The 72,089-nt window shown below is 31.8% G+C and overlaps 4 protein-coding genes and 1 pseudogene across 8 annotated transcripts; 4 read left to right on the top strand and 1 right to left on the bottom strand.

Annotated features, from left to right (window-relative positions):
- Positions 1-6,006: 6,006 nt before the first annotated feature.
- On the top strand, positions 6,007-12,234 carry LOC105788000 (beta-galactosidase 1). Of its 3 annotated transcripts, XM_052625761.1 has the most exons (19): positions 6,007-6,542; positions 6,729-6,824; positions 6,931-7,043; positions 7,133-7,199; positions 7,393-7,485; positions 7,616-7,759; positions 8,219-8,307; positions 8,445-8,550; positions 8,643-8,730; positions 8,840-8,958; positions 9,049-9,213; positions 9,448-9,626; positions 9,782-9,891; positions 10,178-10,287; positions 10,381-10,491; positions 10,573-10,683; positions 10,867-11,072; positions 11,163-11,499; positions 11,662-12,234. In XM_052625761.1, exons 1-19 carry the CDS (start codon positions 6,366-6,368, stop codon positions 11,770-11,772), a joined length of 2,532 nt encoding a protein of 843 aa, XP_052481721.1. In that variant the 5' UTR covers positions 6,007-6,365; the 3' UTR covers positions 11,773-12,234. The 3 variants fall into 3 exon arrangements, with proteins under 3 accessions (XP_052481721.1, XP_052481723.1, XP_052481725.1); XM_052625763.1 differs by lacking the exon at positions 11,662-12,234 and having other exon boundaries at positions 11,262-11,403; XM_052625765.1 differs by lacking the exons at positions 11,163-11,499; positions 11,662-12,234 and having other exon boundaries at positions 10,573-10,676; positions 10,867-11,016.
- A 10,103-nt stretch (positions 12,235-22,337) lies between these two features.
- LOC105787998 (probable sodium/metabolite cotransporter BASS6, chloroplastic) lies at positions 22,338-25,536 on the top strand (annotated as a pseudogene).
- A 3,234-nt stretch (positions 25,537-28,770) lies between these two features.
- Positions 28,771-33,038, top strand: LOC105787999 (uncharacterized). 2 transcript variants are annotated; one of them, XR_008192063.1, is made up of 7 exons: positions 28,771-29,607; positions 31,455-31,507; positions 31,620-31,707; positions 31,786-31,884; positions 32,361-32,488; positions 32,580-32,667; positions 32,760-33,038. XR_008192063.1 is itself a non-coding variant. In XM_052625758.1 (6 exons), exons 1-6 carry the CDS (start codon positions 29,029-29,031, stop codon positions 32,614-32,616), a joined length of 984 nt encoding a protein of 327 aa, XP_052481718.1. In that variant the 5' UTR covers positions 28,771-29,028; the 3' UTR covers positions 32,617-33,038. The 2 variants fall into 2 exon arrangements, 1 of the variants encoding a protein (XP_052481718.1); XM_052625758.1 differs by having other exon boundaries at positions 32,580-33,038.
- A 451-nt stretch (positions 33,039-33,489) lies between these two features.
- LOC105787996 (nucleosome assembly protein 1;4) lies at positions 33,490-37,429 on the top strand. 2 transcript variants are annotated; one of them, XM_012614653.2, is made up of 11 exons: positions 33,490-33,692; positions 33,854-33,897; positions 34,171-34,266; positions 35,212-35,304; positions 35,487-35,574; positions 35,663-35,724; positions 35,809-35,996; positions 36,078-36,252; positions 36,344-36,387; positions 36,751-36,928; positions 37,122-37,429. In XM_012614653.2, the coding sequence occupies exons 1-11, from the start codon at positions 33,638-33,640 to the stop codon at positions 37,191-37,193; spliced, it is 1,095 nt and encodes a 364-aa protein (XP_012470107.1). In that variant the 5' UTR covers positions 33,490-33,637; the 3' UTR covers positions 37,194-37,429. The 2 variants fall into 2 exon arrangements, with proteins under 2 accessions (XP_012470107.1, XP_012470109.1); XM_012614655.2 differs by having other exon boundaries at positions 33,495-33,692; positions 37,128-37,429.
- A 31,085-nt stretch (positions 37,430-68,514) lies between these two features.
- LOC105787995 (beta-fructofuranosidase, insoluble isoenzyme CWINV1) lies at positions 68,515-71,202 on the bottom strand. Its single transcript, XM_052625751.1, has 6 exons — positions 70,841-71,202; positions 69,892-70,754; positions 69,657-69,815; positions 69,332-69,570; positions 69,150-69,237; positions 68,515-68,861 (listed from the first exon to the last, which is right to left on the bottom strand). Exons 2-6 carry the CDS (start codon positions 70,747-70,749, stop codon positions 68,682-68,684), a joined length of 1,524 nt encoding a protein of 507 aa, XP_052481711.1. The 5' UTR covers positions 70,750-70,754; positions 70,841-71,202; the 3' UTR covers positions 68,515-68,681.
- Positions 71,203-72,089: the final 887 nt, after the last annotated feature.

Below are 72,089 nucleotides of genomic sequence, written 5' to 3'. Positions count from 1 at the left end.
TTTTTAGCATTTAAAATTTCAATTTATCAAACACGCCCTTAAGCTTTGTTTCAGCATTAAAATTGAAGTTTAGGAGGTTGGTGAACTTTGAAACCTAAGGGAAAAGAGAAAGTAACATAAGTTTAGGCAATTCAGTTAATGCAATCTAAACATTCAATATACTCCATATACTTTCTAAAGGTAAATTTGTTAATTCAAATGGTTAATTATGCTAAATGTTGGTTTGAAATGAAAATTTTAATACTTGTATTGGAATTATGTGCTTGTGTATAATGTTCATTGTATATTACACGTTTATTGTTATCCACAGGGATTGGTTATTGTTATCCAAATTCATTTTTTCTTGTGAACAGGATTTAAGTCGTAGTAATAGTTGTGCCCGCGACTCGAAACGAACTTGCTGAAAAGTAAACAAACAAAATAAATTAGGGGAGGTGAAAATGTTTAGAAAAAGTGAGACAGTAGAAATAAACAATTATATTAATCGAAAATAAGATAAAATAAAAGAGTGATTTGAATTTTGTAAGCAAAAATATAAAGCATTTGCCTTAGACTTGGTGAATTTTGGTTTCCAAATCGATCCTTGAAAATAAAATTTTTCTTTCAAACCATAAGTTAGTTATAACGATCAAGAACGTCCTAACCGTCAATTCTTCATTTCGTACCTGATTCTGGTACGACTTGCAAATCAACCATTACCGATTGTCTAATCGTGATACACGCGTTTTCAATTCAAGACCCCGGAAGCCTTGCATTCTGAAGAACCCAACTCGGATTAACGACCTCAACCGAATGGGACATTTAAATCTGATCACTATCTCCCTTGACGAAAATCCCACTAGTATGACCCAGCCAGGACACGCCAATTTGTTTGCGGGAATTCGAATACAGCACGGTCGACTCGTCTTCCCAACTATACACCAAAACGATTCCAACCCAACATGCACTTTGTGTTGAAATCGAGCTAACTATAAGGGACAGATTTGTACTTTCCCATATTCCGGAGAGATGGTGAATACCGTTATGAAAGATTTTTAGTGTGAATTCATTTCTCATGATTTTTGACAGAAAAGAATACCATCCTAAAGCTAAGTTAAAAATTTAGTGAAGCATGAAATTAATCATACTTTGTTGGTTATGAAAGTGGATTTAATGGTAACGGAGAAAGATGGAAAGGGAAAGGGAAAGGGAAAGGGATTTGGGAAGCAATTAAGCCAAATTTGCAAAGAAAAAGGAAATGAAATGAACTATTGACGCATGAAATAAGAAGAATAAAAACAATTTCAATTCAATTTCCAGCCTATTCAAGTGAGTCAAGTGTATCCTTTCAAGACCATCATACACCCTATTTATACACAATCCATATACTAAAATTAGCTAACCCACCTACCCACTAATTACATAAAATAAAATATCAGATTTTCTTTTCTAAATATGGCTTTTACAAAGTCAAAAAAATCTGATCAACCCTTAAATGTCTCCAAATTTTTTATTTGGCCCCTATTTTATTTCTCATACTCTAATTTAATCCTTTTTTGCTTGCCTTTGAATTAAAACATCCAAATTTCGTTCCTGACAAAATTTAAACACAAAATCACTAATTTAGCAAGAATTATTTCAAGATTTAATTGGTTTGTACAAGTAAAATATGCAAAATAAACATGTTATCATACAATAATACATCAAATAATCAAATATCAATTTTCATCCAATTCATATTCAAATATAAAGTCAATCATATGTGATACGAGATCAAAGGCCCGACAAATGCGTTCCAAACTAAATGGGACCATTCAGGAGTTTGTTAGCAAGGCCTTAGATGCGTACATGAAAGAACGGAAAATCAAGATTTCAAATATTGGGAATCTTGGTCCAAGAAACCAAATCTTGCACCAAAGCGCATTAGATCTCCGTTATGAGCATCAACGATTCAATTTCAATGAGGAGATGGATCACAAGCCCAAATTCTTGAAGGCAAGGCCCAATAAGAAGATTCCAAGCCCAATCAAGAAATCCACCCATACTTAGTTGAAAATCGTGCCAAATTGTCAAAGTGGCCCAAGTTGTAAAGTTTTATTTTTATTTATTTATTTTACTTAGTTTAATTTTTATGTAAATATTCGGTCTCGAGTCCCAAATAAAGACCCTTGGTGAATTTCCATATTAAAATAATTAGGAGTTTTTTTATTTTAGTTTTCTAATTAGATTAGGACTAGTTATAAGGCCTATTTAAAGGCATGGCTAGCCACCTTGTAAAGAACTTCTCAATATATCAAAATATCGATTTGTTTAAGTGCGAATTCTCTTTGAGTTTTCTCCAAGAATTCTCTCTTGAGTTTTCTTTAGAAGTTGTTTTAACAATCTTTTGATTGTGAGAGCCATCTTCACCTTCTTCTTGCCATTGATATTCTTTGGAGGAGATTAGAGCCGTTTGAAGGAGTTGTGAGATCTTTCGGATTTCAAGGCTTCTTAGGACTTATCTTTTAATTTCTTCTGTCAATTCTTTCTTTATTTCGCTTGTCTTTGAATCTTTATCTAATTTATTTTCTGTTCTTATTGTGTTTTCACCTTTTTCTATCTTAAGGAATCAACCCAAAATCCCCAATTTATAGGGTTCTTCCATACTCTTTTGGGTGAAATTAGATTGTTGAAATTTGGGAAAACTATCTTGGTGTTCAATTGGGCGTAATCGAATCTCCTTTAGGGTTTCAAGAACCCTTATTAACACTTATTTCTATTCTCAATTTGATTCTTTCTTTGTTTTGGGATTTTATTTCAGATCTGGAAATTCAAAATTCTAATCTTTTAATTTTCTGTTTCGTTTCAGATCTGATTGTTTAGGGTTTTCGTAGGAGTTTCCCGTGACTTGGCAACTCGATCTTGGTCCGTGCGTAACCCCGTATCAATATGTTTCATTTTATTTAATTTAGTCCCTAAACTCGAGATTTGCATATCTTTCGATATTTAGCATTGAGTCAAAATTTGGTTTCACATTCACTCATTAGGGACCCTATACTTTCTATTCCTATAATAATTTCATGACTAGTTTTCACTTTATTCAATTTGGTCCCTAACGTTACAAAGTTAACAACCAAGCTTATTAAGCTTTACAATTTAGTTATTACCATTATCTAATCTTAATTTCTATCAATTTCAAGCCTAATTTATCAATTTTTCAACAATGACAACTTATTAAAATCTCAACAATTAAACAAATTGATACATGGGCTAGCTAAATCAAGCTAACATAATCATAAATCTCTAAAAATCAAAGAAAAATGGCTTAGGGACTTACTTGAATTAATTGTCGAATGTAACAAGGGTTTTTAAAGCTTTCTTCTCTACTTTAGCTATGGTGGATGGTGTAAATGAAGAAGATGATATTTTTGATCTTTTTCCACTATCTATTTGCTTATATAGTCGATTAATGATTAATTAGTTTGATTCATTAGTTGAATTAATCATATTTTATGTTTAATTAATCTCAGTTTAATCATAATTTACTCTTTAATGGAAATCATCATCAAAATCCACTATCTTATCTTATACTTTTGTTTATTTACTATTTTGGTCTTTTGGATAATTGCTATATAGTCCCCAAGTCTTTTCCTGATTAAAGTTCTATAGCGATTGAATTTTTACAATTTAGTCCCTGAGCCTCAATTAACTACTTTTTCGGTTAAATTACTTAATCGAATTTCAATATAATTTATATTAATTTTGTAAGTATTCTTATTTTATATTTATGGATTCGGTTTACGAGAATGAGGTTTCGAAACCGCATTTTTCAACACAATTGAAATTCAAGTCATTACATTCATTGAGTTACTTGTTGATTGTTGGTTATTGATATGTTATGCTATTGTTTTGTTATGCTAATGTCATGTTTCTCAAGCAAATAATATGGAATCTATGTTATTAAGTCCTATTAAATAATTTAGAATGAAACTTTGAGTATAGTTGGCATGTCATATGATATTTGCATTTGTGATGTGATGTATTTGGGTTGACTTGCTTATGCATTCCAGAAGGTTATATTATGGCACTAATATGCAGTATTTTGGTGTGATTAGATGGCTTATTATTTTGCTTTGCACATAGTTGGTGTGTTTGGAAGGATGCTTAATGTGTTTGGAAGATTATATGTGTATTCGGATCTCTTCTTTCATATTTGTTTAATGGGGGCAAACGTTGAATAATGTTTATATGTGACATGATTTACTGAGATTTGAAGTTAATTTACAATATGAGAACTTGTGTTGTATAGTACTTATTTGAGGAATGTGTTTGAATAAATGTACATATAGTTGTGTATGGTTGAAGTGATTATAAACTTTTAAGTTAAATGTCATTTAATTATGCTAAAATGATTGATATGTTAATTGTTAGTATGCTTTTAATTTGGTTGGTATATATAATATTATTGCATTGTTGGTATGCACCACCGAGCTTTGAGGAAAGCTTAGCGTGCAAATTTTTGTTTTGTGCCCAACTTATAGGTGATTCAAGAGTGAATCAAGTGTTGGATAGTATCATCTAGTGGGATCTTAGCTGCGTAATTATTGTTCGTAAAGTCTTTTATGTTTTTTAGTAGTGTATGGCGTGTACTACGATTTTGAGTTATGGTATTTGATTACCCTATTGTGGACTTGATGTTGATTTTTGTTATTTTGAGGTTCTGAAACGTGCTAGTGCTACATGGTAACTTTAGACATTCATATATTAGCTTTATGTTGAAGAAATTAATAGCATGCAATATGTTTTAGCTTTTCATTTTACTTGCATGGTTATATTTTTTATTTGGTGTGTTCTAGATTATGAAATTTCATGTTTTAAATTTGTTTTGATATACCAAGTTTGTTTGCATAACTTTCGGAATTATGTTTGATATGTTTAGTAATGACTAGACACATGATTGCATGACTTGAATGCCATTTTCTGCACTTTTTGGGTTCTTGCCATGAGACAGGAAGATGTCTCGAGACAAGATGAGTAAAATTGTATGTGCATGTCTTGAGGCATGGGTGCAATGTCTGAAGACATAAAATATTAAAGCTAAAATCCAGGAACAATGGTGACATGTCTCGAGACATGGCATTGTATTTTGATATTTTAGCCTAGTAATTGTAACGTGGCCGCATATTGATACACAAACTGCCAACGCATCGACTAACGTGTTTTAAATTCGTAATTGTATTTATATATTGTTTGTACGTTCATTTTGAGTCACTGATGCAATGTATATGACACCCTATATCCAATTGTCTTTCAGAATGAATGAAGGGTATCACAAATGACTTGTTTTTCTTGTTATTTTATAACAGGTAAATCTCTCGTTTCTTTGATGTTATTTGTGAGATAAAAAGAAAGTGAGATTTAGTTATTGTGAGATAACAAGAAAAATTAAGAAACCACCATTTCTCTATCTCTCTTTAAACAATTACAGATTTTATAATATTAAAACAATATTTAGAATAAGCTCGAATAAATAGATCTTTAGATTCAAATAAACTTGGATATTAATTTGTCAAAGTTCATTCTAGATCTGTAACTTTTAATAATTTGAACCTGGATGCACATCAACAGAAATTGAAGGAGCAAGTTTTAAATTTGTATGAATTGAATTTTATTGAGAATCATTCTTTTGATTTTTATACTATTTAGTAAAAGTAAATAAAAAGCGAAAATCTTAATTGTGAACATCAACTGAATTAAACAGCCTTTGTGTTGGAACATAATAATTAGGATAAAAAAGTGTAGAAAGAAAGAACGCCAGATTTTATGCACTGCGAAGCAAAACAGAGCTTTATATTTCTTACATTTTTAATCAAATCACTATAATGAGCCTTGGCAGTATTAAAGCACCGCCCAAGTGTGAAAAGTGAGGGCCGAAGCGTGGGGTCAAAAGGCCTTCAAAAAAGGGTCCCACATTTGCCCCCCCATGCCCATGTCTTCTATATTTATAATATGCAGCTGCCCAACACTTTCGTCATTTGCAAAAATCGAGGCTCTGTCATCGCATCTTCAAATCTAAAGAAACTAAAAGAAAGGAAACCCACTATAATGTGTGTGCCTTTAGCCTTATTTTTCTCTTCACTCATTGCAATGTGTTAAGTCTCTCATGTAAGAGAAAAAAAGAAGAAGAAAGATCCTTAATTGGACAAAATCCAACACTTTAAACCAGCTAGGAGCTAGCTGTTTTGTTTAATATTGTCCCCCTTTTTCTCTTCTTTTTCTTTTCTTTCCGTCTCTTTCATCTTCAATCATTCTAGATAGGAGGGAATAAAATAAAGTGTAATTAAGGCCAAAAAAGAAGGGCATTGCTTTGTGTAAGCAAAAGGGTCAGTTGTTCATTTTTTTTGGCCATGGATTCAAACTCCAAGTTTCCTGTAATGTGGAATTATTGGTTGGTTGTTCTGTTAGCTTCCTGGGTTTGTTCAGTTTCTTCTACTGTTTCCTATGACAGTAAAGCTATCACCATTAATGGCCAAAGAAGGATCCTCATTTCTGGATCCATTCACTACCCCAGAAGCTCACCTGAGGTGAACCTTTTACTCTCTCTTTTTTTTCTTTTGCTACAAAATCTACTTCTTTGGTCTCTTTTTATTTCCTCAAAACTCCCAAGTTTTAGCATTTTGATGCATTTCTTCATCTGGGTGTATCCAAGGCTCTGAAAGTTTCTTCTCTCTGTATGCATTGTTGCATACACGTATTTTTTTTCTATACAGATGTGGCCAGATCTCATACAGAAAGCTAAAGAAGGAGGGCTGGATGTGATTCAGACATATGTTTTTTGGAATGGCCATGAGCCTGCTCCTGGCAAAGTAACGAAAAAGCAACATTAGAAAAAGAAGAAGAAGCTTTTCCCTTGGTTTATAGAGCTAATGGCATAAAATTTTCTGAAATTTACTTATTTTTTTGTTACTTCAGTATTATTTCGAAGGCAACTACGATTTGGTCAAATTTATTAAGCTGGTGAAGCAAGCTGGCCTCTATGTTCACCTGAGGATTGGTCCTTATGTCTGTGCTGAGTGGAACTTTGGGTAATGTTAAAATGGTTTTATTTTCCAAAAATCTGAAGGAATTCGAAATGAAGTGTAGCTCAAGCAATGGTTTTTATTTAATTTTTCAGGGGTTTTCCTGTGTGGCTCAAGTACATTCCCGGTATCAATTTCAGAACAAACAATGGGCCTTTCAAGGTTAGCCAATTTCCACTACTCCAGTCTAATATTTTTCGTTTTATTCTTTTAATTTTATTTTCTAGTTTAATCTTTTGAGATATATATATATATATATATATATATATATATATATATATCATAAATTTGATAAGTTTTCCCCCTTTCTGTTCTGGATTTTTTATTTTATACTTACAAAATTGATATGATGAAGGCTCAAATGCGAAGATTTACAAAAATGATTGTGAATATGATGAAAGCAGAAAGGTTATTCGAGTCTCAAGGAGGTCCTATTATTCTATCTCAGGTAGGCCAATGGGTACATTATGTAGTTATAGTTAATTTCTGGATCTGGCACTTTTTTCTAAGTTTTCTTGGTTTAAGATATGGATATTAGCCATCTGTTTGTGTTTAGTTATAATTTCTACTTTTGACAGATTGAAAATGAATACGGGCCGGTGGAATATGAAATCGGAGAACCTGGTAAAGCTTACACCGACTGGGCAGCCAAAATGGCTGTGAGACTAGGCACTGGTGTCCCATGGGTCATGTGCAAGCAAGATGATGCACCCGATCCTATTGTGAGTATATTACGCCTATTTATCTTTTAACCTTTATCTTGTCATGTTCCATATCCAATCTTAATGGCCAGTCATATTATGTTTGATCTTCCTTAGTGTGGTTTCTAGTGAGCTGAGCAGTGTGTTGTCTAATGATATATTATTCATCATTGCACATGGCTCAGCTTTGCTCTTTCCTAGTATTATATGTTAAGAGTGTATATTTTATTCTTGTTGGACTGGATGACCATGTTCCTTTCATCATTTAGTGTTGTGCCTATTTGGACTTACATGGTTAGTGGTGTCGGTGACATGCGTTTTTAATGCTTGGAAATGTCAAAGCAGTGGTGTTTCTAAGTTTTTGTTGAACTTTTTGGTTACTGGAATAATCTAATCTTATCACGTGTTTCTGTGCACAATGAGGTGTTCTTTTGAATTCATTTTGAGCTTTCAATTTATTATTATTTTTTCTTCCAACAGATTAACACCTGCAATGGTTTCTACTGCGACTACTTTTCGCCTAACAAGGCCTACAAACCAAAGATGTGGACTGAAGCCTGGACAGGCTGGTAAGCCTATTTTTGTCTACACCAGATTTTTTTCTTTTTGCTGTTCTCCTTTGCTTGGAAGGACTACAGGTTAACTAGATGATAAGGGTGTCTCCTTGCTGACGGTTCTTTTTAACTTTTATTTTTTTACTGTTTAGGTTTACTGAGTTTGGGGGGGCAGTTCCTTATAGACCCGCTGAAGACATGGCATTTTCAGTTGCAAGGTTTATACAGAAAGGAGGATCGTTCATTAATTATTATATGGTAATTAAAGTCTCTTTTTAATGTTTTGTTCAATTTAGCAACTTAAATCACTGGATGAGTGAGTCTCATACACTTGTCTTTTGTGCTGTAAGTATCATGGAGGAACAAATTTTGGCCGAACTGCTGGGGGTCCTTTCATTGCTACCAGCTATGATTATGATGCTCCTCTTGATGAATACGGTATGCACAAAGTATCAATGGTCCTTTTAGCATTCATATTTAGTGAAAGTATTTTTAGGGATTAGGTCCTTGTGGTTGTTTTGAAGGAGAATTGGTTCTTGTCATGCAGGACTATTGAGGCAACCCAAGTGGGGCCATTTGAAAGATTTGCATCGAGCGATAAAGCTCTGTGAATCAGCATTAGTATCTGGAGATCCCACAGTGATGCAACTTGGAGTCCATCAGGAGGTTACTATGACTTATATTTATGAACCTCGATCCTACTTTGGATTGTTTTGTTTGCAAAACTTACACTTAAATTCCATTCTAAACATACAGGCTCATGTATTCAACTATAAATCCGGAGGTTGTGCTGCTTTCCTTGCAAATTATGACCCTAAATCATTTGCAAAAGTTGCCTTTAGGGACATGCACTACAACCTGCCACCTTGGTCTATCAGCATTCTTCCTGACTGCAAGAATACTGTGTATAACACTGCAAGGGTAAGAAGCAAGATTTGATTTACTTGAAACTAGTTTTATTCCTGTTTTCAGCAGTACTATGTGGCTAGGCTGATTTCTGGCTAGCATCTTGCAGCATGCTATTATTTAGATGGTTTCCACATTGCAGCTTTTACATAGAATTAATTCCAGAGCAACCAACCTAAGATTTTTCTTTTTCTGTTGACTGTACGAAATAAGTGTAACTTCAACATTATAAGAAACATTTTATAACAGGTTGGTGCCCAAATTGCACGGAAGAAAATGGTCCCTGTTCCGCTGCATGGGGGATTCTCTTGGCAGGCATATAATGAAGAGACAGCTTCTGATGCTGACAGTTCGTTCACAATGGTTGGGCTGTTGGAGCAGATAAATACAACCCGAGATTCGACTGATTATTTGTGGTACACAACAGAGTAAGTAGTGAATAGTAATATCTCTTTGCAATTCTCAATCCCATTCTTTATTCAACACATTTATTGCAAACCAGTAGTTCTTCTATTCATTGGACTTGTTTCCATTACTTGCATTTGAATTTCTAATGCTCTATATGTACTGTTTCCATCCCCAGCATTGAGATTGACCCCAATGAAGAATTCTTCAGGAATGGAAAATCTCCCATTCTTACCATCTTATCAGCTGGCCATGCTTTGCATGTTTTTGTCAATGGGCAACTATCAGGTGAGCTTATCGTTGGTTCTAATTTGTTTTGAACCAGTCCAGATGATAGCAATATTTAGTAATTGCTGGAAATATAGTGCCATACTTTTAGCTTTCAACTTAGGTTGAGTTCTAGCATGTTGCCTATTAAGGGAAAGAATTGGAAAGTATGTAAATCACAATGCTTGGTTATTCAAGTTAAATACACAAAAAAAATTTGGAAGATTTGCGCCATCTAATTGTTTAAAAGATAATTAGTATTTCTTTCCCTCATATTTTTCCTTTTCCCTCCAATTGATTCTGTCAGGAAGTTCTTATGGAAGTCTAGAATTCCCGAAACTAACATTCAGCCAAGGTGTTAATATGAGAGCCGGTATCAATAAAATTGCACTTCTAAGCATTGCTGTTGGTCTTCCGGTATGCTCTCTCCCTCCCTCCCTCTCTCTCTCCCTCTCTGCTCTTGTGATTTTGGAGTTTCTTTGACTGACTGAATATTTGGTTTGAATGCAGAACGTTGGTCCACATTTTGAGACATGGAATGCCGGTGTTCTTGGCCCGGTTACACTGAATGGCCTCAATGAGGGAAGGAGAGATCTCTCGTGGCAGAAATGGTCTTACAAGGTCTTCCTCTTTCATGCTAGTATTTCTTCTCAAGTTTTCCTCATGTGCTAGTGAGTTATTTGGTTATTTATTCCCTTGCAGATTGGCCTTAAGGGGGAAGCATTGAATCTTCATTCTCTAAGTGGTAGTTCATCTGTTGAGTGGGCAGAAGGGTCGTTAGTGGCACAAAGGCAGCCACTGACATGGTACAAAGTAAATATCTCAAAATACATCTAAACTAATAAAACCAGTTTCTATTAATTCCTATAGCTATAAAGAAAGCTATTGTTGACAGTTCTGATTGCATGGTGTTTTCACCGAAAACAAAAAAAGAAATGAAACTGCACGTGAATGCCACCTTCAGTCTGCATTAGTTGACATTCTTTAATTTTGCAGACAACTTTCAATGCTCCAGCTGGAAATGCTCCATTGGCTTTAGATATGCGGAGTATGGGAAAAGGTCAGATTTGGATAAATGGACAGAGCATTGGACGCCACTGGCCAGCATATAAAGCATCTGGAAATTGCAGTGTCTGTAATTATGCTGGAACTTATGATGAGAACAAATGTAGAACTAATTGTGAGGAAGCATCTCAAAGATGGTAAGTAAACAAACCAATCTGCTTGAAGTTTCTCTTGAAAGCAAGGAATTGTTGATAAATTGGCTAGTGATATAATACTATAATGTTTAGGTATCATGTTCCTCGTTCATGGCTCAACCCAACAGGGAATTTGTTGGTTGTGATTGAGGAATGGGGTGGTGACCCCAATGCTATTTCTTTGGTTCGCAGAGAAACCGACAGTGTTTGTGCCGATATCTATGAGTGGCAACCAACCCTAATGAATTACCAGATGCACGCCTCTGGTAAAGCTGACAAACCCCTAAGGCCAAAAGTCCATTTAGAGTGTGACATGGGGCAGAAAATCTCGGCGGTAAAGTTTGTGAGCTTTGGAACACCAGAAGGGGTCTGTGGAAGCTACCGCGAAGGAAGCTGTCATGCTTATCACTCTTATGACGCTTTTAATAGGGTATGTTACATTTGCCTTATTGCATATATGCAAGTAACTAGACATCTACATTTGCTGGCCAAGTTAACTTTACTTCATCTGCACTTTAGTTGTTGCTGCCTTTCTTAGAGCTCTTTGTTTCATTGCTCATATACATTTACTTGTATCACCTCATCCTTGCAGCTGTGTGTTGGGCAAAACTTCTGCTCAGTGACGGTAGCACCCGAAATGTTCGGAGGAGACCCGTGTCCTAATGTAATGAAGAAACTCTCTGTAGAGGTCATTTGCAGCTGATGGAACACATCAGAAGTACATGAAACAAACATGGTCTATCAATTCTCTCAAATCCAGCATGTCATTCAGCTCTTCTCTTTTTTGGGTTCACAAGCATTTCTTTCAGCTTTTCCAGGGTGAAGTTGTACAAATACACAGCACGCCACTTGGAAAAAGCTCGGTTTAGATCGCAAAAATTGATTGCAGATAAGCTCTATGTATATATATACAATGTTTATTCCTGCATGATATACAGAATTCGGAGAAAGCATGTCGCGCATAGAGCAGACAGTGTTCACGGAGTCTGTATCCAACTGTTAAGTTGTTTAGGACATGAAAAGAAAAGCCACTAGTTTCTATCTAGTAAATTTGTATTGCCTTTTGTAATCCATTTTAATTTCTTGGGAAGCGAATCTCAAGTTGGCTCATTCCTAAATTCTTGTAAGAATAGATTGAGAAGATTATAAAATCAGAGTTATTTCATATTGTCTCAACTTCCATTTACTTATTTTGGTCAGTGATGTGGTTTCTATATTTTAATCCGACTTTTTCGTTGTTGAGTGTGCTAATATCTTATGACAACATAGCCTATGTAATTCAGTCGATTTTATCACGGAGTTTATGTATAGATTTATATAAAGAGATTGTTTTATCTATACTACTAATTAATTAGTTATTAAATTGACGAAAAAAATTAGATATTATCAACACAAGTGTAGGGTGTATTGGTAAGATACATTAAATTATCAAAAGATAAGAGAATTGAATTTTGGAGATGATATTGTTAAAAAGAACAATCACGAGCCTCGAACATAAACAATAAAACAAACATAAAAATAAAATAAAAAAAAACTTAAAAACTTTATAAATCAGATACTTATATACCTGAAAGTAGTTATGTCATATTTTATTTATTATTAAAAATCCATTCCTTATAATAAAACTTTCCACTCTTTCTAAAACTATCACTCTCTTACAAATTTAAAATTATTACTTTCCAAAAATCAATTATATATATACCTTTCTTTTTAAAAATAATTATAAAATTACTTTAAAAATTTGTAAATACTTAAATTTTAACTATTTATACGTTATCTTTCTCTAAGATAAATAAAATTATGTTTCAAGAAATTACGCTTACAAGATTAATAGCAAAGTTAATTCGAAACGATTAGCAGCGTTGTTTCAATTAATTTCTCTTTCGAAAGATCAATTCTTGTTTAGAATAGTTGTTGTATAGAACAACTATTATTTGTGAATAGCTATGTTTGGGACAACTATGTTCAAAGCAATGTTCTAGTTTAGAACCGTTATTGATGTACCTGTCATTTGAGAACAACTCCAATTGAGAACTGTTCGTAACTACTCTTATTTAAAATAATTGTGTTTCAAGAACAACCATATTCAGAACAGTTGTTATTTAGAGCAACTTATGTTTAGAACAATTGGTTATTTTTTTTAGAAGAGCCATCATTCGGGACAGACTCTTTCAAAAAAAGCATTACCGTAAAACAACTTATGTTCAGAACAACTCATGTTTAGAATAGGTCAGAACAACCCTTATTCAGGAACAGCTCTTCTTTAAAAATAATTTGCTATCTAAGAGATGTTTCGTAAAAGATGTGTCATAGGGTATTACTCCGCCAAAGTAGAAGTGGAAAAACATCCAAAATATGACAAAGTTCTTAGGTTGTCTTCACTCTTTGGATGTTCCGAGAGCTTAACTTGATGAATCATATATAAAAGTAGTTAAGAAGTTTTCTCTTAACATTTTCTTGTAACACTAAATGTTTCTTTCTTTTTAAAAAAATATAATTATCTCTTATTCACTATTTATAATCACAAACAATAACAAAATCATTCACTTATTCACTTACAATATCATTTATTACTCTCATTAATTATTTAGTTTTGTAATCATTTTCTTAACTTTATAAATAAGAATTATTCACAACTAGTTTACAAAATCATTAACTTTTTACATTTTGACTTCCAAAGGTCTCTTTTAAACTCTCTCAACTTGTTTCTTCGCTTACTTTTGGTGTTAGTCACATTTGTCTTTTTCCACCTTACCACCAACCATTGCATTCAATTTTATGGGATCTACTCCAATCTTTCTTTTTGCCTTCTTTCGATACACCTCATTTACTTGTTTACAACGTTTCCTCTCTACCAAAAAACTCTCTACAAAATTTTCACCTAACATGTCATAAGAATAGTAATGTAATAATAAGTCACATTAAGTCATAAAACATTGGTGTGGGAGAATACCTGTTATATTTACCTAAGTTTATTTTGAGTTTTCTTCTCCCAATTAAACTCTGATTAACCTAGAGTTGTTGCAGTAATATATACTACGAATTTCAGAGTCTTAGTTACTCTAGATTTTACACAACAAAAATATTTAGATTGAGAAAATTTTATTCTTTGTTTCGAAGGGTTGTTTTTCTTGTGGGGCTTCGGGTTTTTCTTTTAATTCCCTTCATCTTTTGTACACCCCTTTATTATAGTGAAATCTCTTTTTGCCTGTGATTTTTTATCCTCTTTTGAGGAGTTTTTCCACGTAAAATTTGTGTGTTTGACCTTTTTGATTCTTATTTTCTTCAATTTTTTTGTTGTATAATCGGATATATCCCCTACAAACTGGTATTAGAGCTAGTTCGACTTCCGCAAGTAACCCATTCAGAGATGGCATGTAACGACCCGATTTCCAGTTGTGTCAAAAAAATCGATTCTGAAATGTCATTTTCATAAAATGTGTTCGTAGACATTAATATTTAATATTTATGAGATTAGTATAAAATCATATTAAGTTAGTCTAGTATTTTTTTTCTTAATTAATAGTAAATTAAGGTACAAGTGTAATGATACCAAAGTTAGTGGGAGTTGAAAATTATGATTCCGAGATCTCATTTCCATAAACCAAGTCAATAAATATTATTAAATAATATTCATGAGTTAATTATAATTTTATATTAAATTTTGATCTGATAAATTTGCTAATTGGACAATTAGTAAAAGTACTGGTGCATTGGTTCTAAAGTCAGTGGTTTTGGGAATTGAGGTATGGGGACCTCATTTTCATGAACCGGACCCATAATATTTTTATTAAATATTTACAGAATTATATCATAAGTGAATTGAATTTCGACTAGATAATTTCATTGAATTAGTGCTTAATTTAAGTACATGAGCTAAATTATATAAGTGGTAAAAGTGCAATTTATAAAAGAATTATGGTTAGAATTAAATAAAGGGACTAAAGTGACAATTAACCACTAAATCCCATTGAATGGGGAATTAACATGTGCATAAATATATATGCATGGTACAAAAACAAAAGAAAAGAAACCGTATAAAGTAAAATAGTTATATATGACGCGTTTTATCATTTGGTATTAAAAAATTATAAATAGTTATTTTATTAATAACATGTGCTTCTTCACGTTTCAACTTTCATAACTATTGAGGTAAGGGGTTGTCCAAAATATTACAGCATGTTTGGTTGGGTGTATTGGCTGCCAATACACCCCTAATCGGTGGGCCCCACCTAATCCCTCTTTATTCCGTCGTTTGGTTCAATGTGTTGCTAATACGCGTGTAATACATTACTCCTCTAATCGGTGAAAACCACCGATTTGTAATACAGCCCTTTTGCTCAGTTTAGGTGCTGCATCGTTTACCCTCCCTGTTTTACCCTCCCGATTGGCTTCCCCATTGCGTCTCCTCTTCCTTCCTTCTACCTTCTGTCGATTTTGCTCAAGTTTCGACCAATTTTTATCCTCTGTCTCTCAACCTTTTCTTTTTCTTTACAACCAGTCTTTCTTTTCTTTTTCACTCTATCACTCTTTCGATTTGCCTTCTCAACCAGTCGACCTTTTTCTTTTCTTTTTCTCTGTGTCACGCTTTCGATTGCTCTCAATTGGTGGGTCTCCAAGTTACTGCTACTGAAAGGTAAAGGTTTCTAACTCTCTTTTGCTCTCAAACTGCTTTAATTGTTCTAACTCTCTTTTTCTCTCTGTACTGAGTTTCAATGGCTGTCTTGTTAGTGTCTTTAGCTCTTTTTCTCTCTGTACTGAGTTTTAATTGTTCTAACTTCTTCATCAATTATTGAACTGTTAACCTAATCGGTTTCCCCTTTTCTGATTACAGTTTCTTCTTCATTGCACTCAGCCCCGATTTGCTCATTAGAGGTAAGTTTCCCCGATTGCATGTTTATCTTCAACTGTTGTGCATGTATATGATTGATATATAGATTTGTTATCTCTGTCTCTGTTATCATTGAATCCCTTTATTATTTTCTTGATCATTTAGCACAGGAAGATACAGTGCTGGGATTATTTTTTAATTTCATCGATTTTTTGCTTATTCCTGATTAAATCTTGTAAATATGATAAATAGCGATAGATAAAGAAAGAGGCGATTATACTATAATGGCATTTTAGCATATATGGTTTTTGGTGTAGGGAGGGGTAGATATACATGCATTGCATGGATGTTTCTGCGAAGTAGTGGACAAAATGGATCTAATCTTTGATCCCTTAGCTTAGATGTCAAAATTTGTTGCCTTGAGTTCAAAGTTTTATTTTTATATTTTATATGTAAAATCCCCACTATTTCTCCACTCCTTTTTCAAACCATATCTATTTAAAGGTAAAAGAAAATTTGGTATAGAAAAGATTGCAGTGATGTAAGGGACTGTCATTCCTTTAGAGGCAGTGGTGATAATGGTAGGCTTTGCTGAAATATGCCCAAAATTGACTCAACCTCATAACATGGTAGGCTTTGCTGCAACAAAAGAGTCATAGTTTAGAACAATATTTTCCAATGGAACATGCTAATTCTGCAGAATTATGCATAGATACTGTTGGTAATCATCCTTTATCCGAATCGGTTTAATCCAAAGAAATTTTGATAGGTAGAGGATTACTGATCACATCGGCAATTACAGTTAGAATTACATTATATTCAACTAAGCAAAGACACCACTTGTTTTGTAAGATTACTAGCATCTCCTTAGAAGAATCATCGAGCACCTGCAGCCCCTCTTTCTTGTTCAAGACCATTTTAGTTATATGGTCAACAGTTGGTTATCCTCCCTTGAAATGTTATTGATTTGTATTGATTTGTTAGTGAGTAGAAGATGAAACTGGAAATTGTTGCAATTTGTTTTGATATTGTTCTTGATTTGTTCTGGATATTGTTTTGATTGTCTGCTGGAAATTGTTCTTGATTTGTTAGTCAGTACAATATGAAACTGAAACTTGATTTGTTCTTGATTTGTTAGTCATTGATGGCAAAAAATGAATAAATAAGGATAAATTTCAATGACAAAAATAAGAGCATAAGCATAGAGAAGCTATCATGAACTCAAAACAAGATTACTCTTCAACTTTACAACATTCAGGTAGAAAAACATTGTCAACTTGACACAAATAAAATCAATTCAATGAATGCACTATTGCACATAAAAACCCTACCTTCTTCTATCTATACTTATTTTCCAACATGTTTGAGAACCTAACCAAGACATAACCCTCCGGTTTCCCATAAAAGGCTAAGCAAGTCCGGCAGTTAGTTCAATTATAAACACTTCAAAATTGAAAGTAGAAGATTTAAATCAATCCCAAAGCAAAAAGTCAAGAGTTATTGATAATTAAAAGTCCACGAGTTCACATACAAAATAAAAATCAAGAACCCTAGAACTAAAGGAGTGATAAAGTCAACAAACATACCCGAACTTAAATTAAAAATTCAAAGAAATTCAAAGAAATTGTAAAAAATATATTTATAATTTTATACAAATTTATGAGAAAATAAATGAAATTTTGATTCAAATGTTAATAATAATATATTGAAAATTATGTGTCTTATATATCTTATTAAATGTTGTTTAATGTGCTTTAATTGTAGTTGTCAATGATAAATTACTTTATGAATTAGTCATTGTTATCTATGGTTATTATTGATTACAATTTTACTAAAAAAATGTATTTATAATTGTTGGAATTCATTTAATAATGAAAACACATTTTAAATAGTAATATAAATTATAAATAAATATATTATTAACTTCTTTTTTATCGAAAATACATAATCAAAAGATGGCAATAAAAATAAACAAGTTTTGATATGTCTTATTAAACTTTGTTAATATAAGGGAGGCAAGCAGGATCTAGCTTCCTTGAATAAAAATAGATTTAATTGTAGTATTAAACCTTCTAATTATTTAGTAATAATTATAAACCTTAATTAAACTAATCAATAAAAATAAGGACTTTAATATTATTGAATTAAATCAAATCAAATCCTTATTCTTTATTTTATTTGTTTTAAAATTAGAAAACCTTAATTAAACTAATCATAAATAAATAAACTAATCAATTTTCAAATTTTGAACATGCTTTAATGAAGTAATCAATATATTTATACGTAATGAAATTTAAATTTAAAATGTAATTAAAGTTGCAACGATATCATTTAATAGATACTTTTTTGCTTCGTGTGTTCTAAATTTGCAACGATATCAATTCTTTGATAGTGTCTTCTAATTTTAATATGTTGCAGTAATGGCTCGTCTGCCTTTAATTGCACAACGTGAGAGGCGTAAAAGAATTGGTATTGCATTGACACTATGGTTGGAAATCTGTAGAATTGCGATTTGGTTCTTATTTAGAATGGGTGCCAGCCTTAGCCTACAGACTTATAGACCAAGGATTAGGTCTTATACCTTAGATTTTTATGCAAAACGGGATTATGTGAAAAGCCTTGTATATGCTAGTGATGAGACTTGTATTGAACAAGTTAGGATAAATAGAATTGCCTTTTTTAAACTATGTGAGATGTTAAAATCGATAGGGGGATTGAAGTCGTCAAGAAACATGCTTGTTGATGAGCAAGTAGCAATGTTTTTACATATCATCTCCCATCACCTGAAAAATCGAGTTATCAAGCATCACTTTAGAAGGTCCGGGGAAACTGTTAGCAGAGCATTTCATAGTGTTTTAAATGCTGTCATACGCTTACAAGATGTGTTATTTAAAAAGCCGGAGCCAATTACAGCCGATTCTTCTGACACAAGGTGGAAATGGTTTAAAGTATTAGACTGAGTTTTATATATAGCTTGTACAACATTTAGTTGAAGTAGATTTAAATTAGTTCTAACTCAAGGTTTTATATCATGTGATATAGAATTGCTTAGGTGCTCTTGATGGAACCCACATCAAGATTAGGGTGCCAACATTTGATAAATCTAGATATCGAACTCGAAAAGGTGACATAGCAACAAATATGCTAGGTGTTTGTACACCTGAGATGCAATTTGTTTATGTTCTTCCTGGTTGGGAAGGTTCAGTTGCCGATGGACGGGTTCTTCGGGATGCCATTAGTAGAAGACATGGACTAATTGTTCCTCATGGTAAAGTGGATAGTTAGAGGACTTTGATATTGTTTTGTGGATTAAACTTTTTGAGCTGAATTAATCATTTTAAGTCCATCTAATTATTTTATAGGCTGTTATTATCTAGTTGATGCTGGCTACACAAATTGTGAGGGATTTCTTGCACCTTTTAGAGGACAACGATATCATTTGAACGAGTGGCGTCAAGGTTATCAGCCAAGTTCTCCGCAAGATTTTTTTAATATGAAACATGCCTCAGCACGTAATGTTATTGAGAGATGCTTCGGGTTATTAAAACTTAGATGGGGAATACTTAGGAGTCCATCGTTCTATCCTGTAAGGGTACACAATAGAATTATTATTGCATGTTGTTTGCTCCATAATTTTATTCGAACGAATATGAGTATTGATCCCATTGAAGCGGAGGTGGGAGAAGGATTACCTACTAATGTGGTGGATGACGATGAACCGAATATCACAAATATTCATCCATCGGATGCCTGGGCTACTTGGATGATGGAACTAGCGAACCAAATGTTTGATGAATGGCAAGCATCTAGAAATTAGTTTGTGAAACTTTTGTGAAACTTTTGTATTGATTTTTGTATTGTACTAAACTTGTTGAATTATAATCTAATTTCTTCTCATTTTAAATTTTAAATTTTTTGTGTTATAATTTTAAATTTTAAATTTTAAGTTATAGTTTGTGTTTGGGTTATTAAATTGTTTTGTGGTATGGAGCTTTTGATTCATGATGTTGAACTTAATTATAATTTTATAAAGTGTTCACCTTTTGATTCATTATATTAAAATAGTAATATGGACTAATTTGTTTTTTTTTTGTTCTTAAGATAGTTATGTCAGGTGTTCCAGAACCAAATGCTTCTTCTCAAGCTTCTCGAGGAACCAAAAGAAAATGGGTTCCAGAAGAAGATGCAGCATTGGTTTCTGCATGGTGGACTCGCATAATGTTGGAACATTTAATCTTGTCTAGGGTTCAAAGCCGGTTATTTAAACGAGTTGGAAAGAATGCTACAAAAGGTTTTACCAAATGCAATGTTGAAGGCGAAACCTAATATTGAATCGAGGATTAGGTTACTAAAAAGAGAGTGGTCAATCGTCTATGACATGCTTAATGGCCAAAACAATAGCGGTTTTGGTTGGGACGAGCATAGGCAGCTCGTTGTTGCTGAAGATGCGGTTTGGGAGTCCTATTTAAAGGTAAGATTATTTCAAGTCTTTATTATCTTATTTTTACCAAACTTATAACTAATATGATTTATTATCTTTTTAGAGTCACAAAGAAGCTGCTCAATTCAAACATCGTAGTTTCCCTTACTACGACCAGCTTACTACCATATACGCAAGAGATCGAGCAACTGGGAAAGATGCTCAATCAGCTGCTGATGTTCTTCAAGAAATAAATGCTGAGGATGTACCTCCTACAGATATGAATGAAGAGAGAAACACATTCTATGACTGCGAAGCTGACGTCTTTTTGGACGACATGGATGTTTTTGGTCCGGAGCCGCTAGGAGATAGAGACCAAGGGGGTTCCTCATCTTCAAACAAGAGAAAGAAGAAATCTGATGCTCGTGATATGTCTTCTTCATTTGATGAGGCTGCCACTTTATTGGCCGAAAACATCAAGGCCGTTGGCGATCAAATCAGTAGGACTATTGCCTCGGAGGTGGTAGTTCAATAGAAGTCAGAAGAATATCAAAAGATGGAAGAGAAAGCTTCAAATTTATATTCAGCCTTATGGGAAATTGAAGGTTTAACCGACGATCAGCGGTATGATGCTTTGAGTAAAATTCCAGATCATCCAACTCAAATGATCGTTTTCTTTAGTTTACCTTCATGTCTGATTGGGAACGGGTCAAGATTTCTTTCTCACCATTAAAATCATTGTTCAAACTTTTGATATTGTAAAACTATATAACATATGGATTATGATGTAGAATTTCATTTTCATCTAACCTTTTCTTAATATAAGTTAATTATGTCTATGCAAAATATAATTCTCAAGTTATATATTGATTTTAGTAAATTCATATAAGAACATTTTATGATTAAGAATTTTATGAAATTATATATCATTATTAAATTATATTTAATATTAATTATTTTAAATCGTATAAATTCATATAAGAAAATTTATTATCAAGAATTTTATGAAATTATATATTATTATTAAATTATATGTAATAATAATTATTTTAAATTATAAAAATTCATATAATATAATTTATTAGTTATAATTATTTTAAATTTTATTAAATCATATATTTTAATTAAAATATATTTAATATTAATTATTTCAAATTATCTTTTATAGTATCATATATTATGATTTGAGTAAATTCATATAAGAATATTAATTAATAAGAATTTTATTAAATTATATATTTTAATTATAATATATTTAATAATAATTATGTTAATTTATCTTTTATAGTATCATATATTATGATTTGAGTAAATTCATATAAGAATATTAATTATTAAGAATTTTATTAAATTATATATTTTAGTTATAATATATTTAATAATAATTATGTTAATTTATATTTTATAGTATCATATATTATGATTTGAGTAAATTCAAATAATAATATTAATTATTAAGAATTTTATTAAATTATATATTTTAATTATAATATATTTAATATTAATTATTTCAAATTATCTTTTATAGTATCATATATTATGATTTGAGTAAATTCAAATAAGAATATTAATTATTAAGAATTTTATTAAATTATATATTTTAATTATAATATATTTAATAATAATTATGTTAATTTATATTTTATAGTATCATATATTATGATTTGAGTAAATTCATATAAGAATATTAATTATTAAGAATTTTATTAAATTATATATTTTAATTATAATATATTTAATAATAATTATGTTTAAATATGATTAAATTATTTATTGTTGATATTAATAATCTTATTAAAATTTAAATAACAATAACAATAATCATTTACCAAAACAAATTTATGCTAAGGGTATTCTAGTCATTTTAGTTTTTCCATTATGCTATTACACCTTTATTACATTCAACCAAACACAAGAATACTATTACGCCTCTATTCCATTACATTCAACTAAACAATTGATTTGCTATTACACCTCTAATCCATTACACCAACATGTTTGGTTGGGTGTATTGGCTTTACGTCCTAAATCTGTTCCTTGCCTAATACACCCGGTCCCGTAATAGGTATTCCTCCATCCAGCGCCGATTAGAGAATCCTTACCCATTTCTTATTTTCGTTTCCTTTTTCTGCCCTCATAGATTTCTGCTTCTTCTTCCATCGGTATTTTAGTTCTTGATCCAGCGTCCACGATTCAATCATGTTTTCTTGCAAAACAATAGCTTTCATATACCTAAGCGAGTCCAGTTCTCAGTTTTGCCACAAAGTTCCTATATTCCTGTTCCACTCAGTTCCTTTTCTCAGTGTAAGTCTTGTTCTTGTTGGCCTCTAATTTTTGGGTTTTTTTAGCCATTTGATGTTCTGGGTTTTCTGGGTTATGTTTTAAAAGTATTTCATTTTCATCCTTTGTGTGTGTGTTTGTGTTCCTTTTTTACAGTTAGGGGCTCTAAATTTTTGGAGTGTAAATGTGCATCAGAGAAAGTTTCAGAATCTTTCGAAAGGGACCCAGGCCAGGAATTTGAACCGGAACCAAATCAGGTGCTCATGTTTTTGTTAAACATAATCTGTGTTCAAATTTCAGCTTAACTGTACTTTCTTATAGTTTGATAATCACGCTTGTCCTGTTTGCTGTATGGACTTATGAAGTGCTATAATGTGTTACCTAACAGTCAAAGGTCAAAACTTTATGCTTGATAATTGATACCCAAATCCTATATTTGCTAACATGATCCTGTTGTATTTTAGTATTTGGTGTTCTTTGTAATATGTACTTGCAGACAGTGGCATTGTCAACTATTTTGGGCAAAAATTCATAGTAGTTCTTGTTGTATGTGCTGTTTCAGATTGTTAAACAAAAGAAGGCTTCTATAGTGGATATTTTGAAGCAATCAAATTCCATTCTGCCTCATTAGTCCTTGCTAGTACAATTATGGCTCTTGTGTATCCGCCTTCTTTCACATGGTTTACCAGCAGGTCATTAGCTGATTCTTTCTATGAATAGGTTGTCTACACTATGTATTATAATCCTTTTCCTTTCTTTTAGGACAAATGGATGTGGAAACTGTAATTTTCATTCTCAAGTGTATCCCTTTAAAATCAGGATTAGTTCATTCATTCCTGTTACCTTATTTATATCTAAGATCCATTACAAGTTTTCGGTTTTAATTGATATTTGAAGAAGTAGGGGTAGCTTTTGAGGCCAGAACCTAATGCAAGTGATAAATCAATTAAGGTTATGTACAATGAAAAGAAAAGAAAAGAAAATAAGTTCCACTATATATAAGAGAGAGTAATGAGCTTTTGGACTGATATCTTAGCTTATGTTTGAACTATTTGGTCTCTTTGTAGGTATTATGCCCCTGCATTGGGTTTTTTGATGTTTGCCGTGGGGGTTAATTCCAGTGAGAAGGATTTTATTGAAGCATTTAAAAGGCCAGATGCTATTTTTCTGGTTATGTTGGTCAATTTGTTGTGAAACCCCTGCTTGGATATATTTTTGGAATAATTGCTGTGACAGTGTTTGGTCTTCCTACTCCTTTAGGTAGGTCTATCTGTCTTTGTGGTCAATGCTACGAAAGAAGTTGTCTATCTTGAGTTAAAAACTGGAGAGTCTATACTGATAGAATGTGGATCAATGAATCAGGTGCAGGGATTATGTTGGTATCCTGCGTAAGTGGTGCCCAACTCTCGAATTATGCTACATTTTTTACAGATCCACCACTAGCTCCATTAAGCATCGTTATGACATCTTTATCTACTGCTACTGCTGTTTTTGTTACACCAATGTTGTCTCTCCTGCTTATTGGAAAAAGACTGTCGGTTGATGTAGTGGGAATGGTTTCTAGCATTCTGCAGATTGTTATTGCTCCTATTACTGCAGGATTGCTTTTGAATTGGTGATACTCTAACCCCAAACAAATGTTGAACTTGATGATATTTATGAGAATCTCTTATCTGTCTAACATGTCTGCAGGTTGTTCCCTCGTCTTTGTGAAGCCATGAGACCATTTCTGCCGCCGCTTTCTGTACTTGATACAGCTTGTTATGTTGGAGCGCCCCTTGCTATTAACATTAATTTGGTTTTGTCCCCATTTGGTTTAACTGTTTCGTTGCTCATTGTTGCATTCCATTTATCAGCATTCATTGCTGGTTATTTCCTCAGTGGTTCACTCTTCCATAAAGCACCTGATGTGAAAGCATTGCAAAGAACACTATCTTTCGAGACAGGTGAGAGTGAGACCCCTTTTTTTGCCGCTTGTTAGTTTGCAATATTGCTGATGTATTACTTTACTTTGGCAGGAATGCAAAGCAGTCTTTTGGCGCTTGCACTTGCTAATAGGTTCTTCCAGGATCCACTTGTCAGTGTGCCTCCAGCTATCTCGGTAAGCCTTTTTGTTTACCTTTTCCCCCTTATTGTTTTTAGTTACCTTTTCGCAAAGGAATAGTATGCAAAATATGATACCATTTTGCATAAATTGTTAAAAAGATGCTTATGTATAAGAGACTCCCAAGAAAGGGGCTCCTTTTGGCGTTGGTTTCTTATTTGCTTGTTGTAGCTTGAAGAATCTATAAAGATGGAATATTTGCTTTTGTTCATAACAGTTAACAAGCTCGTTACAATTCTGTGCAACCCTTATTCCATCTTCTCAAAGTTTCTTCTTTTATGTTTATTTCAAAGTTCCAAATAGTTAGTTCCGGTGAAGATGAATTGGTCGTAATTTAACTGTATTGTTTTTGGGATATGCAGACTGTGATCATGTCATTGATGGGCTTCGCTCTGGTCATGATTTGGGCAAAGAAAAAAGAATAATGGGAGAATAAGGGGTTTCATATGTGAATCCATCCTCCTATGCTGTGATACAAATTTGAAAAATCGAATCATCGTAGGGCAGATGGAGTGTGTACCCTCCTAGAAATAGAATGAAATCCTTGTAATTGTGTTACACAGGGTTCATAATCATTCCTTATTTATATCTTTAGAATCTCTTTTTCACCCTTTTGGTTACAGTTATGATGGCCTCAATAGGTGATTTCTGAGAACCGTGGTCCTTGCTTAGGTCACTGATAAGTAATTTACCAAGTACAGGAGCATCGTTCTCTATAGCTGATCTGCTCACATCGTTCTCTATAAGTTAATTATGATGTAGAATATAAGTTAATTATGATGTAAAACTATACAACATATGAATTATGATGTAGAATTTCATTTTCATCTAACATTTTCTTAATATAACTTAATTATATTTATGCAGAATATAATTTTCAAGTTATATTTTGATTTTAGTAAATTCATATAAGAAGATTTTATTATTAAGAATTTTATGAAATTATATATCATTATTAAATTATATTTAATATTAATTATTTTAAATTGTATAAATTCATATAAGAAAATTTATTATCAAGAATTTTATGAAATTATATATCATTATTAAATTATATTTAATATTAATAATTTTAAATTGTATAAATTCATATAAGCAAATTTATTATCAAGAATTTTATGAAATTATATATTATTATTAAATTATATGTAATAATAATTATTTTAAATTATACAAATTCATATAAAAAATTTATTAGTTATAATTATTTTAAATTTTATTAAATCATATATTTTAATTAAAATATATTTAATAATAATTATGTTAGTTTATATTTTACAAGATCATATATTATGATTTGAGTAAATTCATATAAGAATATTAATTATTAAGAATTTTATTAAATTATATATTTTAATTATAATATATTTAATAATAATTATGTTTAAATATGATTAAATTATTTATTGTTGATAATAATAATCTTATTAAAATTTAAATAACAATAACAATAATCATTTACCAAAATAAATTTATGCTAAGGGTATTCTAGTCATTTTAGTTTTTTCCATTATGCTATTACACCTTTATTCCATTCAACCAAACACAAGAATACTATTACGCCTCTATTCCATTACATTCAACCAAACAGTTGATTTGCTATTACACCTTTATTCCATTACACCTCTATTCCATTATGCCTCTAATCCAATACAACGAACCAAATGTGCTGTACACCTCTATTCTATTACGCCTCTATTCCATTACGCCTCTATTCCAATACAGCGAACCAAACGTGCTGTTAGTTTCCTGCAAAAGTTGTGATTACATTAGTTTTTCAAAATTCCAACCAAAATCGAATTAAATTCCATCGGATTTTTAATTTTATTTAATTTTTTTATTTATCATTTCAAGTTCTTTTTGCTAACTTAAACATAAAATGTTTACTTTAATATTATAATTAATTAAAATTAATTAAAATTAAAATAATTATAATTTTTAATTTGCAAACGGGATCACATTAATTAGATCACCGGATACATTTAAGTAATAATCAAATTAAATGCTATCTTTTTGTCTTTTTGGATTTTCTTACTGTTTAGTATTACTTTGAAACACTTTTGAGAAGCATTATTAAACAAACTATTTTTTTAGAGAAAAAAGTGTTTCTCACATGCCAAAAAGTGGCTCAAAAGTACTTTTTTAAGAAGCTGAAAATTTTAATTTCTCCGTAGAAGTGTTTTTGAGAAGTATTGTTAAACTAAACCTTATATTATTCGGATTTGAACAGTAACACTTAGGCTATCCAAATTTGACCGTAACATTTGGGCATTGTTTGATGGATTATTGAAAAATATAGTTAAAATTAATATTTTAATGATTTTTTACACACGTTTGGTAAATCAAAATAAAAAATTTGATAGAATTGTTTTATAAAAAATTAATTTTATATTATTTATTTTAATATTATATTATAATATAAAATTTACATTAATTTTTTATTTAAAATAAAGTGAAATATTTAAAATTAAGGATAAAATGTAGAATATAATTTTATAATTTAAAATATATTTTTCAAACAATCTAGTTATATTCTATAATTAATTTTAAGTAATATATTAAATAAATTTATAACTTAAATTCAATACTTTATTTTTCAATTTATCAAATAACACCTTGGTGTCAACAAGTACTTAAAACAACATACACCATTTATCATTACACTAATGATAAAGTAACATTATTATTTTTTAGTTTCTAATTTATGCCGATATCAAGCCATGCAAAATTTAAGCTATATTTTTGCTAATGAGACTTTGACAATTGTTGATACAAAGTACAGGAAGAAAGAAAAGTAAGGAGGAGTAAGTGGTAGTTTTAAGGAAGGCGATTCACGTGAAAAGGTCGAGAACCAGAACTAGGACAAGAGGACAATTGCTTGCCATGAAAAAGATTATCCTCATCCAATGTGTGAAAGATGTACATTGTGGGGCCTGTTATGTTATTCATTCAATCAGTACGAAATTGTTATGTCCAACTGAACCTCTTATAGTGTGCTGAGAACGGATGATCTCACCATAGGGTGTTGAGAATGAATAGTCAAGCAATACATAGTTTTAGATGGAGTCAATAGAAAAGTCAACGATATTTCTAGCGTAAATCTCTTTACTTTTCAAATTTAAAAATACAAATTTAATTGTTAATATTATTAAAATTTTTTGATTTAAGTATATTACATTATTTTTTTGTAGATAATCAAGTAAGTATTTTTTATTATTTTAAAATGTTAAACTAGCAAATTTAAGAAAAGAATAAAAACATAGTTAATATTGAAATATTAAATTCTTAAAAATATATATATACAAAAGTAAGGTAAGTATGCATATTTTAACCTATTATATTTAATGACCAAAACCGAAACACAATCCCATTGACTAGCATATTGGGTGGGCAGTACCACTTTGATCATTTTCCTTAATCAACGGCTTTAAAAATTAAATCCACTTAGCCAAAATTTAGTAGCTTAAACTATTAAAATAGTCATTTTTGTTTATCTCACGTTACATTTTAGTCATTGAGCCGTTAATTATTGTTAACAGTGTAACAGTAAGCTGATGCGATACGTTAAATCATCATTTCAAATAAAAAATTTAGGTTAAATAATACAATTGGTCTCCATATTTTTTCGTTTTGAGTAATTTAATTTTTTTCTTTTATATTCTTTTAACTTTTTTTTCCCTTTATTTTTTATTCTCTTTTGCTTCTTCTTTTGTTTTCCTCCTTCTCCATTTCTTTGAAAGTAGTTTTCTATATTTTCTATTTGTTAAAATTAGAGGCGAAGAAGAAAAGAAAATAAAGAAATAAAAAGAAAAAAAAGTAAATTATTTTAAAAAAATAAAAGTATAGGGACTAGTTTTAACATGCCACGTTAGCTTATCGTGTCATTAACGGCTCAGTTACTAAAATGTTACAACACGTTAACATGTAACTAAAACGTAACATTTCAAACATAAGTGACTAAAATGTAACATGAGTTAAACAAAAGTGATATTTTGGTAATTTATCCAATTTTTTATGATTATATTATCCCAAAACCATTAACGTATTACACAATTACAAACACTGCCTTCGCCGCTCTCGTTTTGAATCATTAGGAACAACGTACAACAGAACATCCAACACTTTTATATCTTTCTCTCTGTTCCTTGTTTTTTTTTTTTTGCCAGTCCTGATGACGCGTTTTAATGGCGGCTGAACCTTGAAATATTATGCCTCTCTAGTTTTTCATTCATTCATTCATTCCTTTTCCTTTTCCTTTTTTTATTTTTTTTTTATTTTTATGTTTAGTTTTGTTTCATAAACTTCAAACCAATAGTCCCTACAAATGTTTTTCATCTGCTTTCTCTTCTCTTTCGCTCTCTCTTTCCTGTTCTTTTTATTTTCTTTCTACTATAAGAAAAGGCTCCATAAGCAACAACATCCACAAGACGAACAAGGAAAATCCCAGAATGAACCGGCCCTTTCCAACCCTTCTCTCTCCCATAAAAATGCCCAAACTCGGGAAAGCGATTCCACCCATTTTCCTCATTCGCTTCTGCTAGAGATCTTGCCTCCTGATTCTACACAATGGGCTGATTTGTTTACAGGTGAAAGCCATCCCAGGGAAGAAACGAGGCCAGTTGGGTCGGTTGGAGAAGGGGACCTGTTTGAATCTCAAAGCGCGAAGAAGAAAAAGAAAAGAGGAAAGAAGAAGAGATTGGATTCCAAAGGCGAAGAAGAAAATGAGGAAGACAGAAAGAAAAGGGAAGAACCAGGTCAGAGTTGTTCGGGTTCTCGGGTCAAGCCCCAGCTGGTTTGTTTGTACCCTTTTACATCAACGAGTAGTGCAACGCAAAGGAAGATCAAGCAGCAATACGATCAGCTTGTTAAGTGTCATGGAAACAAAGGATTGACATTAGCTCAGGTTTGTTGAAGTTCCACTTTTTTCTTGATGTTCTTTAATCTATTGATTAACTTGACAAGTACTAATAAAGGCTACCCTTTTTATAATTTGTATTGAATTATTGTAGTTTAAGATGCTTTTGAATGTTGCTTTATTGTATGGGTTATCTTGATAGTAAAGAAAGTCCCATTGTTGCTTCTTATTGTAAGATATCTTTAAGTGCTTTTTAGTTCTTTAACTACTTTTTGACTATCTAAAGAATAGTGTAATCAAGTCCTTTCTCATTTCAAGCAATAGTTTAAGTTTGTATTCTTTGATTTCCATCGAGGTTAAGACTTATCCAATTTGAAATTCTTTGAGTTTGTGTTTTTTTTTTTTTTTTGTTCAACAAGATTTATGAAGAGAATCTGAAACTTTTAGCCTGAATTAGGACACAGAATAATCAATTGAGGTAATAGGACATATTTGGACATGACTTGGAAACAAGGTTTTTCTTTGGCTGTTTAGTTAAGATGACCCCTTAAACCATGTGGATGGCCTCTTCATGGGGATCTGCTCTGTAGAGCTCATCATTTATTGAAGTTTTGTCATTTCAAATGGATTAGATGACGCTCTAAATTAAATTGCAGGTTAGATGAACTAAATCTGTGTATTTCCGAAAAAAAGAACTAGATTGAAGGCAGTCTTGTTTACCTGCATTTGAGATAGTCAGAAATGCTTGTGTTCTCGTCTTTCTGGGGCTATAATCATAATATACTTATATGTATACGGAGAGTCAATTCTACAAGTATTCTTTAAAGAAGCTGGGCCTCATATAAAGTTGCTAGTACAAGAAGATCATGGTGAAATTTTAATCTTTTCTTGTATGATATAAAGGATGAGGCTAGTTTAAGGTATCATAGAATAGTATTTAATTGAGGGACTTGAGGATTTTGGTAAAGTTTGGCGGGGCTAGTTTCAAGTTTTTACTGGTAGATTCTGGCGCTTGCTTCTCTGCAGACAATGTGCTGGAAGCATCTAAGGACTTCAAATCAATTGGCAAAATGGATATTATTGTTCTAGAGACTTAGATGAGCAAACTGCAAAAGTATTTGGTAGAAATTTTTCAGCTACATAAGAAAGTAATTATATTGTTTCTGTTACTTGGAAATCGATCTGAAACGTAAAGTTGGCATAAGGTAGGAATATAGGCTATTTCAATTTTGTATTGAGTTTGTCTGGCACATTTTATGCTGAGAACGAGATTCAATTGTACCAATGTTAATAAGGAATAGTAAGGCTTAAAACTTGACACCAACTCAAGGCTCTCAAACTTAGGCCTGATTTAAGCTGATATCTTGCTGGCATTCCCAAAATCCAACATTATCTTTTAGATGAGTTTTTATGCTTGAATAAGGTTGACTGCCAGACAGATGCTAGGTTCACTGTACTGCATAGTTAAAGTTTCAAATATCTGTTAGTGCTCCGAATCCTGTGTTTTTATACTCTGACAGTCATAAAGTATGTTAACTTGATCCAACTTGATCCAATATTTTATTAAATTCTAACTCTCCTCTTTATTGAGGAAAATATTAAACTTATACTCTCCTGTTTGTGCCCTTTTTTCGTATAGTTATACTTGAAAACTTGAGCCAGTGTTAGTTTAATTCATGCCCTCTGCTTCATATTGAATGCTTCCAGATATCAGAATTTCAGAATAAGATTATGACTTTCCCTATAAAGTTACCTCTAAATTAGTTAATAGTTGCATTGATAAGCTATTTGATACTTAGATGGTTCCCTGCCCTTTTTAATTCTGGTATATTTGTTGTAATCTTTGGTGGGGTTGAATATGCAACAACTGTAACATACTATCCTCCCTTATACAGGTTGGAGAATTTGCTAATTGCTTGATTGAGGCCAGAAATGATCTGCAACACAAGTAAGTCATCGTCACGTTTTAGAAATCCAGATCCTTAGCTTTTCTTTTCAAACATTTCCTTCTAGCTCTGAGCATTTGCTTGATTAGTTTCCTTGCTATGGTCTTGCCACAGGTCTGAGGTCATCAAACGTAAGTTTACAATAACAAAGGCTCTGCTATTTAAAGCGGATCGATCTTCATTTGATCGCCTGAGGCAGCAGGTGAGCAACCATATGAGATAAAACTTAAGCTTATGGCATTAATTAGTTGTTAATTGGTCAATGAATTTGCATGTTTAGATATACAAGCTTGAAATGGAACAGAAGAGATTAGAAGAGGATGCATTTGTCTATAATTGGCTGCAAGAGCAACTTAAACTATCACCGGCATACAAGAAGGTACAGCTCATACCTATATTCTAATAGCAAAGTAAAGCTTATTGTAAAATTTTGTTAATTCTGTTGTCTGTTTAGTTTTCAAGGAAGGATAACTGAGCATAATTGCCCAAATTATTGCAAAGTAAAGCTTATTTGTCTCCCATCACTCTTCTTTTGGCTTTTATTCTTAGTGGCTTCTTGTTAACCTTGAAACTCTATGCATGGAACTTTATTTTGTTATTACCTATCTGTCAGTGCAACTTAACAGCTATTATCATGTGGTTGAATTTGGAATATAAACAACCTTTCGGGGGTTTGGCTTCAACTCTTTAGGTTGCAGTTTGTTACGACAGTAAACTTAACATGTTTTCTCAACCTTAAAATTGTGTTTATGAAGTTAGAATGTGTTGGGAATTTCCATGTTTATTTTGTCTCATTACAATTAAAGGAGTTACTATCATGATTCTGATCTCTCTTTCTTTCTTTCTCTCTCACAGATGCTTGAAATTGGTGCTTGCATGGAGTTAAAGGCCAAGTCTGGTGAGCAGATGGAAGGTGCAGATACCGAAATTTCTGACATTTCCTTTGAGGAGCTATTAGCTCAGGAAAAGAAGGATTCATTTTGGTGAGTCGCTTATCATTGTTCAAATCCTGCTTTCGAACTTTTGTGTTGACCACTTACGAAACACCCTTCTTGCTTTTGATGCTCCATGCAGGCAGAAAAATGGGAATTCGAGACTAATCTCAAATTGATGACAGTACTTGTTCAGCTAACCCTACTACGGAACCAATCCACTTTTTGCAGTATTAATCATCAATTCCTAATACTAAAAATGTTTCATAGTTTTTATAGCAAAATCGTTTTCATAACTTTTCCATTTTATATAACCCTACAGAATGACGCAGCTCTGATGCTTGAACAATGTTTAGATGAACTGTCAGCCCTCTGCTAGAACTGAGTGCATACACCAACTTCAGAGGCTATGCGCTTTGTAATCTTTATACATGATCTTTGTTAGGAAGTTGAGTTTGTGCTTAGAGAGATTGAAAGGCTATGAATAGAAGGGAAGGTGTTATTGTAGATTTTATTTTATTTTTTGAAAATATATTACTGTTGATTATGAAGAAGATTAGTACGTAATAAATCTTATATCTACTAGTGAATGTTGATGATATCATCTTGATCAGTAACATCGTAGATTGTTAAGCACATTGGGTTGATTTTCTTAAATTCCCGTCCATGCATTCTCTAATGCTGATTGGGCTAGAAACAAAGATGATTGGTTTTCCACCAATTGGAGTTGAAATAAGCAATAGGATCATCTTTTATCCTAATCAAAGTTACACAACCACCCAAATATGGTTGAAGTTGCATCTAAGAAGTGTACCTGATATATGGTTTAATTAAAAAAATGCGGTAAATACTTATAAATAGGAAGATAATGTGCTTTAAGACACTTAAACTATACATTAATAATAATAATACTCATACTAATACACCTTCGAAACCAACTAAATTACTTCACACTATAATTTCTTTTACATGGCAGCATTAACCACCATATCTGATTTTGGTTTATTTAGCCATACAAGATCTTATTTACATGGTATCACATTCGTTGGCCTATAGCTTAAGTGGCATAATCTCACTTTTAGCACTCTAATAAATAACTTGGCCCTTCATCACGTCACGTTTCCGAGGGTTCTGTCTTTCTCTTTCCCACTGTATTTTCCTTTTCTTGCTTCACAAATACTCATTTCAACGCCAGAAAAAATGAGTAACGATGACGCATCCGATCTCGGCGTCGCCCTCCCCGCCGCCGCTGCCGGTATACCTACTTAATTGTTCTCTTCCCATCTCACTTTTTTTTTCTTTTAAATGGCATGTGATTATCCATTGATAAATTTTTTAAATCTATTTTTCGGTTGTGATTTCGTTATCATTATCAGAGATTACGTAAGTTTTTTAATGTGATTCTTTTGTCCGCAGCTTTGAGTGCTGAGGAACGCGCCGGCCTGGTTAATGAGCTTAAGGTAAGTGATTCTTTTTTATTTATAATGCTTTTGTTTTTTTTATTGTAAAATGTTAAAATGGAATAGAAATATCAAATATGTTGTAGAATAGAAACTAACAAATGAGAATTATGCTTAAGGTTGTTTGTATTTAGTAGTAGTTTGAAGTTTTTAACCCTGATGGCTCACCATTTGATACATTGTTCTGTTGATGGTGTGTGAACTGTGAAGTTGTCTTATTTCTATTTGTTATTTACAATAGTGTGCTTAGCCCCTTTTGGCTGCTTTTTGCAGAATAAGCTTCAAAATTTAGCGGGACAACATGCTGATGTGTTAGAAACACTATCACCAAATGTCAGAAAACGTGTTGAGGTTCTCAGGGAGATTCAGGTCGTACATCTGATTTTAAACTTATGTTCTCTCTATGTCTGCATTCCACATCTAATCTTTGTCATACCCAAGGCATGCTCTTTGTTGCCAATTTCATTGATGTGATTATACATCCTGGAACATGCTATAGCTCAGTCTGGATTGTTTGGATTCTCAAAGTTGTTATATTTTTTTATTACTTGAGAGACGTTTTCCTTCTTTTGTCTTCATACTGTTTCTTTGACCTGTGGATTTTTTTTGGGGAGTAGGAGTTACGCATTTTTTCATTTTCAATTTATTGTCTTGGAAATGATTTCTTGCTTTGGAAGGTAACTTATGTCAATGAGAATGTTGTGCTTGTTAGAGAATTATTATTGGCATGTTGATTGGTGTTTGAATTTGTTATACGGATTGCTTTTCAGTAATGTTGTCTTAAATGGTGACTCATAAGTCTTTACCGGTTGATATTATAGCATACATGTTTGTTTCTATGGTGGGGTTTTTTTTTTTTTTTTTTAATATTATGCTCTTGTTGCCCTAGTTAATATGCTGAGTTTCATAGGAGAACTCATTTATATCTCCTAAGATATCGAACTAATACCTGAACTCCTGATAGGAAGTGCAACTCATGCATACCATGTAGAACTGTCTCATTCTATATTCAAGCTTTGCTCTCCTGTTTTCTTTTGTACTTTTACTATCAACTTTTCTTGACTTTGAGACCATATTTCCTTGTCTAACTTTTCTACTTACTATAGGTTTTAAGTTACTTATTGAAATTTTACTTATGGTTGGATTTAATATAAATTTTCACTTTACTAACACTTGTGATGATGGGATTTGATTGAAAAATGCTGATGTAATAAAATTGGAAGGTTGACACCTTCCTACAATTGATTGGAGTATTGGACTACAACTTTGTTTGGTTTTAAAAGAAGAATACTTTCTTACATATTCATTTTGCAGAGTGAACATGATGAACTGGAGAAGAAGTTTTTTGAGGAGAGAGCTGCATTGGAGGCCAAGTATCAGAAACTTTATGAACCACTTTATACTAAGGTCTGTGGGGTTCTTTTGGACATTAATGCTTCATTATGTCATATATAAGCCTTTGTATATTGTGATGTTTCTTGTTTCATGAGTTTTGATTGATTCACATGCATATTTCTCGCATTTCTTGGAAGATTATTTGAGCATTCCCCTTTATCTTGATTCTTTCTTCTAATAACTAAACAATGCAGAGGTATGAAATTGTGAATGGTATAGTGAAGGTTGAAGGAGAAACAAATGAAGCTGTGATGGACGAAGAAGGGGATAAATGTGTAGAAGGTATTGAATCTTGGTTGACTCATGTAAAGTTTCTGAAATTGTATCAATGCATTAATCCTGAGATGGGTTGACATAACCTTAAATGCAGAAAAAGGAGTGCCTGACTTTTGGCAAACTGCGATGAAAATGAATGAAATTTTGGCCGAGGAGGTACGTGAAATGTGTAGTTCCTTATCTGATGAGTTCTATTTTGATTTGAAAATGTATGTTATGATTTAATCTTTGCTGATATAGATTTCAGAGCGGGATGAAGGGGCCCTCAAGTATCTTAAAGATATCAAGTGGAGCAGAAACGATGATCCTAAGGGTTTCAAGCTAGAATTTTTCTTTGATTCTAACCCTTATTTTAAGAATACCGTCCTGACAAAAACATATCACATGGTTGATGATGAAAATGAGCCCATCTTGGAGAAAGCAATTGGGTGAGTTAAAACATGCTTTTATACTAAGAAATTTTTGGGTTATCCTTCTATACATATCATAAAACTTAGGGTAATTTGTAGAACGAAGATTGAATGGTATCCTGGGAAATGCCTGACACAGAAGGTCCTAAAAAAGAAGCCCAAGAAAGGATCGAAGAATGCTAAGCCCATTACAAAAACTGAAAATTGTGAAAGTTTCTTCAACTTCTTCAACCCTCCTCAAATCCCCGAAGATGATGATATTGATGATGAGCTTGTAAGTTTGACATTTTCTTTTGGAACAGGAAGGCTAACTCAATAATTTTATGGTGTGTTCTTCTTAGTTTCATTGATATATCTATCAACAGGCTGAGGAACTTCAGGATCGAATGGAACATGACTATAACATTGGGTGAGTCTATGCTGTCTCTTTTTGTGAGAGCTATTTTGAAGATGCATTTCTTTGGTTAGTACCTTACCCAGGTGCTTGTTGTTTTCGTTGGATTAGTGTTGTCAGTCTAAGGTCAGTGTGGCATATTAAATGCTTTTCATTTATTGCTATTTTGAGAATTAAATCCTTTTTCTCTGGAAAGAACTGTCATTGATGCTATGTAAGAGATAAATGGGGGAAAGTGTTGGTGAGAATTCTTGTTTCTACCTTCTTGAAATGTGAAGAAAAATATACTGCAAGTGAAACATCATTGTTTTGTTTATGTTTTCTTGTAATCTTCACATTTTTTTGTTTCTCAAATGAAATGTTGGATTGTTTGTGTAGTTCGGCAATTCGAGACAAACTAATTCCTCATGCAGTATCATGGTTTACGGGGGAAGCTGTTCAGGGGAATGAGTATGATGGATTAGAAAGTGATTATGACAGTGATGACCAAGATGGTGATGAGGATGAAGATGGGGATGAAGAAGATGAGAGAGAAGAAAGAAAGGGCAAAAAGAAGGTGAGCCTATAATATCATTTATATTTTGAAAAATTCATTTTATTTATTATTTTATTTGTTGAAAATTTCCTGCATCGAGTTATTATAATGGCCAAGAGAGTTATAGGGTGTATGATGGAATGGTGTACCGTATGTTTGCTATCATTCAATGGCTTATTTGTTGTGATTTGTTTAAACCTGGGTTTTGTTTAAGATGCAGAGCGCAAGTGCAAATGCCGGCCTAAATCAGCATGTTGAACGCCCTCCAGAGTGTAAGCAACAGTAGCATTTGGATACCCTCTTGGTTGCTTAAAATTTTGAGTAATATATATTCCCTAATTGTGAGTATCTCATTCAACTTTTTTTTTTTTTTTTACTTTTTGTTTTTTAATGGAGGATTGGTGTTGCCTATTAATGTTATGTGGCAGTGGAACTCTAAACCTATGTAATGTTTCTAGTTTCTAAATCGTAAATGGTCTGTTAATATAGTTTCATGCAACATATAGTAAAACTGTTCCATCATTGTTGTCTACATTTTTTTTAGGTTACGGAATATTTTTAAGTTTTCTTTAATGTTGTTAGAACTAGACTGGACCAGTTAGGGTACCAGCCTGGAGAGAGGGTTTGGACTGATTAACTTGTGAACCGCACGGAGCAAGTTGAATCGGGCTAAATACTGGTTAAACTGGCAGTGAACCGTCTCTTTACTTTTTTAATCTATTTTTTTTTAAATTTATTTGATTGAACTGGACAAATTAGTTGGATTGGTTGACTTGGGAGCCGATGATATGACCGGTTTGATCATCAGTGAAATTCTGAAAACGTTGGTTTTCTTTGTATTTTCAAGTTTTATAATCTCATTTGCTTGATAATAGAGAATGATCCCCTTACCCATGGGGATTTAGGGGTACAAGTGCGGAAGCAAGAAGGTTCTTTTAATATGTTTGGTACGAATGGTGGATGGAATGGAAAAGTATGTTTTTTTGGGGAGTTAAATTAACACAATTAACAATTTTATTTACAACTTCGCTTTTAATCCGTTGTCTTTGTCTTCTTATGTATATATTGCATGATATTTATTTTTAGGATAATGTCACAAGGAGTCCTTAAATGTGGAAATTGCACTTTAAATGTGTTGGTACACTTGACCTATAATAAATTGACATTTAGAATATTCAATGATTTTAAATGTAGGAACTAAATAAGCTGAAATTTAATATTGATTTCAAAAATAAAATTGGAACGTGAAATATACAATTCCAGCTTTTAAAATAAAGGTTAATTTGAAATTTAGTTATTTTACTTCAAATCTTAAAATTAAGATTTTTGTTTTTCAATTTAAAAATCTTAGTACAATTATTAACATTATTTGAATTTTTGTCCAAATCTGCCAACTTAGCATGTTAATTAGATTGCCCTCATATGATGTTGCACATTCTTGACAAAAATAAACATGTTTAAATTCACAAGTTTTGATAGAAAATACAAACTATGATAATGATTAAACTAGAATTTTAAATTGAAGTAGGAGGATTGGATTTTTAAATTTTAAAGTATATGAACTAAATTTCAAATTTTCGAAAATACATGGACTAATATCATTTTTAACTTAAAATGAACCCTGATTTTGATATTTTAAAAACAAGTAAAAATAATTAAAATGTAAAATGTAAAATATAAATATAAATTAATTTTAAAATATAATAATTTTAAATAATTTAAATATAAAAATTTTAAAATCACTATTATCCTTTTCAAATATTTCAAAAATATTTTATTTAAAAAAAGAAAATTTATTTAAAGTTATTTAACTACTAGAATATTACATTAAAATCATTTTAATCTTTAAATTATTTGTTAAAATTTAATAATATCTTAAAATACTTAGAATTATGAAAAAAATTGGAGAAAAATATTATGAAAGCAAAAGAGGTAATGTAGCAATAACAAAAACAAAAAAACGAAAGAATACTAAAAACAAAGATGAGAGAATAATAAAACACAAAATTTCTTTCTGTATGAGATAATTTTTCTTTTAACTTGGATGTCAATGCGGATAGGGTTTTAACCACCATATGTTACAATTGAAAAGACAACCACTTATGAAATACTTACAACAACTCCCTTATATGTCAATCAAATGAAAATATGTTCGATTAAAACTTTATTAGGAAAAACTTTATGGGATAAGAACCTGATGAAGGAAAAAAAGTATACAATCACTCATTACAAGTTGATTCGTTAAAAACTTTTATTAGGAAAATTCAGTGAGACAAAGCCTTGGTTAAATAAAAAGATTTCAACAATCTCTTGGTTGACACATTTCAATCTTGTATGCTACTCTTTCAAATGTTTTACTTTGCAATGATTTTTGATGTAATCGCCCTTCAATTGAGCTATACATGTCGCATTATCATTTTATAATATAGTTGACATCTTTTCCTATAAAGGTAAACTGAATATCTTTCAGATATTTTGGATCAACAACCTTAGCTTAACATACTTTTAGCTTACCTCATACATTACATTACTTTTACATGATTTGAAGAGGTAGTAGCTATGGAGTTATGCCTCATGTTTTTCGTCTTTTCTTCTCCCAGTTAAATTCTATTTTTTTAGTTTCCCACTTCAACTCTGATTATTTTAACAGTATTTGACCTACAAATTTAGTCTATAAATAGACCATATTTCCACCATAGAAAAATAACCCATTACACATTTAGGTATTAGCTTTTACAAGCTTTAAAAGAATTTTGTGTTTACATTTTGAGGGTTCTTATTTCAAGTTTCGAGATTTAGTTTTATCTCCATCTTTTGTACTCTTACTTAGTTTGACAACTTTAATAACCCAAAGGTTAGAGATATTTGGGTCACAAGCATCATAGAGACATTCCTTATCATTGTCATAACGCATAACCCTCCATGCCCCTAACTGGAGGAATTCCTTAATTAAAGTCATGTAGGGTTTAACATAACCATCACCCTGAGTGGTGAGCCATTTAAACAACCCTTATTTTAACAATCCCATAAAATGTTTATTAATATGTTATACGGAAAATACTTAAGTCAACTGTGAATATAAAGTTAAGCCAACTTGGTACAATATTGATCACTTTACGGACCAAAAATAAATGATGGTGGCTTTTAGATCAAAAGGATTCACGGGTAATTTCCATAAAAAAATGATTTTCTTTCTTTAATTCATCTTCATCTTCTTTATGATATTCATCTTTCAAAAATAGGTTCCAGACATTCAACTTTGCAATCTTTACGGCTTCGATTCCGTTGTTGAAAACGTACAAGTGAGTAGCATGTTGATTGCTTAGATGAAAGGTTTACCATTCTCCACTATGGAATAATCAATTTGTAAAAGAAAAAAAGAAAGTAAATGATCTCATTTCCTAAATCTTGAAAGTTTGGGATCCACAAAAGCAATCCCATTTTTCAACAATGGTGTCTAGATTCTCCACCTAGTGCCAAATATGTCAAATAGAAAGCAATCTTTTTTAATGATGAAAAAAGTTACTGTTAGGGTGAAGTCAAGATGTTTTATTAGGTCATGGAGATTTGAGATACTATGCTCGTCATCATTAATAGCTGTAACATTCCACTCTCTTCACCTAATCACTCAATGTTTCTATTTTAGTCACCAAATTTTCTTTTATTTTATTTAAGTCACACCATTATTAAAGCATATTTATTTGGTGTTTACGTAACACGTAAAATAATAAATTTAGCACTTAATATTTACTTATTTCATTAATTTAATTTTGATTTTCAAAATTTTAAAATTTTAAAAATTTAAATTTTAATATTTATATATTTTGTTAATTCGATCTTGATTTCAAATATTCAAAAAATATAAATAAAAAATTATAATTTTTTGGGAAAATTTGATATCAATATGAAAAGTTCCAATTCTAGATAAATTACTAGTATTGATATTGTTAGGGATCGACCCTATTAAGCAACAAGTAACAAAAAAGCGGAATAAATTGAGAAATTGAACACACAAATTTAATGTGGAAAAATCCCTCCAAAGAGGATAAAAAACCACGGGCAAAGATAATTTTACTATAATGGCAAAAGAACGAAGAGTAAAAAAAAGATGGAGATAAAACTAAACCCCAAAAACTCGAAAACAAAGAACCCTCAAAACATAAACACAAAATTCTCTAAATGTATTATGAGTTCTAATCTCTAATGGGTGTTTTTTACTAAGGTTGTAAAAGAGCCTATTTATAGGCTAAATTCACATGTCAAATAATAATAAACTAATCTAAACTAATCAGTGTTTGACTCAAACAAATAAACAGAGTTTAACTAAAAGAGTATTTCTCAAATTTGACTGAAAATAGGAGTCATACTTAACAAATCTCCACCTTGACTCATATTTCCACAATGCCATCTTTGCCAAAGCCCGCCACGAGCCTATCTTGAACTATGATTGGAATTAACTGAGTCGAATTTGTGCATAGAAACTGGAAGACTTCTAGCCTTCGACTTGTACATTGCCAAATCAAAACTAACCCGGGTCTGATTTTCATGAACACAGTGCCTTAACTTTTCAAAACCTGCATCCAAAAGAGAACCTTTCTTCAACGAAACGGTCATACATTTTTCCCTCCTATGACAAAGTTGCCTCTGCTCCAAACGAGTTGACTTCGACTCTGTAACGGATGAGGGACGTCCGATTTCACCGGTCATTGTAGAACCTTCCAGAATATAAAGACCGCCAGTTCTTTTACCTTTTAACAAAACGAGAGCTCCACGAGATACTTTAATACCACTCGACTCGATGTTGATTTTGCATCCTTTCAAGTCTAAAATACTCAAGGAGATCAGATTCTTTCATAAATCAAGTACATACCTGACATCTGAGAGTGTCCTAATTGTCCCATCGTGTGTCTTGATTTTAACAGTTCCAATACCAACTACCTTACTAGATGAATCGTTTCCCATGCCCACAACTCCACCTTCAACCGAACTGTATGTAGAGAACCATTTTCTATTGGGACACATGTGGAAAGAACATCCCGAATCTAGGATCCACTTGGACGTGAGCTTAGAGTTATCGCTCGTTGACACTAACAAGAAGTCATCACCGCTTTCATCGGCCAAATTAGCACTAGCTACATCTTCCTCGTTACTCTCAGCAGCTCTTTTATTTCGCAGTTTATAACAATCTGCTTTGACGTGACTTAACTTTTTACAATAGCAACACCTTTTGTCTCGTTTCTTTGATGCTACTAAAACGGAAGCTTGCCTATCTGCCTTGCTATCCAAATGAAGCTCATTGTCGAGTTTGTCTCTACTCAAAAAATGACCCTTCACACCTTCGAACGAGATTTTGTCTCTGCCATAAATCAGTGTCTCCCTGAAGACTTGTATGAAGGGGGTAAAGAGCACAATAATAACATAGCTTGATCTTCATCATCAATATGAACCTCAAAATTCTTTAAATCATTTAAAAGAGTAATGAATTGACTGATGTGATCTCTAAGAAGCTCACATTTGTTCATGCGAAACGTAAATAGACGTTGTTTTAACACTAAACGGTTAGCCAGAGACTTAGTCGCATAAAGAGTTTCTAACCTTTTCCACAAGGCGGATGAGGTCTTCTCCATCAATACCTCCTACAATACCGTATTCGCGAGGCACAACTGGATTGCAGAAAAGGTCTTTTCATCAAGCTCTTCCCATTCTGTTTTATTTAGATTCTCAGGCTTTTTCCTGGTAACAACCTTTTTCAAACCGGATTGAACTAGAATTGCCATCATCCTAACTTGCCACAGATTGAAATTTGTCTCACCATCAAACTTCTCAATTTCAAACCTTGTTGTTGCCATATCTGAATGGGCTGATCTATGAAAATTGAACTAGCTTTGATACCACTTGTTAGGGATCGACTCGATTAAGCAACAAGTAACAAAAAAGCAGAATAAATTGAGAAATTGAACACACAAATTTAACATGGAAAAACCCCTCCAAAGAGGATAAAAAATCACGGGCAAAGATAATTTTACTATAATGACAAAAGAACGAAGAGTACAAAAGATGGAGATAAAACTAAACCCTAAAAACTCGAAAACAAAGAACCCTCAAAACGTAAACACAAAATTTTCTAAATGTGTTGTGAGTTCTAATCTCTAATGGGTGTTTTTTACTAAGGTTGTAAAAGAGCCTATTTATAGGCTAAATTCATATGTCAAATAATAATAAAATAATCTAAACTAATCAGCGTTTGACTGAAACAAATAAACAAAGTTTAACTAAAAGATTATTTCTCAAATTTGACTGAAAATAGGAGTCATACTTAACAGATATAATTGGAAAAACCCATGAACTCGAGGTGAAGAGTGGTTAGATAACTCAGTTTTTCTTTTTTGATGATTAAGGGTAGGGAATGAGGTTGCTTGCGATTGAACCCAATTAATATTATTGTCACAAAACCAAGAGATTATTGGCGAGTTACTCAGTTTTTAATTACTTAACCGATTTAAGACTTAGTGGACTATTGTGGCATATAATTAAATTTGATAATTTGAATACTATAAAAAACAACTTGACACAAAACATTTAATAAGTACAACGCTTAAACAACAAAATAGTATTTAAACTATACCCATTTTTCTAAGTCGGTACCTAAACCATATTTTGTTACCTAAAATGGTACCTAAACTATACCTTGTTACCTGAATTACTCTACCCGTTAAAAAATCTCTTAGCTAATCATTTTGTAATACGTGTAAATTTTTAACTAAAAAATCCAATAAAAAGATTAAATATTATTTTCCTTATAAACATGTTCATCTCTTTTATTCTTCACCCAAGAACTTCGATGATAAGATTCAAGAACCCGTTAAAAAACTCATCCAAACCTAGTTTTCAGCAACAAAATACAGATTTTGGCAAGCTTATTTTCCTTTTTTAAACCTCGATTTCTATTCCATTCTCACCCCAATTCAAAATATATGTATTATTTTTCTTAAAAGTAACTTTTAGATTCTTTTCTACATACTTTGCATAAAATAGTTAATATTGGGTGAATTTCTATAACGAAAAAAGCCAGATAAAGTATGAAATTCAAATATAGAGAAGAAGGCAAGTAAAAAATGGTAAGAGGATTGCAATATATATATATATATATATATATATAAATGCACTAAAAAAGAAAAAAAGAATCTTGGGGAGGAGAGAGTCTAAAAAATGAAAAAGTTTTAATTTAATTAAAGAAAATTGATCTCGTACATTGTTTATGAAGTTTTTTAGATTCTATAAGCAAATTGGAGGCGTTACATGTGTCTTGTATGGTATATTAAAATTTTAAAAAAGAAAAGAAGCTCGTCGGAATTTGAATTTTATCGCAAAAATTAGGTTTAGATGAGTTTTTTTGCTGAGTTCTTGAAATTTTCGTGACTAGAGTTCTATAGTGAGGAACAAAAGAGAAAATATGTTTATAAGTTTTTTTATTATTTAAAAATATTAAGGAAATAATATTTAACTTTTTTGGATCTTTGTGAAAAATTGTCAAATGTCATAAAATGATTGGCTACATTTTTTAATGATATGATAATTTGGATAGTAGAGTATAATTTAAGTACCACTTATGACCCACAAAATTTTAGACACCAACTTGAGAAAATGAGTATAAATTAACAATCATTTTATGATTTAAGCCTGAATACAACAATAGCATAATACAATATTTAAACAAATTAACACAACATATATATTTATTTTATCAAGCATAGGGAAAGGCATTGTCTAGACAAAGACAACAACGCAGTAAGCCCCAAATTTTTTTGAAAATTCTCATTAAGCTCCCCAAAAGTTCTAAAAATTTTAATTAGTTCCTTTTAAAATTTTAAAAATTCTCATCAATTCTTTCAAAATTTTAAAAATTATAATTAGATCCTTCATAAAATTTTAAAATTCTTATTAGGCCTCTCAAAATCTTGAAAATTTTAATTAGACCCCTCACGTTCCACCACTAGACAAAACAAAAAAGCTACTCGGGGGGTCATAGAGGTGATCATGGGTTGGGCGGCCCGGCCCGGCCCTATGGCTCGCCCGAAATATGGAAGGGTTCGGGTAAAAATATAGGCCCGAAATATGGGTTTGGGCAAAAAATGAAGCCCGTTTTCGAGCCTCGGGTAAAACTTTTTTGGCCTGGGCCCGGCCCAAATATATAATAAATACATATTTTTATTTTTAAGATACATTTCCCATTTCCCATTAGACATTTAGTATTTATATAATAAATATATATAATAAATATATTTTTTTTATTTTAAAGTATTTTAAAATACTTTTTTTATTTTAAAATACATTTCTGAATATAATAAATTGGTTGCAAAAAGGATGATGAGGACAATGAGGATAATGTTTCTTCGGTTGCTTTTTAGGATACTTCCTTTATAATTGTTGAAAATTTAATTTAGCTTACAATTTATATTTTGTTATAAAATTAAATATGTTGATTGGTTAATGTATGGATATTCTGGTTGGTTGATTGTATTTTGCAGGTTTTTTATACAATTTTGGTGTTTACTAAAAAAAAAGGGCCGGGCAGGGTCGGACTCGGGCTTAGAAATTTTTTCACGGGCCGGGCCTGGACTAAATTCCAGGCCGGCCCGGGCCTAGGATGTGGGCCGAAATTTTTTTGAGCCCGGCCCAAACCCAACCTGGCCCGACCCATGATCACCTCTAGGGGGTCACCAGCCCCCTAATTGTTAAAATCTTATTTATAATTCATCAATGCTTAAAGAGATGGTAAAATTTTGCTTTCTCCCCTTAAATATTTAAATTTATGGTAAAATTATGTTTTAGTTATCTTAATTTTCTTGTAAAATTATTATTTAAAATTTATGGTAAAGTTTGTTATTTTTTATTTTTATTTTTTGGTAAATAAGAAAGAAACAATAAATGGTTACATATACTGTTGAAAAAATAGGTTTGAAGATAGTGGAAAATTTAAAAGTTTTCTTAAAATCTATTGGTTGTGATGTTTATAGCAATAAACTTGTTACTTGGATTGTACATGTGTTTTCGAATGGGGCAGACTAAGTCGTTCTTGGCTTTCAACCACTCGATCTTCTTCACTATCCTTGACCTCGGTTTGCTAGAGTGTGGGCTCTATTCACAAATCGGTGAAAACATTAGTGAAACTTTAAGGGCTATGAATCGAAAGATGAACTCCATCAAAAGAGAGAAATTATTTGAAAAAATAACTTTTCTAATTGACAGAATATCAATGTAATAGAGGTGTGTGTTTGACCTAGCCGGTAACCTTTATTTATAGAGAAAACAACAAGAGTTTCAATAGAATAAGAAATAGCCGAATAGAAATATTTCTACAGGAAAACATGACTCTTAATTGGAGTGTGCTACAAGGGGTGGTGACAACTCCCTATGGGACTTAGGGTTTACCCCCTCTTTTTAAATCGGGCCTATCTTGATTTATCCAATCTTAATAAACATATTTCCTATTCCCAAAATATTATTTATTCATTTAATTAATTAAATTATTTCCTCAACCAAATTCTAATTCAGTTAAAATTAAGATGACATAACTGTATTAGAATCAATAAGTAAATTAATTTAATTAACTTATTCTTATGAAACTATGGTGACTTAATTAATATAATTTTTACTTTGAACTTCAGTTATTTAATTATAGATTTAATTAAATAATAATTCTAAGAAATTAATTACTTCCACGTCATATCATGTTTATAGCAAGAAAATGCATTCACCGCAGATAGTGATACATGCGACCTATTTTTCTTTGTTCATCATTTCATATTTTTTTATTTCATCAATTACTGCAAACCATCAAGATTATCTCGAGCTAACGGAGGGACTAATTGAACATATATAATTATGACTCAAATAATTTGTAATTAAGTTTTGACTCTTCGTCATTAATCACAACATTATTTTGTCATGAAGTCATTTCACTAAAGTACCATGATTGAGTTTTCCTTATTATATACCATTACAAAAGCTACTTTATCAAGTGCTCCTCCAATAACCTTATCATATGTGTGTTACCCTCATAGGATATCCTTAATCTATTTGGAAAAAAATTGTTCTCCCAATTTGATCCTATTTTATCTCATGGTAACTATTACATCTTTTTTCATGAAAAGTCAACTACTAACAAATAGTAATTAAATCATTCGTCTTATGACAAATGACCTCTGGCCACGTTATTTTTCATCTACCATGTAATACTGATAAGGGGATATCATTACCCTTTATTGGGTTATGAATTCCACTATTGTAAGTGAAGCTATGCTAGGCAAAAGTCGTATACCCAATGTACCAGCTTTCAGCTCTATTACCAATTGAACTCAGACTATCAATACATCAAAACATACAAGTTGCGCACATATAGCCCCTTATTTACTCAGGATTAATGTATGTCACACTATGATCATCACAAGTGAATAAATCCATAAACTGACCTAGGATTTATTCGACTTGGGTCTTGTCCAATGTATTGTTAGTCTAGATAGTCATTTCTATGTCTTTAATTTTAAGAGTCATCCGCTCCAATACCCAAGACAAGGTATCTCCCTATTTGGACTTGATAGTCGACAAATTTAATCTTTTAATCAACTTGCTCAATTTCGATTAGACTAAGGACTTGTTTAGATTATCTACTAATACAAGTTGTCTTCCCGCATTATGATCTAACCACATAAAGCAACTTAGTATAGTTTTTATTTTGCTTTCATTTTGCTTTGTGTGCAAAAAGCATTGAGGACAATATACAAAAGATATTAGTGATAATGATGGAGTTTTTATTAAACCAAAATGTTTGAAAAATTACAAGTACATAGATGTAATCTGTAACACCTCTTACCCGTATTCGACACCGGTATAGGGTATGAGGCATTACCAGAACACATACACTTGTAAACGTATTGAACCGCGTTATAAAATTTCATCTAAATTAAAAACTTCAAATTATTAACATACTTTTATAATTCTTCACTATATATCCTCAAAATATTATATTCATAATAAATAGGGCCTACTAGACCCGATACATACTCATGCAATTCAATGCTTCATTTCATTTTCATTCATTTCACAATTTCTCATGCTTACAATTCAAATCATATCACTAGCAATTTTCTTTTAATTCACTTACAATTCAATATCATTAAGGTCAATACTAGTACGTATTTACCATTTAACTCAATGTTTATTGATTATACCATTCATTAACACATCTATGAAATTCTCAATTTTGCAACGAAAATATCACTTTAGCTTAAATAACAACATCAATTCAACTCATTATCCCCTTGTTCGTCATTTTACACTTCAAGTATGAACTTACTATTTCAGTACATTTCTATACCCATTTCCTATGCGTATCACACAAGACATAAACATATCATTCAACCATAGTCGCAAGCTAGTGCATTTAAACATAATTCTTTTTGGAACTAACCACATGATAAACCATTTCACTAGAGATTACATAATTTAAATCTTATCACTCCTTTTTTGATCACACGCATATTTCAATTTAGACACTTACCATTTCAATGCATAACTTATAAGTTTAACGTGGCATAATCCAGCCACAACGTGGCCAAAGCCTAAGCATATACACCAAATATGTTAGCCAAATAAACATATAGCAAAAAAATATAAGCTTGGATGAGCACAACATTTGTTAATGCATCAAACTTACCAACACGAGTTAATTCATAAACCATTCATGACACTACTTCATGCCAAATCATATACCCAATATACCATACACACATACTATGAAACTTTATTTTTCCCATATGAGCTTAAACCATGACCAATAATTCACAAATATGAGCGTCATTTCTATTTCATCGTTTATCAATGATAATCAAACATATGACTAATTATACCCAAATAATTCATATATTTTCCAATTTTCCTCCTCCTTCTCTCCATTCCACATCCTTAATGTGTATACCACACTTAAACCACATTATCCATACTTTCACTATTTTCCTGTATGTAAATTCAAGCTGTCTGTCTGAATCAGAGTCACTAATTTATTTATATCTCGAGCTACAAAACTTCAAATTAAGATCTGTTAATTTTCCCTAAAACTAGACTCATATATATTTTTACCATAAAATTTTTAGAATTTTTAGCTTAGCCAATAAGTACATTTTATTCATTAAAGTTTCCCTTATTTAACTGCTCGACAGTTCCGACCCCTCTTTGCTAAAAATTAATTATCTCATTGTACAGAATTTGGATAATGTTCTCGTTTGTTTATTTTGAAAATAGACTCATTCAATATTCTAAAAATATAAATTTTAGCTCATAATTATTTTTTTTACAATTTTTAATGATTTTCCAAATTCAGAACAGGGGATTTCAAAATCATTCTGGCCCTGTCTCACCAAAATTCAAATATATCATAATATAAAAATATTTTACTTGCTTTGTCTCTTTTATGTGAAAATAGACTCATTACGATTTAATTTCATATATTATTTAGCCTCTAATTCAATTTTCACCATTTTTGGTGATTTTTCAAATTCACACAACTGCTGTTGTTCAAAACTGTTTTATTTCTAAATTTACTTTTTAATAGTTTCATTACTTCATATCATCTTACTCAAGGGTCGATTAAATATCAAACCCAATATTCATCACGTAATATTATTCATATCACATGTACTTTCACTTGTACAATTTCCCCGATGAACACTTCGGAATATTAACCGTTACTCGGTAGAATCAGCACTTAGCAACCAACTTATATTCAGTGATACGGGGAATCAGCACATAGCAACCCCTTTCACAATCAAGGATACGGTGAAATCAGCACTTAGCAACCACCTTTAGAATCAATAATTTGGGGAATCAGCACTTAGCAACCCCTTGGGGAATCTGCACTTAGCAACCCCTTTTTGATCAGTGATCCGGGGAATCTGCACTTAGCAACCCCTTACATTCAATGAATCCCGGTCTAATCCGAGTGTTCAATCGAGAACCTTATTTTACAACATTTTACCAACTTTTTCAAATTTAACCACATTTTTGTAATATACATCAAATATTTATTCTATATTCAATCGTATCTCAACAATATATTAAATAAAATTAAAACAATGCATTATTCACATACAAACTTATTCAACACTCACATTATTCAATTTAGTCCAAAAATCATACCTTGGCAAAATTACAATTTTGCCCCTAGGCTCGTAAAATAATTTTTATTCAATTTCCTTGCATTTTAGGCCTAGCCGAACCATTTTCATAACTATAGCGGTCCACAATTTTCACTTATTCACACACTTACACACTTTTTACAATCTTTTTACAAACTAGTCCTTTTATGCATTTTCACCGAAAATCACTTAGTAAAAGTTGTTTCTCTAACCATAAACATGCATAATCTACCATTAACCATCAAAATATACAAATTTATAACATGGGTCAAAACCTAGACCTTCATCATATCTCAAATAAATGGTAGAAATAAATAAATCATGTTACAAGGATTTCAAAAACGTGAAAATCATTAAAAACGGGGCTAGAATGGACTTACAATCGAGCTTGGAAGCTTGAAAAACCCTAGCCATGGTTTCTCCATGCAAATTTCGGCCCCTAGCTTGAAAATGGACAAAAATTGACTTTTAATTTTGTTTTTAATTCATTTTAATTACTAAATGACTAAAATACCCTTAATGAAAAACTTTGGAAACATGCCTAACCATGTCCATTTTTGTCCACCAACTTAACCAATGGTCTAATTACCATATAAGGGTCTTCAATTTAAAATTTCATCACAATTGGACATTTCTAACATGTAGAACTCAATTTTTGCACTTTTTACAATTTAGTCCTTTTTACTAAATTGAGTGCTTAAACGTCAAAATTTTCAAACAAAATTTTCACGAAATTATTTCGTGAAATTGTAGACCATAAAAATATAATAAGAATAAATTTTTTCTCGTTGGATTTGTGGTCTCGAAACCACTGTTTTGACTAGGCCAAAATCGGGTTGTTACATAATCACTACACTAAAGACATTAGATCTCAATAGTGTCCAATTCTCCCTAGTGGAGTAGATGAGTAATATTTCGCATTCCCAAAGCCTCTACATGTTTCTCGAAACTCCTAGCCACTAATCTTGGTAAATGAATTCGTAAGGTTGTCTTCTGATGCTGCTTTGACTACATCCACTATCCCATCTGCTATCGCCTCCGATATGATGTGATATTTTCTATCAATTTATTTTCTCAGTTTGTGGTTTTTGGTTTATTTGGTGTTAGTTATTGTCACACTGTTGTCACAATGTAATATGATAACTTTTTTATACTATGAATGACTTTGAGATCCGTAAGGAACTTTCGATGCCATATTGTTTCTTTTATTGCTTTAGAAGTAGCTACATATTTGGCTTTCGTAGTGGAGTTGGTAGTGCAACTCTGTTTGACACTTCTCCAAACTATTGTTTCGTCTCCTATAACAAAGCCACAATCAAATGTCACTTTCCTCGAATCCCAACACGTTTGGAAGTTGGAACCTATATATCCTATAGGAGTTAGATCCCCTTTAGAATATACAAACATATAACCCTAATTCTCTGTAGATATTTGAGTATATGCTTAATTTTTGGCTAGTGTCTTGAACCGATATTCGCCTTAGATTGCCTCACTAGTCCTACTGTGAAACAGATATCTAGACGTGTGTATAACATGACATACATAAGACTTCATATTATCGAGGTATAAGGAACATTCCTCATATCTCTCTTTCTTTTTTTGTCTATATATGAAGCTTGTGATAAAGCTACCACTTATTTCTTTTGATCCCTTAGGATTCGAATACTTAGAACGTAGTTAGCTTCTCCCAAGTCCTTCATGCTAAGTTGTGTTAACCATAATTTAACCAATGATAATGACCTCATTCCTTATAGGTAGAATGTCATCGACATATAGAAATAGAAAAACCACACTTCAATCCATAATAATTTTATGAACATAAGGTTCATCAACGTTTTGCTAAAATCCAAAAGTCTTGATCACTTGATCAAATCTTTAATCCCATTAGTGGGATGCTTGCTTAAATCCATATATGGACCTAAGTAGTTTGCAAACTTGGTAAGAGACCAACGAATGATGATAAAGAGTATATGTAAAAATTTAAAGAGGGAATAAGTTAACAAATATGGAATGCTAAAGTAGATAGATAAAATTGCATATGATATTTATTTTTCTTGTTATTTTTATTAGTAATCATAATATCGACTAATTTATAGGACTAACATGTTACATACGATGATTTTATTTTAATTTTTATTACCCATTTAGAAATTTTTATCGTATTGATAATTTTTATGGTAATTAATATTTTTAATAATATAAATTATGTAAATATGCAATTACAATTTGTACTATTAAACATAACATAGATAACTAAGATGTAATTATACTTTATTAGCAAACAAATCTAAGGAATTATAATTCTTTGTAATTACAGGAGAGTGTAATTACTATCTTAATATTTACATTTCATTCAATTACTCTGTGCTATCCAAATAGACCTATAATGTATGTGTTAATAAAGCATTTAACTATGCTTCATTTATTTGTATTGCATTGAACGTTAGGGGCTTATAAATAGAACCCTTTTGAGTGTAAAAAAAATGAGATATAGACTCAAATTAGAAAATGACATTTCTTTCTGTCGAAATGCAATACATCTGTGACGGTGGCGAAGACGAATCTCGATATTCTGAAGATCATATTACGAACAAAGTGAGGTTTAATGAAGGATCTGGTGATGCAGACATGAATATGACTATAGATCTAGATCAACCTCCTACTGTATCTTGGAAGGAAAAACAATTGGGGGGAACTCATCCACCTCTGATGGATCTAATAGTGAGAGTGAAGCGGATTTCAAACTATTGGAAGGGGATGTGAAAAAATTTGTGGTAAATGGGGTTCCAACAATAGAATTTTCATACCATATTAAACAAATGCTATTCAAAGAGATAGAGACAATAGTTGTTCTGAAGATTTTGGGAAGGAGCTTTGGCTATGCTACTCTCCATAACTGGATCAACAACCTATGGAGATTGGTCAAACCTTTCCATCTTATGGATATAGAAAACGAGTATTTTTTATTGAAGTTCCATGCCATTGAGGATTATAACCGGGTGTTGACTCGGGGTCCTTGGATCATCTATGGTCAATATTTGACTGTACAACCATGGACGAAGGATTTTAGCCTGTCACAATCATACCCAAGCATCGTGATGGCTTGGATAAGACTACCGGGTCTATCGTGGTTTATGTACAAAAAGAAATAATTGAGCCTATTGGGGGTATGATTAGAAAAGTGGCAAAACTGGATTATTAGACATATAGCTGAAATAGAGGCCGTTTTGCCCGAATGGTTGTGTTTGTCAACCTCGACAAACCGTTGATTTCTCAGGTAATGGTAAACGGTGAAGTACAAAAAGTAGAATATGAAGCCCTCTCGATGATTTGTTTCTCCTATGGAAAATATTTGTTGGAAAAACGAGTTTGGAAAATGCAGCGAAAAATAAATTTAGGGAAAAACCAGAGTGTTAATTTTTTTTCCAAAATAGGATCTTGGTGGTGATATCTAAAGTAATAAACACTTAATCAAAATTGTACCTCTTCGATTCATCTAGGATGAACATTTTGACCGAGTAGTCTTCTCTGCTATCCTCAAGCTCAAGTTTGCCGAGTGCGGGCTCACTTCGAATCAAAAAAATTTCACAAAAATTACTAGTAGGATAACTTTACAATTTCTCTATACATTTGAGTCAAGTTGTAAATAAAAAAATATCTATAGAAATTTTCTGGAATAATCTCTTTAGAGAATTTTCTCTCTACAACTTTCTCTTGAATTCAAATATGTGTAAATAATAACCCAAGGCTCTCTTTATAAGGAGAATTTAGAGAGTTCAACTATGATTAAACTTAATCACTTTAATATTAAATTAAAAAAATACTATTAAGATAAGTATTAAATTAAATTTAATATTAAAATATTAAAATAATATTATTTAATTTTTGGAATAATTAATCTGAAATCAAATTCTTTGGTAAAGTCTCAGTAGAAGTGTAGCTTTTCCACAACTGTGTCATCGTCGACCACTAGAACGTCGTCATCGTAGCCTCCAGCACCGCTGTGTCCAGTGATGCAGGTGCGACACCCTTACGACACCTTAAGCCGGTTTGGTCCGGGTCAGTGATGACCCAACTGGTCTGGTCAAGCCATCGATTGGACCGTCGACCCAATTTCACATATTGAGTTCGATAAGACCAATTTTTGTGTATTGGTCTTGGTTTTGGGCTCCCGGGCCGAATTTACGATCCTAGGTCCAACTTTCAAGTTCAATTACCCATTGAGCCACTTTTCTAACTTGAAAAGTAACTTCCAAAAATATCTTATTAATGTTAATTAATTAGATTAATTTAATTTTACTTGATCAAAATTAATTTTTCCAAAAATCACCTAGATTTTGCAAATTAATTTTTCAAAAAAATTATTTAATCGAATTCTTTAGTTGAACAATTCATAGGACTACCTAATTTAATTCCACATCGAATAAATCGACTCAATTAAATTATTCCAAAAGTCGTAGAATTTTCTTCTGATTCAAATGCAACTCGATCGAGATTTTGTTGAGCTAGCGAAGGGACCAATTGAACATATACGATTAGGCTTTAGTGATTGCAATTATGTCTAGAAGCATCGTTCCGATAATTCGCAATTACTTAATCATAGAGTCAGTCCACAAGAAGTACCATGATTGAAAACTCTTTATTGTATACTCTTTACGAAAGCAATTCATCCAACTACTTTGTCCAATGACCTCGTCATGTGTGTGTTACCCTCATATGATATCATTGATTCCTTTGAGTTAAATCCGTTCACTCAATACAATCCTATTTTAACTCATTGTCACCATTGTGTATTCTTAATGATTAATATGTTCATCGTAAGAAAATGACTGTGATAAATTGCTCATTCAGGAATATGTATACCGTGTTCACATTCCATATTTATCAATCTACACAATGCCAATGAGAGGATATCATTTACTCTTTAATTGAGTTATGAATTCCACTATTGCTAGTAAAGACATGCCATACACAAGTCATGTACCCAACATATCTGCTATGGGCTCGATCATATTTAGAGCATAAGCCTCCACTTATATCAAAGAACATGAGTTGCATATGCATGGTCAGTGACTAACTCAGGATTTAGGTAAATCACACCATGAATGTCAAAAGTGAATTAATTCACAAATGAATTCAAAATTAATTCATCTTAGGTCCAGTCCAATGTATCATTCTACTAATGTATACATCAATGTCTCTACTTATGGAGTCAACTGCTCTGATAACCAAGACTAGCCATCTCCCCAATTGAAATTGTAGACGATATAATAATCCTTCTCAGTATTTGAATCAAATGCTTACTTTGATTCGTTTACGGGATTAAGGACTCATTTAGATTATCTATTGAAGTAAGTTATCTTTCTCATTTAGATTATCTACTTAGCTTCAGTTTGAACTTTACACGATCAATGAGCTAATATTTTCTTGTCATAATTTTGCTATGCATGAAAATATAAAAAGACATAAATACAAAATACATAACAATGAAATGTGAAATTAACTATATTTATTTATTTATCGTTTGAATAAATAGAAAACAATTACATGTTTACTACAATATAGGCACATTTCCCAACAATATGGATACGTGAAGGAATTATGTCCATCAGTGGTTGTAGATCTGACCCAAGGTAATGAGAAAGATTCAGCATTTGTAAATCTAGGTGAGACCGGAATCAGAGTTGAGGGAGCAACTGGAATGGCGTACGGGCCGTAGATGATAGTGGAAAGAAAATCATGATATGAGGATAGAGGGATTCACAGGCAAAACATCAAGCAGAAAAAGGGAACGAGGTGAAATGTTAAAGGAATCGGTGATAAATTTGAAGGAAAAATGACTACTGAGGAGTTCAGTGGAAAAATAAAAGGGAATAGGGCTAGGGTTAATGAGAAGAAAAAAGAAGTGTTAGGCCTTAGCGTGAATACAGGCCGTAGGGGGAAAGAGGGATTTGGGTCTTATTTGGAGCCCAATAGTCAAGGCATAATGGGTAGCAAGAAGGCAATAAACTTGGGTCATTTTTCCAGTGGGGCTTTAGCACAAAAAAAGAAGAAGGCAAAAGGCTTGTGTAGGAATTTGAGTTTGATAAAATTAATAAGGTAAGTGTAGGCACATTTAATGCCACTGCAAGTGATAATTTTTTAAATAATTGTGTAGGTTCGATTCAAGATGTTTTGACCACTAAAACGCTAATTTTACGAGAGGAAGCTCAAGAGGTCGATTTACACAAGGGAGTTATGGAATTAAATTATTTAAATCTTTTAGTTTTTCCAACTAAATCTTCTATAACTGTCACAAAATTTAAACTCACTTTTGAAGAAATGAGTGGTGTAAATAATTTATTGAATAAAATTGTCCTTGGTTTGGAGAAGCACTCGGTGGTTATTTTCATAAAAATTCTGACCTAAATAAAAGCACACTTTCGTGCATAAATGATAATATAGAAAGAAGTAAAGGTAATGTGGGTATTAAACATCGTGAGGGATAAAGATACTTCTGTTCACATTAGTCGCAAGCTTAACTGAACCATCAAAGATCGTGAGGACCGTTTTAAACAAACTGGAATGGCTTTTGTATCCTTGAGAGATTCGATGAGCTTTATAATTGAGCTAATTAGCGCTCAATCTAGCAAGGAGGTTGATAGAGACTTAACCTCTGATAAAGAGGAGCATCTCGGGCCTCCTAAGCAGTAAGATTGTTTTTTTACTTCTTTAAATTAATTTTTATGGATTAATCTGTGTTTTCTTGGAATTGCCAAGGATGTGCCAACAAAAGATCTTCTCGTGTTCGAGAATACAGTAGGGAATATAAACTCGATATTGTTAGTCTCATTGAGACAAGAGTAAGTGGATACAAAGCATATCAAATCATTGCCAATTTGGGTTTTTAGAATTCACAGAGTAGAGGCTACTAGTTATTCGAGGGGTATCTAGCTTGGCTGGAAAGATGATATTTTAGTTGAGGTAATTCGTAATCACCCCTAATTTATTGTTGTTCAGATTTTAAAGAGAGATCAATCCTAAGCTGTTAGTATTGTTTTTGTTTATGGGAGTCCTGACAAACAAAAAATGAGGAAACTTTGGGAGGGGCTTAGTATGGTTATACAGCCTAGAGGAGTGCATTGGGCTGCTATCAGTGATTTTAATGCTTTACTTTCATCTAGAAATAAAAGAGGGGGTAAAAAAGATGGAATTGGATGTTCTCTTTTTGGAGATTTTCTTAACGTGAATAATTTACAGGATTTAGGATTTAAGGGACCACAATTCACATGGCATTGAGGAGGAATATTTAAGAGGTTGGATAAAACGATCAGAAATGATATTTGGATTAGAGATTTCCCTAGTTGCTCAGTCACCCATCTTCCTAGGATCAACTCTGACAGACCATTGCTCCTTTCTTTCAGTTCAGATGTGAACTTACCTAAAGGACGACCCTTCAGATTCTTGATTGGTTAGGTGGAACACCCTAACTTTTCAAATTTTGTCAAAGAAAATTGGTTTTCAAGGGTAATATGGCAGAGGCTATCCAATAGTTTACTTAGAATATAAATGAGTGGAATAAATTTGTTTACAGTAATATTGGTACCCATAAGAGGTAGTTGATGAAGAAACTTGTGAAGATTCAAAAGGAAATGGATAGATCAAGTTCCAACGCCTTAAGCTAGTTTGAATTAAAAGTTAGGGAAAAGTTGGAAAATATTTTACACCATGACGAGCTGCTTTGGGAACAGAAAGCTCGTTGTGATTGGTTGTAGTTTAGGGACTGAAATACTAAATTATTTCATTATAGCACGATTTAGAGAGGGAAACATAACTAGTTTTCTACCCTAAAAGATGATAGAGGTGAATGGATTTATGACGATGAGAAACTTTGATTTAAGGCTCTTGATTTTTTTTCAGAATTTGTATAGTGGTCAACATGTTAACTTGCTAAAGCCCCCTACTAACTCTTTTCCTAATCTTTATTAAAGAGGTTCCAATGGAAGAAATTAAGGATATTCTTTTCGATATGGTGCCTTTGAAAGCCTAAGGAGTGATGGTTTTCATGCTCTCTTTTTCCAAAGTCAGTGGGATCAAATTAGGGGAGCCATATGTGATTGGTTCTAGAAAGTCTATTGAAAAGTGCTAAAAGTAATATATTTTAATCTCATTCTTAATGCGTTTTTGGGTGATTATTCAATGTTAATTGTGAATTTTATGCTCTCAATCCTTTAAATTTAAGTTCTTATGCTCCATAGAGCATTTGGGAGTAAAAGGAGTGAAAATAAAAAAATAGGAGTAAACTACAAGAGCCACACGGGTTGACCCATTCCACACAGTTATGTGTGCAAAAGGCCATGTCGATTGAGCGAATTTGCACACTAAACAGCAGAAAAACATGATTTTTAGGTTTTTCGGGCATTATAAGACGTATATATGACAAAAATAAGAAGACAAGAGTGAGCTGTTATAGAATATTAAAGAAAACAACTCGAAAAACACCATTGAAACCGATTTTGATGTAGATTTCGGTAAAGATTGAAGATTCCCAGTTGATTTCTTAGGAGATTATCATGAGTTTCTTTATTCTTTCGGTTATATTGTATTTAGGATGTTTTTATTCTCAAGTATGAACTAATTTTCTAAATACTTAGGGGAGATGATCCCTATGATGAATTATGTCTTTTGATTTTTATTTTACCCAATAAATACTTAGATCTTATTTTCAATTATGTGTGCTTAATTCTTGATTTGATATTTCTAGATTATTGATCCATGTTTGATGTGGTTAAATCAGAGGAGGAATAGACTTCTTTTAAGAGTAGGTCTTACGTAATTGAGTGGAGTTGCATGCAATCCTAAAAATAGGACGACATAATTCTACCAGATTAGAGTCAAATCTAATAGGGGAATCTATAGCACGAGTTAATGCGATAATATGGGTTTTAATTAGAAAGAAATTTCAATTAATCAACCTAGTGTCAATTGTTCTTACTCTTGAAAGAGATATTATCATAATTTAGGAATTTCCACAAATCAAGATACTAAGTAAAGAAATTTCGTAATTTAGATTGATACTGACGAATGAAATCTAGGTACATTCTTTCCTAGGTATTGTTTCACTTTTTGATTGTTACTCGATTATTTTCAAGTTTTTTTATTTGTCATGTTCGTCTGTTAATTAATCTAGTTAATTTTAGTTTTTAATCAATCACCGATTTATTCGGTTAAATAATATAAAGATAGTAATTGTTAGTACTTTTAGTCTTCATGGGAACAATATCTTTGCTCACCATAGCTATACAATTAATTGATAGGTGCACTTGCCATAGTAAAAACTTTAGTTAGTTTCATGACGCATCGTATTTCTTGGTCAATCTATAGAATAGGAACTTAAGAATACCTTGGACATTCCAGTCCTTAAGATTCCAAATCCTGAACATTTTGCACATTTTCGCCCTATTAGTTTTTGTTTGGTTCTTTATAAATTTGTCATGAAAGTTATTGCTAACTGTTTCAAAGTGATTTTCCTAAAATTATTGGACAGGAGAAAGCTGGTTTCATTGCTGGGAGGAATATCATGGATAACATCATTTTGGTTCAGGAAGTAATACATTCCTTGAGGAGTAAGCACAAGATAAGAGATGGATAACAATTAAGATAGACTTGGAGAAGACTTATCATAGAGTTTGTTGGGATTTTATTGAAGCATCAATTTGAGTGGTAGGTATTCCTGAATTCCTTAAGAAGGTTATTATGTCGACTACCACAAATACATCTATGTAGATCTTGAGGAATGGAGTCCCGACTCAGAAATTCAATTCGACTAGGGGTATCAGACAAGGTTGTCCCTGATCACCTTATCTTTTTGTCCTGTGCATGGAATGTCTTGGTTAGTACATTCATACCTCAATCAATATAGATAAGTGGAAGTCCATTCGTCTATCTAAGACAAAACCTGCACTCTCACATTTGTTTTTTGTAGATGACCTGGTGATTTTTGTCAAAGCTGACATGGAATAGCCGTCTTTAATCAGGGAGATTCTAGATAATTTCTGACTGGTTTAATGCGAATAAGACGACAATCTATTTTTCAAAAAGATTTGATGAAGATTATGTGAGGATTTTATGTGATACTCTCGACTTCCGGAAGGTACATAATATGGAACCTTACCTAGGAGTTCCACTCTTTCACGAGAGGATCACCAACAGCTCTTTGAGATTTGTGATAGAAAAGGTTAAAACTAGACTTCAGCAATGGGATGCAAGGAAGCTGTCTCTTGCTGGTAGATTCATGTTACCTCAATCAATTTTCCTCATAATACCCAACTATTTTATGCAGACCATGAGGAACCCACAAGGTATATGTGAGGATATTGAACGTACTGTTAGACAGTTCATCTCGAGGAATGTTAAGGGCAATAGGAAGATGGCCCTTGTTAATTGGTAGTATGTTTGTTAGTCCAAGACATCTAGAGGGTTGGGGATTCGACAATTGATATGTTAAAACTAGGGTATAACATTTTGACTAATGCTGATACTTTATGGAACTGATTTCTCAAGTCTAAGAATATGGCGAGGGAAGGCTTTCCCGCTAATATTAATGGAGGTAACTGTTTCTTTCTTTGGAGAGTTCTTTCGAAGATTTGGCCTCTCCTCTATGGGAATATTATCTAGTTAGTAGGTACTGGTAATACCATAAAGTTTTTAAAGGAAAATTGGATTCTTGGAATCGGACCTTTGTTAAATCATATCACATCTTGAAATAACCTTGATGAAGAATGTCTCATTCGGGACATGATAACTGAAAATGGCTCGTGGAATTTAAAACTATTCCGTGTCTGGTTGTCGAATGAGGTGTTAAATCAGATTGTTAGCATTCCTCCCCCTAGTACTTATGTTGGAGTGGATAAAGTTACTTAGATGGGCACTTCAACCGGCTCTTTCACTATCAAAAGTACGTATAAGATGATCAAAGAAAGCTCATGGAACTTGAAAGATGAAATTTGAAATGTTTATCAAGGGCCTTAGATTGTTCGTATACTCCTTTAGTTAGCTTTCAAACAACGATTACTTACGCAAGTGAAGAGATTAAAGCGTGGTATTGCAAACGGTGACCATTGTACGATCTGTGGAGTAGCTTTAGAGGAAGTTATCCGTGCCACCAGAGATTGTAGGGTAGCAAAAGAGGTTTGGTCGCAGATTGTTCTTGCAGAAAAGCAAAACTAGTTTTTTTATCGAGAATTTATAGGAGTAACTCTTATCTAATTTGCATAATAGCCGGAGCTTCACTTTTGGGGAGGTCGCTTGGCCAACTCTCTTTGGACTCTTCATGTGGTGCATTTGGAAAAGTAAGAATCTTTTTATTTTTCAGCGATTGCCATGAAGTGTAGAGGAGATCATCAAAACATCATACAACTGGGCAAAATAGTATGTATCCCTTTCTATAAGAAACCCTTTTGCGAGACAAAAGACGAGAGTAGAATCAAGTTTGATAGATGGATGTCTGAGACTAAGATCTGATGGTTCAATAAAAATAGATTCAGGCTATGCTGTTGTCGGGGGGGTCTTAAGAAATTACCATGGGGATTGGATTATTGGCTTTTGTCGGCAGTTGGGGAAATGATGAATTCTTGATGCTAAGTTATGGGGTATTTTGGATGGTCTGTTACTACTGTAGGAAAAACAAGGAAAAGAAGTGTTGATTCAAACAAACAGCTTGGAGGCTATTAAAGCTATCCAAATTTTGAAGTCAGCGTCTTCGAATTCGACGATAATCAGGCGCATACACCACTTTCTGAAAACGTCGAAAGATGGGCAATTCAGTATATCTCTAAAGAAGATAACGAAGAAGCTGATCGAATGGCTAAAATAACCTTTAATAGGGAGAAGGGTTGCATTTGTTTACAAACAACCCTTTTACATTAGTTTAAATTGGTTGTGTTTGTTTTGTTTTTCACCAAAAAAAAAAAAAGAGATACGGGGAAAACAAAAAGTCTCTTTGCTTTCATCTATTGTTTGCTTTTTAGTGTTCCTTTTATTTGATAATTTTGTAATATGTTATCAACATGATTTTCTCAATAATAATTCGTCTTGTTGAAGGTAGAATAGTTCAACCGTGCAACATCTTTGTTGAAAAAGCAACTCCAAGGTAAAAGTACATGTTTCTTGTAAAAACATAAAATTAATATTTGGTTGTTACTTGTCCTTCCAATTATTTTTATGTGAATATAATAAATATAATTGAAATACATGCTTAATAATTTCTCATCGTTATGTTTTAATTTCATGTAACCTACACATCATTAATATGATATTAACAATGTTGGTAATTAAAGTATACACTATTAAAGCAATTAATCAAATGGTTTAAAAAGATTAATTAATTAAATATATACTAATAGAATGCGAGTAACCTAACAAATTTGATAACATTATATAATGAATTCATTACATTTGTAATCATTTTTGAATAAAAAAGTTATCTAATAGTACCCATTCATGAAATCTTATATAAATAAAAAAATGATATATTTGCTACTTTAGATTTTTTTTTTTACCATTGATTCATTTTATAACCTAATGGTCATCATTTTTTTATATTAAACATCATTGTATCAAACCTTGTAAAACTTGAATTTGGTTGCCCTTGATATATCGAGCAAGAATTGTTTGTTATGGGTGTTAGATGTCGAAATCCACCTAGACACTGAAGGTATTGGGAATACAATTATGCAAGCTTCTGAGGCATCTAATAGGATAAAGCTTAAGATATGATTTTCCTCCGTCATTATCTTCATAAAGATTTAAAAAATAATATTTAACTATAAAAGATCCAGTTGAATTACGGAATAGTCTAAAAGAAAGATACGACCATCAAAAAACGAAAATTCTATAAAAAAATGGTTATGATTGGATGCGCTTGAGATTGCAAGATTATTAAATAGTGGGTATGATTTTGCAATTTTTAAAATGATTCTCAATTAAAATTATGTGGAGAAAAAACTAAATGATGAGAACTTATTGGAGAAAACTTTCTAAACTTTTCACGCATCTAATGTGCTCATGTATCAACAATATCATACAAGGGTTTTAAGAAATACTCCGAATAATCTCATGCCTTTTGGTGGTTGAGCAAAATAATGAGCTATTAATGAAAAATTATTATGAAAGTATTCCTATTGGTTCTACTTAACTCCCATAAGTGAATGCAACAATACACAATAATAATAGAAATGAAAGAAATTATGGTCACAGTCATGACCATGGTCATGGTTATGGATGTGGTCAAGGACATTATAATTACTGTTATTATGGTGGTAACAATTATTATTACCACCAAATGAAAAATAAAAGAGAAAAGAAATAAAAAAAAGATGATGATACAATCAATCCTTCAAAAGACACTAAAAGTTTGTGCCATCAATGTGGTATGAGTGGGCATTGGTCTCGTGCCTATCGTATGCCTAAACATTTTGTAAAGCATTATCAAGCCTCTATATGAAAAGGAAATGGAAGCTTATTGAAACAAATTTGGCTTACCAAAATGATAATGTACAAGCTACTTTTTCTTAGAATGATGATTTTAAAGACCTTGCTAATATAACACATCTTGATATAGAGGATTTATTTGAGGCTAGAAATCGAGAATTTTAAAATATATAGTTAATGTCATATTTCTCTAATGATTTTATAGTTCTTTTTATTCATGTTTGTGTTACTTTAGTATGCTTCTAGTATGTTTTGTTATTTTTTTAGTATTTACAATATCTCTTATTATATGTTTTCTTTAGTTGAAGAATATGAATTTCCTTAGTTGAATCAAAGATTAAGAATGAAGACACATGTCTCGTAGACATTGCCACCAAACATACTATACTTAAAGATAGAAAATATTTTCTCATTTGATTGGAAATGAAGAAAATTTCAACACCATATATGGTAGTGCAAGACCCATTGAAGGCTCCGGAAAAGCTACAATATTATTGCCCCAAGGGACAAATTTTATTGTAGATGATGCACTAGTTTCATCAAAGTCTCAAAGAAATTTATCAAGCTTTAAATATATTCATCAAAATGGATATCATATCGAGACTACAAATGAGAAAAATATTGAGCATTTGTAGATCACAAAAGTTGTATTTGAAAAGAAATGTGTTTTGGAAAATTTATTTGCCTTGTCTTCAAGATTGTACTATATGATTATTAGTACAATTGATACACATGTTTTAGTAAAACAAAAGTTTACAGATCCAAATATATTTACTATTTGACATGACCAGTTAGACTATCCTAGGTTGTCGACAATGCAAAAAAAATTTGAGAATTCACATGGTCATCTATTGAAAAAATAGAAAATTCTTTAATTTAATGAGTTCTCATGTGTTGCTTGTTTTCAAGAAAAATTCATTACGAGAGCATCACCAGTTAAGATTGGGATAGAACCCCTTGCATTTTTGGAATGTATTCAAGGTGATATATACAGGCTCATTCACCCACCATGTAGACCATTTAGATGTATCTACAAAACGGTCACGTGTGTGCTTATTGTCAACTCGTAACCTAAAGTTGACTAGATTACTTGCGCAAGTAATTAAATTCAGGGCACAATATTCAAATTATGCAATTAAGATGATTTGTTTTGATAATGTTAGTGAGTTTACATTTCAAGCTTTCAATGACTATTGTATTATATTGGAATAACAATTGAATGTCTTGTTGCTCATGTTCATAAACAAAATGATTTAGTAGAATCATTTATTAAATGCCTCCTATTAATTGCTAGACTGTCACTAATGGGAACAAATCTTCTTGTTTCAACATAGGGATGTGTTGTTTTATATACTGTAGCACTTACATGCATTATGTCAACAAGTTATCATAAATACTCCCCATTACAATTGGCCTTTGGTTAGGAGTAAAATATTTCTCATGTTGGAATTTTTTGTTGTGCGATATATATTCTAATTGGTCCACTACAACGAACAAAAATGGGTCCTCAAAAAAGGTTGGGAGTATATGTTAGGTACGAATCCCCTTCTATAATTATCTTGAACCAATGACGCGAAATTTCTTTGCAGCACGATTTGTTGATTGTTATTTTGATGAAACAATGTTCTCAACATTAATGGAAGAAAATAAACAGCTGGTAAAAGAAATCACATGGGATGATCAATTATTATCTCATTTAGATCCTCAAACAAAACAATGTGAAGAGAAGTTGAAAGATGTTAAGTGGCATTGTCATCAAGAGAAGTTCAAGACATGGTGTACTCTTTTCCTTTAACCAAGGTTTTGTCCCATTGAATTTTCCTAGTAAAGGTTTTTAATGAGGCAACTTGCAATAGAAGATTGTGTACTCTTTTTTCTTTATCAGGTTTTTATCCCACATATTTTTTTTTCCTAATAAAGGTTTTAATGAGCTACATTTTTCTTTAACAGACATCTAAGGGGAGTGTTACCAATCTATGAATGTGGATGTCCATACTTCAACCCTTTTTTTATTTATGAGATAAAACCTCCATTTATTTATGAAAATAAATATGCAATATATTTGTTAATGAAGCACATAAGTAAGCTTCATTTATTTGTATTGCATTGAATGATATGAGAAAATTCTCTTTTGCTTTCCTCTATTGTTTACTTTTTAGTGCTTTCACCTATATTTTATGCTTAAAGTTTTATTCAAACAATAACTCTATTTTAAAATTAGCACAATTTTTCTATCTAATATTTGTGATTTACATTCTAATTATTGTTAACGTGTAATTATCACAACTTCTATTTTATTTCAGTTTTTAACTAACAATTCTAAATTAAATAATATAGTTATTTTTAAATGTGAATTTAATAATACGATGAAAAATAAAGGTATCCACATCAGTTTAAATTTTTTTCCATATTATGCTTTTATATATATATATACATATATATTAATTTTTTAATTTTACATATCTTGCAATTGATTTTACACATTTAATTTTAATAAACAAATAAATTGATTAAAAATGAATTAAGTATTAATAGTTAAATTTGGGTTTTACCCCAACTTCAATCGTGGCATATAGTTTTAAAGACGGTTGGGAAAAGATTAGATATTTAAGATTAATTATTTATTAATGTTAGTTATTTTATTATAAAACTTCATAAAAGATGGGAATTTTAGAATCCAAACAAAATTTTACTTTATTAGATAAAAAGATATTTTATACTTGTAAATTACCTCTAAATATTGCTTATGTAAATTTAAAACCAAAATAACAATTTGCAAATAATAAAATTGAATATGATTTGGAAAATTTTTATTTATTAAAATGCAACGTATGAATTGTTTATTAATCAACTTTATATTATATTTCTAATTATTATTATTTTTACAAAATTCATATAAAATAGAAATTTAAATTAATTAGTTCATTTATAAAAGTTTCTAAAGAAAAGAAACAAGTTGATTTCACACACACTTTTCTCAATTCAGTAACTCATCATTAATTAATTAGAATAATATTTTATCTCTTTTTATAACCATTATTATTTGAAAATCATTTCTTTAATGCTTTATAATTTTAACTTATTATTGCTAACAAGTTCCATTTTTCCCGTAATTTTTCTCATATATTATTTGATTGAATATATTTATAGGACACTTGTCAACCTCTACACTGTGCTTGTGGAGTCTACTAAATATTATTTCATAAGCTAATTTTCAATGTATTTATTTAGATTATAATTTAAACTATTTAATTCAAAAATTATAAAATTATTAAAATAAAACATCTTTATAATAATTTTATTTTAAAATTAATAATATTTTTCTAAATCTTTGGACATGAGTTACAATTACAAGTTTATTAAATTCAGAAGATGCTGGAACTTGAAATGTTCTCATGCGAAGGTAAATATAATTCTAAATTGACTAATGACTAATGACATCAATCATTTTCCTATTCAATCGCCTATCATTTCTTCACTAATGACTAAAGAATATATATTATATTATATATTAAAGTGAGTTAATTGCACTATACATCCCTAAATTGATCCCTTTAACTTTAAAATATTCTAATTCCTTCCATTATTGGAACCCTTAATTTAACCATGAAATGACACTTAAACCCTTATGTCATATGATTTAAAACGAAAATAAAAAAATACTATCGCATAACTTTTAAAATTAAAACTAAAAATAAAGTAAAAAGAAGAAGAAGAAGAAGAGAGAGTGAATGATAGTTTCGTAAAAGTTTCAAAATATCAAAATCAAGTTTTTTTATATATAATATTCGTTTTTACAATATTTTTCTTTAAATTTTCATTTTAAATTATATCATATAAGATGTGGTGTCTCAATTAACAGTTAAATTAACAATTTTAATAATAAAAGACTTTATAAATATTACATCGATAATTAAATAATATAATTAAAATATTTTACAATTTTAGATTAATTATTCATTTTAGATTAAATATCTTGAAAAAATGAGAACCAACAACAACAAAAATGAGTAGAAAATCAAGAAAAGAAAAGAAATGATAATAATATAATATAAAGTTGTGCAGCAAGACAATGTGAGGCATTTAAAAAAAGAAAAGAAAAGAACCTTTTAGAATTTTGTCAAAATTTAAAATTATTTTCACAAAATTATATTTTAAAAATATTTTATAATTTCAAAAATAAATAAATGATGAATATTTTTACATTTGTTTTTAGAATTTTTTGATAATTTCATAAATTTTTTGATTTACTGTTAAAAATCTAATAGCACCAAACATGATATTTTAGTTAAAGTTCAGGGACTGAATAGCTATTAAGCCAATGAGTTAATGTGTCATGTCATCGGTCCGTAAGTGATTTTGTAACTTCTAATAGATGGATGTCCAAAATGAAAACTTAGTAATAATTGAGTGAGCAGTGTTATAATTTACTCAAATATATTTGAGAAATAGTAACTTAACCGCCTACATTGATGTTTCCTTAACAAGTTAATAGACGAGTAACTTAAAAAATCAATTTCTAATAATTAAGTGATTAAATTATAATTTTTCATAATTAGGTGACCAAGTTGAGTGATTATAGGTTTAAATTATTAATGTATAAATTTTTTATTTCTTAGATGGGTCCTTGAAAAGGTTAATTAGCCCTCATTTGAAGAAGATGGATTAGGATTAATTTGTTATTTTTATGATTTAAGAATCTTTGGAGGGCCTAGTTTGAATTGAATAAATTAAATTGACATGAATAACCCGACAAAATTTGTTTGGCAATTGAATAATGCTTTTTTAATGTTGCATTATGTTTTCTTTTTTTCTTTTGAAAGATCCATCATGGTAAAATATGTAAATTACACCTCATAAATATCAAAAATAATATGTAATCGTTTATTTTTTTAAATTTATTTCATGTTGGTTTTTGTTTCATAAACATACTCAAAACAATGATTGTAAAGAAAAAAGAAAAGCATATAGAATTGAAGTAAAAATGATTTGGGTTAACATGAATGAGTTTCTGCATATGAAATTATTGTAATAATAAATCCATAAAAAAGTGATAGATGGGTAGTCTCAGATAAAATCATCCTCTCTATAAGTTTCTGGAACCAAGAAATTCAATTGATTATGGCTTTCTTCATGCTCCAAGCGTTCAACTTTGAAATCTCCACGGCTTCACTTCCATTGTTGAAAACATACAAGTGGGCTGCGTTATTAATTGCCAATGTGGGATAAACTCTAGCTGACATACATGCTTTGCCACCCCCACCAAAGCTCTCTACTATTGAATGATCAATCTGTAAAAAAAAAGTGATTTGATTTTCAAAAACTGATCCCATTTTCCAAACCCGGAAAGTTTGGGGTTCTGCAAAAGTCCAATCCCTTTTTTCAACAATGGTGTCCCCAAGTTTTCCACTTGATGATGATAGGGGGCCTAGTGCCATATTTGTCATACCTCTTTCACCATAGGCGTATACATATTTGTTAAATGAAACAGACATGAACAAGTGTAATTACGGATAGAGTACAAAGTGCTCAAGTACTTTAGTGTTTGCTATATACATAAGTAATATAAATGAACTCACCAAACTCCTCAATGACAAGCTTTGATGAAGAGGGTCCACATCCAAGAAAGCCCCATAGGTGGTCTTGTCATTGGCTTTTAGGGAGGATCTGTCGACACAAAAACAGAGAAGTTGAGGTTTTGGCAAGCATGGGTGCAATTTGAAAAGGTTTGAAAATGGTTGAGTGTGTAGGTGGGGCCGACCTGCTTTGGTCACTGCACATGAGCACCACGTATTTGTTTTGGCCTTTGAATATTCTAAAGAAGACCGCCGTGTTCTCAGTTAAGCCTTTTGAAGCTAAAACTAGCAACCCAAATGGACCAACACCGCCTTTCACTGATGCACCCTTTTGGCTGCATAGTAGCTGTGGGTTGGTCCAGCTTGGGTTTAACACTTCAGCTTTCTCAAAGTCAGATATCTTGTATGAAATGTCAACATCTGCCTGTATCAACACGAAATTCAAAGAGTATTAAACATTGGGTTTGTGGAGGAAATTTACATGTTGACTTTAGCATTTATTTCTTTTACCTGTGAAGCAGTAACCCCAGAAACTTCAACAACCGATCCTCCCTTGAGCAATCTGCTGGGTAAGCTTACGTGGTTTGTACGTAGCTTTTGTATTTCTGCTACCGGCCACTGTATCAATTGTTTTCCAGATTTATCCAGCCAAACTTGCCTAGGAATTGCCTGCAAAGTCAACGTCTCATCACATCTTATACAAGATTTATCAGCAAATCAAGTTAAAGGAAAAAAAAAAACTTACGTGAACTCCCGCCCATCCTTTCTTGATATCATCAGCGACGCTGGATGATTCGTTCAACCAACCGCATAAGATTCTCCTGTTTTTGATACTGTCTAAGAATGTCTTGGAAGCATAATATTTTCCATAATCATATCTCAAGCCTGAATCATTCTCTACGGATCCCTTGTCTGGTATATAGATGTCCTTCAAGCTATCATATGAGCCAATAGTGTAAAGATCATGCTTTGTGTCATCTAAGCTGATCTTAAGGACATGCTTGACATATGGACCATTAAGAGAAGTGTCGACACCGTTTTTGCCACTGACAGGAACGGGGTAAAAGTCAGGGCATTCCCACATCCCGGTGTCTTTAGCTGAATGCAAAGGCATAGGGGCTTGGACCCAATTCACAAAGTCTTTGCTTTTGTAAAGGATGACTAAGCCCTGGCGGTCAATCTTGCTTCCAATGATTACCCTCCATTTCTTGTCAGGGCCTAACCAAGCAGTGGTGGGATCTCTGAAAGAACTTGCATTAATCTGGTTTTGGGCAGTGGGTTGCATCAAAGGGTTCTTTGGTGACTTCACCCATTCTCTGAGGTAAGGATCGGATAGATTCTTGGGGACGGCAAGATTCTGGACTTGGCTGTTTTTGGTGTCAATTCCGGTGTAAAGCATGGCTGGTTTGCCCCCGGGGAGGATTGTGGATGAACCGGACCAACAACCATTAATATCAGATGGTTGGGAGGGAAAGATAGCTGGCTCATGAGGGGTCCAATTCACAAGATCTTTTGATGTAGAGTGAGCCCAGACAATGTTGCCCCACACTGCACCTTTTGGATTGTATTGGTAGAATAGATGATAAAGTCCCTTGTAAACCATAACCCCTGTAAAAAATTAGCAGAGCAGTAATTTAGGCATTTTTAATATATTATCTAAAAATATCATATGAATCTAGGAATAAGGCACTAACCATTAGGATCTGTTCATCAAGAGGCAGCCATTTCCAAATGACATGGAACCGGAAGACACAAAGTTAGACATACAATTTATAAAAAAAAAAAAGAAAAAAAAAGAAGACAAAACTTGAACATGATATAATAAAGTTAGACATGTATGTATATACCATTTATCCAGTTCTTGGGAGGTTGAAAATGAAAGCCAGTTCTGTAAGGTTGATCTGTAGATGCGGCAGATTGAACAGTTTGAAGGTTTCTGTAAACATGATGTGAAGCTTCAAGTTCCACAATCCCATGGCTAAGAAAGAGAGCAAAGAACAAAAACAACCCAACACAAGAGTTAGCCATGTTGTGCAAAAGTGGATGAGAACTAAAGCCTTCAATTATCAAAGGTATATTTATAGAAGGAGAAAATGCATAATTTGGATAAGTTTTAATATTTTTTTAATATAATAAAAGAAAGAAAATTCAAAGCTTCCATCAAAAAGGTTTGTTGGGAGAAATAAGAAAGAAGTTGCTGACATTTCCACACTATATTTTATGTAGAAATAAGAAAAAGGACATCAAGTTGTGACTAATATTATTGTGGAAATTTATTTCCGTTTAATATTCTCATTCTACACTACTCACTGTTTCATCGGTTGACTATATGATTCAAAGATTGCATCCATATTTTGATCAAAAATCAATTACATTATCAATTTGTGTATGTCTAAACCAATGGTGGGAGATTTAGTTCAATCTTTGGTCTTGGTCAGCTGAGAAAAATACCAATGCCAAAACCCCACATTTCAAATCTTCCTACAATAAGAGGTGCATACCTTAAAGTATTGAGACAAGTTTATTCTATTACAAGATTTACAAATCTAACTCAATTGTAAATATAAAATATTTTGGTTCACCCATATCGTGACACTAACTCACGATTCATGACAACGTCATGATAAATAATTGTAGTACATTTTGTATTATTAATCTGGTTTACTCACAATTTAATCTATTTTTTAATTTTAATATTGTAAATATTTCATGTATTATTATGATTAATTAGTTTCAAGCTATACTATATATTCATTATTTATTGGACGTTATTTTAAAAATTTCTAAAAAAGATTTATATAGAGAAGAATAGCACTCCCTAATATTTTCATTTTATTTCTTACATTAACTTAACCCCAAATAAGAAAAGGATTCCAATCTAAAAAGTAAGTATAAAACTATGTTAATGTTTGTAGTTAAAATGAAAGTAATTTCAGCTTTTTT

Source organism: Gossypium raimondii, chromosome 2, assembly GCF_025698545.1.
Source record: "Gossypium raimondii isolate GPD5lz chromosome 2, ASM2569854v1, whole genome shotgun sequence".
NCBI lineage: Eukaryota > Viridiplantae > Streptophyta > Magnoliopsida > Malvales > Malvaceae > Gossypium > Gossypium raimondii.
This window is presented reverse-complemented; position numbering and strand designations above follow the sequence as displayed.

Excerpts from the sequence above, each read along its gene's own strand:
- LOC105787999 (XM_052625758.1), top strand. The coding sequence starts at position 29,029 with ATGTTTTTCATCTGCTTTCTCTTCTCTTTCGCTCTCTCTTTCCTGTTC. Across the intron at positions 31,508-31,619 it reads AGAAATGATCTGCAACACAA|GTCTGAGGTCATCAAACGTA; the intron begins GTAAGTCATCGT and ends GTCTTGCCACAG. Across the intron at positions 32,489-32,579 it reads GAAAAGAAGGATTCATTTTG|GCAGAAAAATGGGAATTCGA; the intron begins GTGAGTCGCTTA and ends TGCTCCATGCAG.
- LOC105788000 (XM_052625761.1), top strand. The coding sequence starts at position 6,366 with ATGGATTCAAACTCCAAGTTTCCTGTAATGTGGAATTATTGGTTGGTT. Across the intron at positions 7,760-8,218 it reads ATGATGCACCCGATCCTATT|ATTAACACCTGCAATGGTTT; the intron begins GTGAGTATATTA and ends TTCTTCCAACAG. Across the intron at positions 8,308-8,444 it reads ACTGAAGCCTGGACAGGCTG|GTTTACTGAGTTTGGGGGGG; the intron begins GTAAGCCTATTT and ends TTTACTGTTTAG.
- LOC105787995 (XM_052625751.1), bottom strand. The coding sequence starts at position 70,749 with ATGGTTTACAAGGGACTTTATCATCTATTCTACCAATACAATCCAAAA. Across the intron at positions 69,571-69,656 it reads CTGGGGTTACTGCTTCACAG|GCAGATGTTGACATTTCATA; the intron begins GTAAAAGAAATA and ends GTGTTGATACAG. Across the intron at positions 69,238-69,331 it reads ATGTGCAGTGACCAAAGCAG|ATCCTCCCTAAAAGCCAATG; the intron begins GTCGGCCCCACC and ends TTGTGTCGACAG.
- LOC105787996 (XM_012614653.2), top strand. The coding sequence starts at position 33,638 with ATGAGTAACGATGACGCATCCGATCTCGGCGTCGCCCTCCCCGCCGCC. Across the intron at positions 33,693-33,853 it reads CCTCCCCGCCGCCGCTGCCG|CTTTGAGTGCTGAGGAACGC; the intron begins GTATACCTACTT and ends TTTTGTCCGCAG. Across the intron at positions 34,267-35,211 it reads AGGTTCTCAGGGAGATTCAG|AGTGAACATGATGAACTGGA; the intron begins GTCGTACATCTG and ends TTCATTTTGCAG.